The following is a 72,089-nucleotide window of genomic DNA, read 5'->3' as shown; positions in this document are numbered from 1 at the left end:
ACCCTTACATCAATCGTACCAACATCATCCAATACATAGTTCAAATACGTTTATTTACATAACTCTTCCTCTTCAAGCCCCGACATTCCAAACTCGTGCTTTTCGTTATTTACACATCTTGATAGAAAATCTGCCGTCTTGTTGTCAACCCCTTAAATAAATTTAATTGTAAAATCATAACCCGATAGCACTACAGCCCATCTTTGCAATCTACTAGCCGCCATTACTGGTATCCCTTTTTTAGGACCAAAAATATAGATAAGTGGCTTATGGTCTGTTTCTAACTCAAAATACCTTCCGTACAAATACTGATGGAAAGTCTTAACTGCAAAAACAATCGCCAATGCTTTCTTGTCTAATTGAGAATATCCTCGTTCGGCCTTTGATAAAACTCGCGAAGCAAAAGCGATCGGTCTTTCAGTTTTATCTTTTTGTACGTGTACTATGACTGCTCCGACTCCAAATGGTGAAGCATCGCATGTCACTTTAACCGGTAAAGATGGCTTGTATTGCATCAATACTTGATGTGAGCCCAGACATGCCTTCACACGATCAAATGATACTTAATGCTCTTTCTTCCATACCCATAATCCATCTTTTCTCAATAATCGATACAGCGGTTCGGCAATACTCGCATAATTCTGAATGAATTTAATATAGTAGTTAACCATCCCCAAAAACGATCGCACTTCTTTCTGATTTTGCGTCCGTTTTAGCCTTCGAAATACTAACTCCCTCCTTGCTTAACACGTAACCCAGGAAATCAATTTGTGATATAAAAAGCTGACATTTTTCAGTCCTCACTGTTAACCCATACTTTTTTAATCTATCCAATACTCGCCTTCAACGTTCTTCATGCAATCTCCTATTTGGTGCTTTAACTACGATATTATCAAAAAAAACATACCACTCCCTCAATTCCCTTTAATATCTCTCCAAGTTCTGCTTGAAAGATACTTGGAGCTGATGTTACTCCTGCGCATACAAAGTCGTGAACATCTTTCACGGTTTTTTTCTTATTTTGGTTCAAAACACAGCTTATTATCAATTGTTTTTTTTATCTTTTGCTAACTTATTAAATTTTACTGGTTCGGCTTGGCGTAAGTTGTATGAGGACCTTGGTAAACCGATAGCTTTCATTCGGTCTTTGATTTTCGGTCGACCTCGCGATGAAGATGGTATCATCTGTGTGGTGACTGTTGATGATGGTACGTGTGCAACTTTACCCGAATGTCCAAGTACCCAAGTTTGAACACTTGATTTTTGATATATTACAAGCGGATTACTGGCGTCAAATACTACGTCTTCTCTTACATTAATTTCGTTTAGCGCAACCTTGCCGTTGATTTCATCATTTTTTTCTAGATTTTCCATCTTTCGAACTCCATCCTCTTATTCCTTCTCAACATCTTCGGAAATGCTTTCTCCAACGAATTTTTCCTCTAAGCACCCTTTATTATTTTTTTCCAGGTTTTGTTTCATAGCAGCTCCAGCCTTGTCTTCAACCTCACCATCTTTAGATACGTCTTTGTCAATATTTTTACGTGAACATCCTTTATTAATTTTTTCCAGGTTTCGTTTCACAGCAGCTTCAGCCTTGTCTTCAACCACACCATCTCTGGATACGTCTCTGTCAATATTTTTACGTGAACACCCTTTATTAGTTTTTTCCAGGTTTCGTTTCACAGCAGCTCCAGCAGCCTTGTCTTCAACAGCACCATCTTTGGATACTTTATTTTCAATTTCTATACGTAAGTCTCTTTTATTATTTATTTCCAGATTTTGTTTTCTTGCAGCTGTAACGGGTGCTTTTTTAACTAATTTATTGTAAACAACTCTTAGCCCCGGCTTGAGTGAAGCTCTCCGGAGTCCAGGATTCTAACGAGGGTAAATTATTGTATAAAGTCAACTATAAGTAAATTACAGAACCTCAGTATTCTGATAAATAAAATAACAATAGTAGAAATTACAATACGGCGAATAAACAAAACCCACTCATACACGGCGTTTACAATTCTCGGTTACCGCCGTCGGTACAAACGTTTTCCCAAATCGCGTCGCTAAGCTCCCCTTCTCGGCTCTCTGTTCCCGCTTCCTGACGGGTAGCTAGTGCCGCCCCGCAGGCCCTATCCCGCGTCACCCGAGGGGTGAGTGAATAAAATTCACCTCGCCCCCACGTACTCGGTTGTGATCACCTACCACCGTTTGGCTGAAGGCCTCCAGGTGGGGAGTTGCCTTTTCGTCGTGGGTGAAACTGTTTACTTACCTGTGTTGTAGTCCGCGCCAGGCAGAGTGGACCCTCTTTAATTCCTCGTCTAGAAGACTCCCGTCGAGGAATTAAACCCAGAGAAAAGTTGCCCAACGGTGGATAATTTTGGGCTTTATTACTTCAACCTTATTTATCTATAAGCGAAAATTATTCGCCCAATATCGCCACCTATCGTGTGCCGTTGAACTTCGAAAAACTCACCGATCATTCTAAGTCCCGATTAATTTTCGCAGTTAAATATTCGTTTTCACTTAGACAATTCATAATTTTCACAACAAATTATATTTTCATACAAATTCTCGCCGGGACTTAGGCCCGTGACATTCAAACAGAAAAATTATTTTATCATAAATTATTTTCTATTCTAAATTGCAGTAAGACTTAGAATGAAAAATTAATGAGTATTAATTCATAACATTTAAGTAGTTAATACTTTGAAGAAACTCAATTTTGTTCTTCTTTAGAACAAAAATTATCGGTTCACTAATTCGCTTTTATCAGTTCGACGGTAGTTGCCGCAAGCGAACCAACATCGACCTTGTCGGCCCTCTATCGCAGCGATGGCGAACTCGGGACGTTCACTCTCATTTTTATATTCTTTTAATCTGAACCGTCGCTGATAACAATTTTAATCACGGAAATAATAAACCAAAACAAATATAATACATGTTTATAATAATATTCGTCGTATGCAAGTAACTAACTAATAATTTTTAAATAATCATTTAATACTACTCATCATAATGAAAGAATATATAATACTAACAATAGTAATAGTAATAGAGATAATAGTAATTAATTATAATAATAATAACGATAGTAATAGTAATAGTAACAATAGTAATCATAGAAAATAAGAAACAATAATAATAATCGTAAACAAAATAAAACAAAAAAAAATACTGCAGTGTCATGGTCTACTGCCATGTTCCTCACACAGCTCCAGTCTTGTCCCCAACCAAACCATCTTAGGATACGTTTTTTTAAAAATATTTTTAATCTAAACGCGTTCTTTTGTTTTTTTCATGTTTTCTTCATTTTCACTATGTATTTTTTCAGTTTTTTGATATTGGAGGATCAAATTCTGGTGATATCGATCGTTTTGATGATAAGCTTTCATTTAGTTTATTTGTTTTTCCCTCCAATATCATTTTTTATTTTTTTTATATCACGCACCTAAAAAAATTAAATTTTTCATTTTATTAACTTCTCTTTGAGTATTAGAAACTTATTGTTAATTTTATTACTTACTTGCAGTTGATGATTATGGTCGTAGAAGCATTCGATTATTTTTAAGTATTCTTTTTCACGGTCCACGCTTAGCTTTATTGTGACTTTGCAGTCAGTCCTTTTTGACCTTGTAAAAATATTAATTTAATAATTATTAGAAATGTTTGTTAATGATCGATAGCCATTTTATATATCAATCATAATAAGTAATTAGCAGAAATAAATAAAAATAACGATTCCCTGTCGGTTTTGAATCACCCTGGAAACACCCTGGGAGTGGAAACACGGTTGAATCACGGTGGATCCATGGTGGTTACACGGTGGGTTTGTGCCATTTTACCACCGTATATACACGGTGTTTCCACGATGGTTACACGGTGTACCCACCATGATTCCACGGTGTATTCACCGAGATTCCACGGTGTATCCGCGGTGATTACGCGGTGTACGTGGAATCACGGTGGGTACACTGTGTAACCACCGTGGAATCAGGGTGTTTCCAGCGTGATTCAAAACCGCCAGGGTTATGAAAATTGAGTAGGATTATATTATTTGGTGCTCAACAACCCTATCCAAAAGTTCCTATAGTATCCACACCAAAGTTCAAAAAATCGCATTGAAACCAACAAATTGTAGCCTCAAGTTTCTAGTTTTCAGATCTGGACCTTAAAATTTGTATCATGGACGGTTCCGGAGTAATCATAAGAAAACCAACGAAAAAAAAAGTTTCAAAATTTTTGCTGGTCTTTCAATACCTCTATGGGCGCCAATAAATTTTTTTGAATAATCTGACCGTATGACTTCTAGTAAATTTTATGCCGCTGTAACTGCGTCTGCTTTAAATGTCAACTTAACAAACATACGCTTTGGGTAACACTAATGCCGGTGGTAAAAAAAATTTAAGGAATTTTTTTTGACAATGATAAATCATTGCGGATGCAGCAAACGAAAAAATTTTGAAAAAAAAGTTTTTGAAAAAAAAAATTTTTTTTCAAAATTTTTTTTTTTTTCAATTTTTTTCGACAATCATTTTTTTGATCAAGGAAATGAAGGTTATCGGTAAAAAAAACATTTTCGAATCGAAAAAATGAACAAAAACCGAGAAACTACCTATTATGGTGATTTTTCCCGCATGGAAATATATATATGCGGAAAATATATGCAAAAATATATGTGACATATATTTAACATATATAAAAATATATTTCAAATATATGGTACATATATGTAGACATATTTTTTTTTTGCGCAAAAATATTTATCGATTATATTTACACATGTATGTTACAACTAATGTCAACTATATGTGTGCATATAAGTATAATTATATTAATACATATAATCTCGCATATATGCACACATATGATCTCGCATATATGCACGCATTTATGTACAAATATAAGTTTGCCTATATGCACACATATAATCTCGCATATATGCACGCATTTATGTACAAATATAAGTTTGCCTATATGCACGCATTTAAATAGACATATCGGTGTACGTATATGTTCACATTTAAGTACGCATATAAGTTCGCATATATGCACGCATTTAAATGGACATATATGCGAACTTATATGTTCACATTTAAGTACGCATATAATCTTGCCTATTGGCTAGCATATAAGTGCACCTATTATTTTGCATAAAAGCACGCATTGAAATACATACATAAACTTACATATAGTGTAGATATAAATAGGTATGTCTATATATATAAATTAATGACTGTTAGTATTTTAACTTATATTATTAGTTAAATAATTTTTAATTTATATTTAAACTTTAATAATAGTAATTTTATTTATTTTGTTATTTATTACTTAAAATACAAAGAAAAGTAACATATTATTAATAAGATATAGTATTATATAAGTAAAGTATCTGTTTATCAAAAGTGTTATAATTGCAGCAATTATAATTATAAAATATTCTGAATTTAAAATAATAAGTTTCGAGCTTCAAAATCATCAATATCATTTGTTTATGATATTTTGAATATCTTTCATCCAAAAAGTTTTAATTTTGAGCATTCTCGTTTCTTGGCTTCATTTTTCGTCTTAATGAGCTCATTTTAACATTCAAAGCCGTATTGATTTTTGTGTCGTCATAGTTTTTTTTAAATTTTTTTCTCACAGTATCTGTAAAAATAATTTTTTATACTACATTACATTTTTCTTATGTTAAATTGAAAAATTAATTAATATTACATTTGATGGCTTCGAGAATTGCAGGATCTAAACCTTGATGTTGAGTCGGATTATTAGGATCCTTGCTGATTCTTGCTTTTCCTCCTTTTAGATTACTTCGCAACAGTGTATCCATTGGCACGATCGCAGTAAGCAAAACAACTGCCATTGCAGTGCAGCGACCTTGAGATTGGGCACATTCCCATTGCTCTTTAGTAATTTTGATACCACTACCACGTCTTCCAACTTCAACCTACAAATTCCGTAGAAATAATATATATTTCAAATTTGAATGCTTTTTTAATAAGTAATATAAACTTTTTGTTTCAATTAGTAAGACGAACCATTTTTGGGTTGTTTTCATCATCAGTATCAGACTGATTTTGACGTTGACTTTGAATGATGTCATTTCTCATATTTTTAAGCTCCGCCAATATTTGTAAAGCGACATCATTTTGATCTACAATTGAAATAGAATATATTACAATATTTTGTAATCAGATTATCAACTTTTAATTGGACTATAATTTTAAATAACTCTTTCAAGATAACAAAGAAAATGTTCAATTATTAATTTGTTGAGTCAAAAGAAGTTTATTTATTTGAAATTTTTCTGATAATTTTAGATTTATATATTATTTTTTGTTTTGTCAATTAATATATTTAAATATATAATTGCAAATTTTTAAAATAGAAAATGAAAAATAATTAATAATACTTAAAAACTTTTAATTGAGTATCCCAGTACCCAATGACAAAACAAGGGAACCAATATTAGATCAATAATATCAATACATAGCCCCGTTACATGGTTACTAAAAACTGTATTTATGAAAAGATAAACAATTTTTCCATATTTTTTTATTTACATTTATAAGTATTAATTCCACTGAAAATAAATATTACTAAAACATTTTTGAACCCAATAATTAATGTAATTAAATTATTAAATTTAATTCTTTTATACGAAAAATCAAATACAATCATTATTGATATAATTTACCTTCTAATATTATGTACATTTCAACAAAAATTGACTAATTATCAACTATTACCAATAAATAAAAACTTTTTTGCCATATTTAAATTTCCATCATAACTGAAGCAGTTATTAACATATGAAAACAAAATTTGAATGAAAAAAAATAAAATGTGTATAAAAATTATAGTCAATCCAGAAATAATCCATATAAAAATACACTTTAATTCAATGTTTATCTTGCTTGGAAATATACTGAAAAAATTTTATTTTACCATTACGTGAACCGAATAAAGTTCTAGGCCGTGATACATCCGCATTATCCATTCCATGTACCGGTGTCTTTTCAGATCTTTGATCGCTATCGTCTGAACTTGGATATTCGTCACCCGAAGACCTTACATTTCCTTTTTTAGACTGATAAATAAAAATATATTTTACGTTCCATTGAAATATTTTTTTTTTAAATAAAATAAATTTGTTGTTTTTAAACGGTTATTCTTAATAATTAAATTTATGGGAAAATTTAAGAGTCGAGACGCAAATACCAGTATATTACACACCAAGGGAGGACAGAACAACATTCCGACCCGCGTGGATGACTGCCTACCCGAGCCGAGGGCGATTGGGATTGGGATGCCATACTGTCCTCCCTAGGTATGTATACGATTTTTCACCAAATCTGCACCTGGAAGTTTAAATTTTCGCCTCAGTTTGTTGGAAGAATGACACATGCGCTAATTTTTATCATTTATTTGCTCATAAAAGAAAGAAAAGACTTTCTTTCCTCTAAACAGGGCAGGAATTTAAACTTTCGGTGCAGGTATGGTGAAAATAAATATTTCGATGTTCTACTTTTATATTAATATATAATACAAATTATATTGTTGCTACTTGGAACATTTTCATTACTTTGTTGAAAAGTTAAGTTTGATGCACGAGCAGTACTGTCATCGGGGAGGATTAAATCATCATTTTCTTTATTTGAAAATTGTTTTTCGTTTGATCCATTTATATTTTTTGGCGATTGGATGCCATTATAATAGGTAGAAAATTTTTTTTCTAGCACAGCGATACTACCTATTTGAATAAATTAATGTAAATTTAAATTAGATAAAAAATTAAGGGTTTGAATTTTTAACTGTTGTTCTGAAAGTTAATAATTCCAAGAATTTAATTTCTCATCAATGAATAATACTTACTAGATACTTCTGTAACCAGACCGTCATAGCATTCCCAACCACCAGCTGGCATTTTTTTACCTTTTCGCCATTCAATGACATAGCTTTCTGCAGGATTACACTTTTCATTTTTAAAATCTTCATAATTGAAGTTAATAATCCATTCAGTCGGTATTCCGACAGTGTATTTGTCTTTATCTTCACTACTTACCCATTTTACTAATGCAAACAATTGCGTCATCCTACGGAAAAAAACCATATTATGAGGGTTAGTACAAATCACATAAAAATTATTAATGCGATTTCTTTAGTTTAATAATAAATTAATGTACTTCAATCATACACAATGAAATAAAAAATTTAAAATACCAGCATACAGAAAGTCATATATTTATTTATATAAAGAAAACAAGATATTTAAATTTTTAATACTTACTTTCGTTGCTGCTTATATTTATATTATATTATCATTGATAAATTTAAACGAATAAAATATAAATGAAAATAAATAATAAAACACAACGCAATACCAGACTTTATAAAAATATTTAATCGTCGAGAAATTCCTGTAATGTCTTTTTCTGCCAAGTACTTAGGCTTGATACTCAACCGACGCTACAGCATTTAGTCAGTTTAGAGGTTAATAATCATGTCTATATATAAGTAACACTATTATTCAAATTGTTTTTTTTTTATAAAAAAAGATAAATAAAATTTTTCTATATAATGATTAAAATTAATACTGTAAATTATCAGCTCGATTATTATAATTTTCAAAATAATTGTGACAATAATTTTGACTTCATGAGTACTTCCATTGGTTGACATTCGAGATTTAAAGTTGATCGTGGATATATATAACCTTTCGTTAGTTAAAAACAACGTGGATTTTGATACACTGTATAAGTAACGTGATAAATATAAAGTGGTTAGAATGGATCTCAATAAGAATTCCAAAGAGGAAAAATTGACAAAAAAAAGAGGAATGTATAAAAAATATTGTTATAGGGATAATGTTTCACATATACCATTAAGGACAAAACAGTATTGGGCAGCGAAAAAAATAAAAGAAAAGAAGTAATTTAAAAAACTATTAGTATTTATTTGTGAATAAATATATAAATTCATTTATAAAAATTAAACTTGAAGTTTTATATTATATATATTTTTTTAGCATCGATGACAATAACCTCCAATATGAAACTCCAAATTCTAGTGGATCTCAAAATATTGAGTCGCAAAGTGTAAGATCTATTTTAATTGTTATTTTAATATATTAATTATAATAAAAATAGATCATGACTGTATATCAATCGTATTTTTCCAGCTTTTTCAAAAAAGTTTGATTGAAGAAACAAAACAAAATGATAGTTTGTGTTTCAACGATGCGAACAAATCGATTTCTTGCGTAAGCGACAGCAAAAATCCTGAGAAATCGACTGAAATAAATTCTTTACAAATTTGTAATTTGGTTGAAGTGCAGAATTCATCTGATAATTTAAATTCACCGCTTTGTTCTTCTACCGAACCAAGAGATAATACTAAAACACTTCAAAAAAATGTATTTTCTATTGACGATTCGATAGCGGCATTAATTTTTTTAACTATTAAATTACGTCATAACTTAACATATGTTGCTACTCAAGACTTTGTTCGTGGTATGTCAGTTTTGAATGATTCAACAGTAGTTAAAGCAACTAAATATCATTGGAAAAAAATCGTGGATAGTTTTTCTGACCCCATAACTATTCATCACCTTTGTCCAACCTGTGGGTCTTACTTAGGAGAGCAAAAATATGTAAATTATGGTCAATTAAATTTAACCAAAGAAGTCGCAAGCCGAATCGATAATAACAGCACGGAAGAGAACATTGAAACATTCCATTGCAATAATTGTAATAAAGACATTAACATCGAATCTAATTATCAATCTGGGAATATATTCTTTTATTTTTCATTAGGTTACCAGCTCAAAGAATTATTTGAAAATTCAACTTTTCACAAAGATTTAAAACATCCTCTAGAAAAAAAAAATAAGTACGCATTTGAAGACATTATTGATGGTAATTTGTATAAAAAAATTGTAGACTGCGATATGATAAGTATTACATTTAACACAGACGGTGTCCCTGTGTTTGATAGTTCTAACTGTACTGCATATCCAATACTATGTTCAATTAATGAGTTACATCCGTTAAAACGCAAAAAAAAAGTCCTTCTTGTAGCTCTTTGGGTTGGAACTGGAAAACCTCAATCTCTTCAAGAATTTTTTAAACCTTTTGTTTCTGAAGCAGAAATTTTATATCAGAAAGGATTTAATTATAATTATGAAGGACAAAAATATACAAAAAAATGTTGTGTCGTGTTAAGTATTAACGATGCATTAGTTCGCCCAAAACTTCGTAATTCAATGCAGTTTAATGGTCAGTATGGATGTGGGCTGTGTCTAAATGCTGGAAAACGAATAGATAAAGGCCGAGGCAATGTAAATATTTATCCAATTGAAGCAAATAACGCTTATGGTGAAGGTTTGAGAACATATGCCGAGACTATCAGACATGCTGCACAAAGAAAGAAAGGTATCAAAGGTGATTCAGTGTTATCATACATCCCGAGATTCGATATCATATTAGGCATTGATGTTGATTGGATGCACTGCGTTGGGCTAGGGGTGTGCCGTCAGTTTGCAAAACTATGGTTCGACTCTGCAAACAGTGATGAAGATTTTTATTTGGGCTTAGCTATTGAAATAGTCGACGATCTTCTATTATCGTATAAACCAACTTCAGATATGTCCAGAACAACTCGTAAGATGTCTGAACGTATTTACTGGAAAGCTCACGAGTGGATCGCTTTTTTACTGTTTTACAGTCTTCCTGTGCTGCAAGTTGTTGCTGAAAAAAAATATTTGAATCATTGGGCACTCCTCATAGATGGCATATCTCTTTTAATACAAACATCTGTTATGCCTTCAGATATCCATTATGCTCATAACAGTTTAATTGGATTTATAAATGGTGTGAATGACTTATACGGAGAAAAAGAACTATCTTTCAATGTTCATTCATTATCTCATTTAGCTCAAAGTGTCAAAAATTGGGGTCCACTTTGGGCACATGATTGTTTTACGTTTGAAAATTTCAATCAAGAAATTTTAGAATCCATACAAAGTTCCAATGGAGTAGCTCACCAAATTTATGATCGATTTCGCACTAAATGTGTTGTTACGAAATTAAATAATATTCTCTCAGAAGATTTATCACATCAACAAAAACAATTTATTGACGAACTATTAGGAAATGAAAAAAAATTGAATTACACACAAATAATCGATAATGTTAAATTATTAGGCCAACCTCGTGTTCTTCAGCTAACTCGAGAGCAGTTTCTTGCTTTCCAACGACGCCGAATATGTATTGAAGAAAAAAGTATTGTTCAACATTACGATCGTGCAGTAATAGATCATCAAGTAATTCATAGTAATTTATATGAAAGATGCAAGAAGAGAAATAACCGTTGTGTCAAACTTTCAAATGATGAAATATTTGAGATTGAATCATTTGTGTTGACGACATTAGAAAATAAAACAAGTTGCTATGCTGTTGGTTGGTATTTTGAAAAAATAAATGAACCTTTTATTGTGGACAGAAAATTGCAACATATGCACAAATTAAGAGGCAGGCTTAATTGCTTGGGCATTGCTTATCCATCCGAGATTGTTGAAAGAGTAACATTACTTCCAATTCACAATACATCGAACTATGTAGCATGTGTGCATCCCAATCGCTTTCATTTAATCAATTGACTTATTTCCATAGTTACTATAAATAATTTAATAAGTATAAAATAAAAGTATCAATAGCTTCGATGATTATTCTGAATACTTAGTACCTATCACAAGTATTTACTTATTCGTATTTCAATTTATTTTTTAGAAATAATTTTGTTTTTTACTTAATTGTTAATCTATGTTTGTAAATAATAATAAAACAATAAAACAAATTTTATTTCATTAATTACCATATTTTTCAAAATTCGTGCATTTTTTAAAATTCATATATTTTTTAAAATTAGTATATTTTTTAAAATTCGTATATTTATTAAAATTCGTATATTTTTTAAAATTAGTATATTTTTTAAAATGAATGCCATTATATTGTTTTTACAACCATTGAATCTTTTTTTACAGTAGTTAATTAAATTTCAACAGCAAATGATATAAATAACTTAAACCAATATTTTTGAAAAAAAAAATTCACGGTCTATATTTATATTCAACTATTTTTATTTTTTTATTCAAAATCATAATTATTTGTAATCGAAAATTTTATTATTTTAACGCGTATAAAATTATATAAGAAATCAAAGTTTTTAAAAATTCGTGAATAATTTAGGATCAGATTTCATAATATATTTAACACTTTATTTGGTGTACAATATTCTATATATGTGTTTATAAGTGTAAATCTATGCCGACATACAGGCTCAAATATATGTTAATATATATGCTTACACATATGTCAACATATAGGCTTACCCATATGTCAACATATATGCTTACATATATGTTGATATATATGCTCACACATATGTAAACATATATAGTAATATAGATGTAGACATATATGTGAGATATATGTAGACATATATGTGAGATATATGTTAACAAAAATGTGTACATATGTGTAAGCATATATGTTGACATATATGTTTAAATATATGTAGACATATATGTTTAAATATATGTAGACATATATGTTTGAATATATGTAGACATATATGTCAACATATATGTCAACACATATATCAACATATATGCTTGCATATATGCAAGCATATATGTCTACGTGTATGCTTCATATATGTTGACATTTATTTCCGAATTTATAATAAAATATATTTGAAATATAGATTTGATATTTTTACAATATATGTTAACGACTATGTGATCTTTTATGTATACTTTTATTTAAACATATATATAAAAATATTATAAAAATATTTTTTTTTTGCGCACATATATGTCACATATGTGACATATATGTCACATATAATTTTGACATATATATTTTTCCATGCGGGATTGACAAAATCGATAAATTTAAAGCTTCGGGGCACGAAGAAAGAAAAATCGCAGCGATTTGAAATTTTCAGGGTTTTGTCAGAACACTTTGAGGTTGAAAAAAAGACGAAGATATCCTTTGTTCATCCGTTATATCCAAAGTTACAGTAAGATTTCCGAATATTCTTAAATTTGTGAATTTTGACCTGTTTTTTACTAAACAATATCGCTTTAAAAAAATTTTTTCTATCAAATGCCACTAATTTTGCCTTATAGAGAATAGTTTCCAGTTTTCAAAACCCTGCTTCCATTCTCTGTACGACCAATACATCCGGAGTTATTGATTATCAAAGCCAAAATGGACTTTTTTGCTTTGATCAATGATAACTCGGCGCCAAATTGTCGTACACAGAAAAAACGGAATTCTTGGGTCAAGAAGAAAATCGTTTCCAAAAATAAATTCTTGAATTAAAATATCGTCTTTTCTTGTTTGAAAAAATTTTCTCTTCGTACAAAAATTTTTTTTTTTAATTAGAGTATATAAAGCTCATCAATAAAGAAATTCAATTTTAATTTAAAAATATAAATTTTTGCTTTAAATGTTTTTAGTTTCTCCGAACAAGAATTTTTACCATTGAATTTTTACTCTCTACATGAAGGTTTCCAATGATTTTTTGATAAATCTATCTGTCCAAAACTCATTTGAGCTTGGAATTCTATTTATAGTAAATTTTGAGATCTGTTTACTTTCCCAGCGTTGCTATTAGACTTATTACGAAATGTCATAGCACTTTTTTTGTTGCCAATTTTATCCCTTTGAAAATTTTTCTGATAGTTTTCTAAAACTCCGCATTGTTTTCTATTTATTTTAATTTTAATGTCAAGATCTTGAAATCGATGCGAACACTATTTTTTCATGAGCTTGTCATTAAAATCTTAATTACTAGAAAATTATGCGGAATCATATCAGTACAAAGGTTTCAAAATTTACTATAAATTTGACTTCAAACTCGAATAACTCTTGAGCAGATAGACTTATCAAAAAATTATAATACACATTTTTTGAAGAGCGTTAAATTCGCGACAAAAATGTGCTCTGAGCTTATTTTTACAATACGTCATTAGCAAGGTATAAAACTCCAAACTTGAAATTTATTTTCTCTTGTTATTTAAATAGGAAATATTAAATCGCAATCAGCGAGTACTAAATACTAATATTAAGGGCTCAAATTTTAACTTTGACCTTCTTCTATTCTACTAAAACTTTTGAGTGTGTTCTTGAAAAAAAATAAAACATAAAAAATAGTCAATTTTTTTTAATCAGTCTAATGTAGGGGAGGGCCAAGCAAACGAAGTACCCCCAAAATTGTATAGAAAAAATTTTTTTTTTTTCGAAATGCTTTTTAAACATTCCAAAATTAATTTTTTAAATATAAATGACCATCATTTTGAATTTTTTTGTTAAACTTTTTCAAAAATCGAGTGTCCGTCAAAAAGTTAATGACTTTTGTTTTATGATAAAAATTATTAAATTTTTTTTTCTTTCTTTGTATGAAATAATAATGTAAAATATCATTTTTCTTTGCGTAAATTACTTACAAAAAAAATTAATTTAATCAAATTCATTTAAAATCCATATTTTTTTTAACCTTTTTTAGGGGGTACCCCATTTTGCCCGCAAAAATGAATTTTTTTTTTCAACTACAACTACAACTACACGACTTAGACGCACTTGCGACTGTACAGCATACGCACACACACACGATCACACATACTTCATTCTTCGATTAGACAAAATGGCTTTATAGGAATTGAAATTTTCAATTCTTGTTCTTTATAGGTAGTTCCAGTTTTTTTTGTCCTCATGGAATGTAAGTCCACAGAGGCTTATGAATGCGTTTTTGAGAAAATTGTAGATGACTTGTGTCCCCAATTTAAAAAAGTTAGCCCAATTGTCCACACTGACTTTGAACTGGCTACCCGAAACGCCCTTCGCTCGACTGTCGAGAATGTAACAATAAGAAATTGTTATTTTCATTTTTGTCAAGTGAGAAATTATTTTGATTATTGCTAGTGATAAATAATACAGTATTGGCCTTTACTAACTTTTTTTTTAGCTAAATAGCAAACACAATTTTATCTCTGACAATAAGTACTTCGAACGCGAATAAATTTATGATAAAATGAATCATGTCAGTCTGCTAACTGACTAATTTTTTCTAGAATGAGTACCCGCAAGCCATACTTTTAAAAATTTTAAAAAATTACATTACCAAAAAAAAATATGAAAACATTATTCCTACTGCTTTAATACTTTATTATGGTTCAATACGTATTTTTAATAATACCAATAGTCATCAAAGCAGTTAGTACATTTTATCGCTAATAATAAGTACTCATCAAGTCATAGATTAGTATGTCATACTAATTCGAATACCGAACTTGGATTAATCTATGATGATATAAATTTTCTGTGCCTCTTATGCTTAAAGTATATACTACTCTTATGCTTAAAGTATATGTCCTGTACCAAACTTTACAATCATGTCTTTTAATTTTTAGTATGGGTTTTATATTTATTTATTTTAGGCTATAATGAAAAATGCTCAAAAAAAAGGAGCTTTTAAAAAGGAATCCGCCAACACAAGTGCCTACGAGAGAGAGGAAAATAGTAAGGTCAAGGATATTCTCAACTTGATAATGGCTCTTGCTTATTTGAAAGCTGAGGATATTCTTGACACTTTAATGATTATTTACGATAGTGTTGCCAACGATAAAACGAACTGCTCTCTTTATTTGCGCATGTATAATTTTTTCAAATATTTTATGCGACAATGGCTGGTTTTAAGGCCACCCACTGAATGGTCCCTCCATAAGAGTGTGAGGAGAACCAACAATAGCTCTGAATCTGGAAATAAAACGATGAATTCTTTTTTCGGAGTTCATCCAGCACCGTGGGATTTTGTGCGTAAGTGCACGAAGAAAAATGAAGGTGAAAATTCCATGAAATTTTATGTGAAAATCCATAAATTTTTTTTATGCTAGCCGACTAAACTTGAAACCGTATGATATTCCAATATTTTATGTTATATATGTTGCTACTAATTGTATTGAAGCGTAATAAAATTTCGATTCGGCCGACAAAAATTTCTTTCTTGAACACGGAAAGAAAATTATGGCAGCGGTTTCCATAATTTTGTGAAATTTTTTCCTATACCATCATAGGAATTACGACCATAAATTATGGGAGCGGTTCTTATAATTATAGGAATGTTTCCCATAATTATAGGAATAGTTCCTATAATTATGGGAATGATACCCATAACACTATAGGAATGGTTCCTGAAATTATAGGAATGGTTCCTATAATTTATAGGAATACTTTCTATAATATTATAGGAACCATTCCCATAATATTATGGAAATGATTCCCATAATGCAATTGGAATGGTTCGTATACCATTATGGGAATCATTCCCTTAATATTATGGGAATAGTTCCCATACTATTATAGGAACCATTCCTATAATATTATGGGAATGGTTCCCATATTATCATGAAAAAATTAAATAAAAGAAGTGTGGTAATCACTTCTACAATACACAGAAATATTATTAAACATAAAAACAAAAATTCAAACATTGAAAAAAAAAATCGTATTTGGCAAAAAAACATTAAAATTTTTAACAAGAATTTTTTGTCAGCACAAACATTCAAGAAAATTCAAATTTTGGGAAATTTCTACACTATTGTGCAAAAAAAAAATTTTATGATACTATAGGGATGGTTCCCATAATATATACATGGGAACCATCCCTATAGTAGTATAGGTACTATTCCCATACCATTATGGGAACCATTCCTATTATGCATGGCAAAACTTCCCATAATTTTCTTTCCGTGAACATAATACATTTCGTATTGAGCATAATAAAAATTATTAAGTATTTTATAGTTATAATAACTGATACGACAAAAGTTGTGTCGCTAGGATGCAATATTCACCGTCTTATGATAACAAAATGTACCACTAGCATAATAAAAATTGTTTTAATTATTTTACTTATACGACCAAAATCATTGAAAAATTTATTGAAAAAAATAATAATTTTCATTTTTGTTCTTTTACTCTTTAAATTAACTTTTATAAAAATTATATTACTGTTCAGTCACGAGCTTAATCATTTTGAAAAGCTTCGTGTACTTTCGCTACGCACGGAAGCAGCCGAACTCGCTACTGACTTGAATGTCAAAATAGTGCCGGGTCACTCGCTATCTGGGCCCGACACTTGCAATTTCTTGCTCATGACCGTGCCACGTCGGCATGAGAACCCGCTACCAGCCGGCCAATCAGAGAAATTGGCGGCTAACTATTTCCTGTTGGCGCGCTTTTAAGCCAATGGGAAAATTCGTTACTGCAGCCATACTGCCACGTCACCACCGAGCAGCCACGAAGGAAGAAGACGACGTCTCTAATTCTAATCTACATCGTGCAGTCTTACTAACCACCACGCGTTTTTAACCGCTTGACTTGTCGCATTCGCTATCGCTTATCTATCTTGTCGCATTCGCTATAAAGTATTTTCTTACAGTTTAAGTGTAAATAAGTGTAAATAAATCTATAACTTATATTTGATAAATCTTGAGTAATTTTAATTGTTTTCAACCTTCACGCCATAACCAGATCCATTTTAGTTATCCTCTCATTTTACAATTACTAATCTAAAAAATTTATATAGACTCTTTGTAAAATTTATGATACTAAAATAATAATTTTAACGAGACTTTTTTTTTACTTTGTAAATTCAATATTGTACGAATCGTGAAATTAATTTTTGAAATATATTGTCAACTAATCACCAATACCAATGCTGCTGAAAAAATATAAAATTTACATAAAATTAAAAATTCAGTGATTTGTGTTGATATTCTCATATGTTTCTATCAATTATCTTTAATAGTCTTATATGTATATACAAAAACGTATAGTATAAATATTAAATGTAATTGATAGGAACATATAAGAATATCAACACAAAACACTGTATTTTTTATTTTATATTAATTTTCTATTTTTTTAGCAGCATTGGTATTGGTAATTAGATGACAATATATTTCAAAAATTAATTCCATGATTCGTACAATATTGAACTTACAGAGCAAAGAAAAGTCTTGTTAAAATTATTATATTAATATTATAAATTTTACAAAAAGTCTTATAACTACTCATCTAACTTAATAAACATTTATAAGGATGATATAAAATAAATAAAAATACATCTAATTTTCCATAAAATTAAAATTCATGCGGTTTACATTTATTACATACAATGATACATCAAATAGTGTAAAATGAGCGAGTGCTCTGTGGGATTCTGGTGTAGGTGTGGTTAATTCAATAACTAACAATTAACACAAAAATTACAGATAATAGAATAGATCTTTATTTAACAATATGTACACTAAATAACTGTAAGAAAAATACTTAAGAGCGAATGCAACTACATAGATAAGCGATAGCGAATGCGACAAGTAAAGCGGTTAAAAACGCGTGGTGGTTAGTAAGACTGCCCGATGTAGATTAGATATAGAGACGTCGTCTTCTTCCTTCGTGGCTGCTTGGTGGTGACGTGGCAGCATAGCTGTAGTAACGAATTTTCCCATTGGCTTAAAAGCGCGCCAACAGGAAATAGTTAGCCGCCAATTTCTCTGATTGGCCGGCTGGTAGCGGGTTCTCAAGCCGACGTGGCACGGTCATGAGCAAGAAATTGTATGTGTCGGACCCAAATAGCGAGTGACCCGGCACTATTCTGACATTCAAGTCAGTAGCGAGTTCGGCTGCTCCCGTACGTAGCGAAAGTACACGAAGCTTTTCAAAATGATTAAGCTCGTGACTGAACAAATAGTTTATTTTATTAAAACAAAAAAAATATAATGTATTCTTATTCGTAAGTGTGTAATTTATTATCAAACATAAAAATAGTTATGCAAACAAATCTCATAAGCATAATAATATTAAAATCAATAAAAATAACGATTTTCACAATCACACAACCCCATAAAACTCAACTGAATAATTGACACTTGCTAAATAAAATAGATGCTTCTTGAATAAATTCCCGCAGAGTACTGATCAGAAAAATAACCCAATAAACCCGAACATTCAGAACGAAAGATTATTTTGTTCAAACATCGTTGTAAAAATTACTCAAAGACAAACAAAAATTATTGTCAAGAAATTATAAATCGCTGTATTTTAATGAAATTTTATTAAATGAGTGTAAAGACTTTCATAAATTTTTTAAGCTTTAATGATTTTCTAAAAGTCTTGTTCCTCAACTGAGTAAATATCAGTTTAAATTTCACAAATTTTATTATGCTGGCACGAGAAATTTCGCATCACTAATAAAGTAGAATTTCTATTGATCATATAATGAAACTTATCAACTGACAAAACTAGAATTTTTAAAATTTTAAGAATTTTTATTATGCTAGCTTTAGAATTTTCAATTGAATCAATGTTCGAGAATTTATACCCAGTAAATAATAACAAAAATTGAAATAAATATAAATATCATGACAAAATCTGTAAATTTTGTTATTCTATTGTGGCAATTATTATTTTTAGTTCTTATTAATTTTTGTGTGATCAAAAATTGTAAAATTTACATAATATAAAACAAAAAAACCATTTTTTCATAGAAAAAATTTTACACAGGAGTTTAAAATGTAACGAATTTATTTTGAATTTAATACTGTTTGAAATAAGTATTTTTATGCTGAATATAATTTTTGATACAAAATTATAAAAAAATTACAAATCCATAATTAAAAAACTATAATATATAACACATAATAATTTTTATTGACTTTCGATTAATAGCAAACATTTATCAAAACTTTATTCTCAATTCATAAAATTTCAAGATTTATTTTGATATTACTTTCAAAGCATAACATATTTTATATTTGTTGGTTATTAAAAATCGAAGACTTCGAAAATTATTATGCTACTCTATAATTTTTTTTGCGTACCTATTACTTTCTACTAATTTTTCATAAAAATTATCATAATTTATGATTTTCTAAACAGATCTAGTAGAAATCGAAAATCAGACAGTATTTTTTCGTTTATATTGAGCTTCATTTCTCTCCGTGTACTTACATAATTGGATTAAAAAATTCGCAGCATCATCAACTGGCGAATTTTAATGCCTTTTGGCAAAATAATGAAAGTCGAATCAAGGCAGGATTCCTCGTTGTTGCTGCTAAATTTAAAAATCGATTTAACAAATTCGGCGTCATGCAGGATGACAGATGTTGAGTCATCCTTAGCCTTAACAATATCTGCCTTGAATTGCCCTCTAGAATATTGTAGCAGATGGATCCAATTTTCGGCAATCAAGTGGGTCCCGAATTCCTCTAGATTTTGAAGAATCGATGGTTGTATGAGGCTTCGATGATGTCTCAACGTCCGACATTTTGCCTCATATGAAAGTGGGGTCAAATCAGGGTAGCTATTTATTCAATGGAAATTTGATCATAAATACTGTGCCCACGAAAAACTACCTGCATATGACTACATACGGAGCATATATTGCATACACACATACGTACATACGTACAGACATACATACTTGCATGCACAGTCTATTCATACATACACAAATACATACAGACAAACATATATCGATACATACATACTTGCATGCAAAGTCCATTCATACATACAGACAGACACACATCGATTCGTACATACAAACATACATAATTACGTACATACTTGCATGCACAGTCCATTCATACATACAGACAGACACATATCGATACATACAAACAGACACACATCGATTCGATACATACATTAACACTGTATTAAACTGGTATCTATTAAGAATAATATATTAATTGGTAAACATCCTGCTGTCAAGACTGATCCTCAAATTACAAAAATTGATTATCATTTTAGCATGACAATATATACAAGGGGCTATAAAGATTGAGGAAGCATCTGACAGGAGTCAACTGAGATGAGGCGGCTAATAGCCCCGGGACAATGAGCTTGCGTGGGTCGTGACAAAGGCCTTATTTTAAAATAAAACCCCAGTGACAAAATAAAAGACCAAGCCAAGTAAAAAGAGATTGAGCAAAGCAATAGTGCTCTAGCTCTACTCTTCTCACTGTGACTGCGGCAACTCGACGGTACTCGAGATGATTGACCCGTCTACCTTTTCAGTGTGTCGTCGAATGCTTTTCGAAGATTTCGATTATCAGAGTTCTGAGCCGCAGCCACAAGATCTTTGTGAAACTTGTTTTTCAAATCGATTTTGCTATCAGGCTGATGATTATGCACTTGATCATTTTGCACAAAATTTCCATTAAGATCAATTGTCGCTTTCACACGACAATTGTCTTCTTGTGCATTAGGACGACGACGACGAAGACATTCGATCTCCCTAGTATATATACAAAATAAAAAAATAAACGAATGTACTCAGAATTCAATCCGCGCTTTTAGATAATTTCTTAAGTGAAGAAATAGATTAAGTACACTAAATTAACGACTTACTTGACCGCTTGATCGTTAAGCAAACGATATCGCCCTTTTGATACAAACGTAAAACCATCAAAAGATTTACGTTCGTTAAATTTTTTAGTCAAGGCTAATTGTATCTCTTTCGAGATACTTTTAGCCATGACTAAAAAAAAATTATTAACAAGTAACGAGTATAAAACAAGATTTATAAAAACGGTGATATTTACAATTAAAAAAATTTTTAAAAATAAAATAATAAAACCACAATGCGAAGAAGAAAAACACGACAATTGATTAATATGAATCGATGCACTTTGTACTCTTAGACGTGATGAATCTTTAGTTACCAATAAACAAAACAAAGAAAAAACAAAAAAAAAATAAATAAATAGAGATAATACGATTAAATTCGATATCACCATTCACTTTTTTTATTTTTAAGTATAATGATAACTTCAGTCATGATTTATGAAAAAGTTGAAATACATTCGAATCACTTTATTCAAACAGAAAATTTTGCAAAAAAATGAAAAAATATTTACATTTTTTTATTAGTTCTACAGCTACGATTATCTTATAATGATCAACTAAATTTTATATCAAATAAATGCACACTACCCAAATTTGCAAGTGTAAACAAATTTAGAATTTTATCATGATTCAATTGTAAATATAATAAAAGTAATTTATTCTGCTTGATTAGTATGGTATTCACTCAATGATTATTTTCAATAATACCGATAGAGATTTGTGAGACATACATTTCATCCCTAACGATCTGTTCTCATCAAGTCGTAGATCACTACAACATACTGAGTAGAATATTGAACGCAAATGAATTTATATTTCGTCAAGAATTTCGTGAGGAATTGAATTAATAATTACAACTAAGTGGACGTTATATAATCATCAACAGCTTTAGTGCGATTGCTCGTAATCATTAAATATTTTAAAATCACTTACCTTCAAGATTCCTATATTTCAATTGAAATATCCTAAATTTCACCTCTAAAATCAAAGAATATATAAGGCGTGCTAGTTAAAGTGGTTCCATTAGCAAACGGTAAGACTTTCTCATCACCAAAACATTTGGTCAAATCTTTAGAAGTCAAATTTTGACTCAAACCGATAAAACCTAAGAGACAAGGAGGAGCACTAGTTAGATCGGGGTCAAAAACCGAAAGAGTGAGTTTCTTTGTCCCCGAGGGTTTAATAAAAATTTTTGGCATTATATTTCAGCTTTCACATTTGTCTCCTATAACAAACGGAGAAGTTCTGCCCAGTGCAGGCCCATGTGAATGGTTCAAACTTTTCCTTCGTCGACCTTTTTGATCTTATATTTTCTTATGACAAATAAGAAATATAGAATTACTTTTTTTCTTTTTTTTATTAAATATTTATTAGTAATTAACCCAATCGTGTGGGAACGATTTATTACAAGTTAAAAATTTTTTTTGAGTAATATAAAAGTAATAATAATTTTCAAGAAAAAGAAATACGTTCTAAACGATGAAAACAAAAAATAAATTATTTTGGAGGGGGGGCCTCCTTGCCCAAAAAAAAAAAATTTTTCTTTCAGAGTTTCAAAAACAAATTTTATCTTTTCCGACTTTCAACCCACCAATGCTAATAAAATTTCATTTCGAATTTGCGCATGTTTTGTGCCATTGGTATTTACATAAGAAATCGAAAAATATCATTTCCGGTCTAGTTGCTTATCGAATTTATGCGTTTGAAGAGCTTTTCAGCCACCTGGCAGGTCTTGATTACACTTATATAACAGTCAAAAAAAATTTTCGTTTTTAGTTATTTTTTTTTACACCAGGTGGCGCTAAATTCTCATTCTTTGGGGGTCAATTTTCATTAGGGGTCTTTAGCAGGCAGTCGACATTAGTGATTCGAGAGGACAATTATCTGGTTATTTACCGGTAAGTTATTTGGTTAATTAACCGGTAAAATTAGTTTCTAAATGATAATTAACCAAACTTTATATTCCTTCAGGCCGATACACGGCATCTCTATGAGAGAAGCTGTTGTGTACTTGCCTTAAGTCGTCCTACATTCTCGCCATCTTCCGGAATTCGTTATAGCCCCTTACCCCTCTATGCCCCGTGATCACCCTCAAGCGCGGGCTAGCCCGCGTTTTTCCTCATAGCATTGAGTACTTTCGGCCATTGTGGTCGTCCATTTTATTATTGCGTATAAATTCATAAAATAATATTTATTTTGAGTTCGATTTTTAGAAAAAATTAGCAAAAACAAGTGCTAAATAGTGCGTTACTCTCTAAGGAAAATAGAAATGCATAAATTCAAGCAAATATAATGAGCAGCCACTCAGAATCGGCGGAAGCTCACGTCGAGAGGGACGGAGGGGGTAGCGCAGATTCAGAAGCTTCACGGAGTCCTTCCCCTCCTCGCAAGCATCGTTGCAGCAAAGGAGCGAACGACGAGTTAAGACTGCTACGAGAACAGGTTCAATCTCTTACAGATCTGGTATTGCAGACCCAGAATGCATCGAAGCAAACAGCTGACGTCAACCAAGAGCTAAACTCACAGGAGTAGGCGAGCATCTTGGATTTAGGACAATATAAGACCGAGGTTGATTTAAAGAAACAGGTACATCAAGCTGAGCTGGGAAGCCTGAAAACCTTAGAGCAGCTCCAGAGGTTTGGTCTTCCAGACTGGAAAGACATCAGGTACTCTAATACTCTCAAGGAATTCTTGGCTTCTCCAGGTTTTTCTGAGCTAAAGGTAAACGAGGAACTTTGCTACCTGGATAAGGGCAGGGACCAGGTCCTTTCCACGGAGCGGGTTCTAGCGGGCCTATCAAGGGCGGTCTTAATGCAGAATAGCATTTTGCAGGAAACTTTGCAAGGTATCGTTAACTGGGCTCACTCGATCGAGGGAGGAGTGAGTCCGCAATTATTACTAAGCATGTTTAATTTAAATTTTGGCTCGGAGTCTGAGATTTTTAAGAACTCCCAAAAGATGTTGCAGGTTATCTGTGGGAAGAGAGCGTCGTGAATTGACGTAAGAAGAGAGAGAATACTGACAGAAGCCCCGAACCGGCAGGTTCAGGGAGCTCTGCGTAGGATTCCTCTTAGCTCTGAGCATCTCTTCGACAAAGAAAATCTCTCTTCATTAATTACATCTCTAGGTGGTGCTCAATCTTGGCTGAAGGAGCCGGCCCACAGCAGTGGAAAACACAGTAGTGCGAGTTCGAGCAAGAACACCAGGCGCGAGAGCTTTCAACAGTCAAAGCCATTTCAAGTTTCAGGGGGTAAGTCAGACCAGCAGAGAACACCATACAAGCCCAAATTTCCCAGAAAAGACTCAGCAAGGCCTAAACAGGCAGGGTCATTTCGAAAGAAATGACGGTACAGAGATTTACAGGAGGGCAGCTGGCCAACTCCGTAGCAGAATGGAGAAAACGAGGGGCTCCGCAGGTAATCATAGACATAATCTCAGACTTTCATATCCCATTTGTAGGAAAACCATCACTGTCAGGCTGCCTGTGGACGTCATAGTACGAGACTTGATTCTCAATTCAAATGGCAGAACAGATAAACATCTTACTAGACCAGGGTGTTTTAGAGAAGGTGGCAGAGCCAGTCCCAAGTTTCATATCAAGGATGTTCTTGGTAAAAAAGAGCAACGGGAGCAGGCGTCCGATCCTCGATCTAAAAAACTTGAACAGGTATGTGGAATCAAGAGAGTTTCATCTAATTTCGCATTCAAAGGTTGCAGATTTTATACAACCGGGCTATTGGTTGATTCGAGTAGACATGTCGCAAGCATACTTCCACGTCCGAGTGGCAAGATCGCACAGGTGCTTCTTGCGACTGCTCTTCAGAGCAGGAATATTGCAGATGACGAGCTTGCCCTTTGGCCTCTCAGCTGCTTCTCATGCCTTTGCAACAGTGACGAACTGGATAGCCAAAATCCTTCGTTCACGGGGCATAAGAGTCCTAGTCTACCTGGACGATTTTCTAGTAGCATGTCAGGACAAGACAGTATTGACTTCCGAGGTGGCTACAACAGTGAATCTGCTAAAATCCTTAGGCTGGCTGATAAATCGGGAAAAAAGCATTCTAAAACCGTGCCAAGACCTGGAGTTTCTTGGAATAAGATGGAACATAGAGAAGAGGAAGATGAGTCTGCCAAACAAGAAAGTCACAAACATTACCCAGCTGGTGACAAAAATGAGCAATGTTCAAAGTTGTACCTTAAAGGAGGTCCAGTGTCTCCTGGGACACTTGAACTTCGCAAGCTTCGTTGTTCCGAGAAGACAGCTCCATTGCCGCCATCTCCAACGGTTCTCGATTCAATCCAAGAACGCAGTTCAAACTGGTCAAGAACGCAGATGAGGTGGCACTCCAACAAGAAGGAGATGCTAGCGGTATACCAGGCGTTGGCACAGCAGGGGCAGTCCCTGAGGGGAGCACACGTTCTTTTGCAGTCAGACAACCGCACGGTGGTAGCCTACATCCGGGGGGCACCAAATCATTGGAGCTATACAACCTCACGCACAAGCTCCTCACTCTGATCGACGAGCTTCAGATATCTCTATCGGCCTATTATCTCCCGGGAAGGTACAATGGCACCGCAGACCGGCTGTCAAGGAAAAACGCGCTTCCAGAGTGGCACTTACTGCCAGAGGCTACCGAGGAGGTCTTCAAACAATGGGGCAGGCCAGAAATAAATCTTTTCGCCTCATCCGAATCCGCAGTGGTCAGAACTAGTGATTCGAGTGGACAAATATCCGGTTATTAACCGGTAAGTTATTTGGCTATTTAACCGGTAAAATTAAAGATCAGACGAACTTACCTGTACGTGAAGTTCGATCGTAATTATACGAGGAACTCGCCCGAAAAGATTACATATGTAGTACCACTACTTTCATGGCTTAAGTCCACGATTTTAGAGCTAAAAAGAATTTGAAATGCCCGGCTGTGGCCTACTAGCGCCACCAGTCGGTCTTCTTCGTCATATCGTTTAAAGTGTTGTGAGGAAAAAAAAATTGGTTTTATTAATTAGGGATAGAGGTGCTCTGTTTTGAGAATACCTCGGGAAGTCTAGGAACTAGACCGGGAGGGACTGTAATCTTTTCGGGCGAGTTCCTCGTATAATTACGATCGAACTTCACGTACAGGTAAGTTCGTTTGATCTTTAATTATACATCGTCACTCGCCCTCAAGATTACATATGTAGCCCTTGAGAGCTAAACAATTTTTTTTTTTTTTTTTGTATATATATTTTATGTATTTGATTTATTTTCTTTTACATTTATTATCATGCTGTTATGCTTACACTTATCTGATATTATTAATTATCTAATAGTACTGTAGTAACAAAATTCTTTGTACTATTCTCGGCAATTGGCCGTTGATAAAATTTCGCAAATACTACAGATTTCTGCGACCAACCTGCCGTTTTCTTAATTAATTCAATATTTAAGCCTTTTTCTGAAGCTTTTAATGTTGAGGCATGTCTCGTACTGTGCGCTGTATAAACATCATCAATGCCACAGGATCCCCGAAAGGATTTTATCCATTTACTTATCGTTTGGGATGATATCGCCTTGTGTGGTTTTCTTATACTGATAAAAAGCTTATTTTCGTCACCTCTGATTTCTTTAGTTACCCTGATATATTCTATTATAGTACTTGCCACACACAATTCTGGTCTGTTCTTAAAAAAGGGTAGATCCAGCAACGGCTAATAGGCACCTGGCCTAGATGTCTTTATTTTGTCCGGAATTTTTATTTTAATTCCTGTTTTTGAGACAGTGATATTCTTAAGTGAGACCAAGGATAAAGTCTGCACCCGATGAGCCGTTCCCAGGGCCATTAGCATCACAGTCTTCATTGTCAGGTCATGCAAGCTTAGCTTACTTAGAGGATAGTCTTTACCTATCTTTTCTAAAACTGGTCCTACATCCCAGGTTGTATCGTATTTTGGTTTAGTAGGTCTCAATTTGAAAGCCCCTCTCATGAATCGGGATATATGCACATTGGTAGATAATTCTTCGGAAGAAATCAGCGCAGTTGCAGCTTTTGCTGAGTTGATGGTCCCATAGGTTGCACCTTTCCTAAATTTTTCGGATAGGAACTCCAAAACTCTAACTGGGTTAGTCTCGTAAGGATCATATCTCCTTTCTTGTGCAAATGACCACCATTCTCTCAGTGCGCTGTTGTATTGTTTCAATGTGGACTCTGTCAATGATGCTAGTAAGATCTCCGTTGAAGATTCTGGCAGTTTCTTCTTTAAAAAAGAGTTCCGGACAATTTCGCGGCAACCAGGGTAAGTTTCCTGGCCAGTGGGTGGTGACGATCCCTAAAAGGAGAAAGTAACAATTTGTTATCTGGTTTAAAAACAATTGTTTGATCTACTATGAGCTTCTGGAACAACGGATACCAAGACTGAGCTGTCCAGAGTGGAACCACAAGTACTCCAGTAGCCTTGTCCTTAATTATTTTCTGGATCACTCTATTTAGGAGTGCAAAGGGCGGGAACGCGTAAAAACTCTTATTTGTCCAGCTGATTGTGAATGAGTCTATCGTTAGGGCATCTGGGTCTCTTTCCCATGAACAATACGACCTACATTTCGCATTAGCTCTCGAAGCAAATAAGTCGATAGCGAGATTACCAAATTGCCTGACAATTTTTCTAAAAGCATAACCCGCTAATTCCCACTCCGTATCAATATTTTTTAGTCTAGATTGTTCATCAGCAATGTCATTCTCTTTGGATGGAATATACGCTGCGTGGACCCATATACTTCTAGCCTCACACCAGTTCCAAATGTCACAAGCCAATCTGTGTAAATGTGGAAACTGAGTGCCACCCATCTTATTTATATAAGCCTTAGCTGTTGAATTATCAACACGCAGGAGTATTTCGCATTCTCTGAGATCTATTGCGAAGCATTTTAGGCCAATAAAAGCAGCCATTAATTCTAGAGAATTTATGTGCAATTTTTGCTCATCGATTTTCCACAATCCGTGGGCTTTCTGTCCCGCACAGAAAATACCCCAGCCCGTTAATGAGGCATCTGAAAATATTTCCAAGGCAAATTTACCTGACCTAATTTTACGACAAGAGGTTGGTAAATTTTCTTGCCACCACGTCAAATCATCTTTTGCAAACTCCGGTAGGGACATCACCCGGTCAAAATTGTTATAATTAATATTTAACGCTTCAGTTTTTGCCCGTTCAGGCGATTTACAGTGCAACGGACTATATTCGACAGCTGGACAGGCCGCCACCAACGATCCTATCAGCTGTGCAAAATCTCTAATTGAAAAAAGTTGTCTTTTCTCTAACTTTGTTATTCGACCGACTATTGACCTTTGCTTCTTGTGTGTCAATTCTAGAGTAAGGCTATTACTATCAATTATAAAACCCAAATATTTGCATCGCGGTGCTGGAGATAAAATACTCTTATCCCAGTTTATAAGAAAACCTAGTGATAACAAAAGGTTCTTGGTGGTGTCAATATTCTCTTGACAGCCTTCCAAGTCCTTATCCATGCAGAGGATATCGTCAAGATAAATAAGTGATAGATATTTTCTAGATCTTAGATATTGAACTACTGGTTTCATAATCTTTGTAAATATGTAAGGACTTGTACTTACCCAAACGGAAGGCAAGTAAACTCATAGAGTATTCCTTTGAAAATGAATCGTAGGTATTTTCTAAAGTCTGGATGAACTGAAATTAAAAAATACGCGTCCTTCAAATCGATAGAGCCCATAAAACAGTCTTTCCAGATTAGCTTACATACTGAACGGATATCCTCCATTTTGAAGTGTTCTGGGTCTAGGAATTCATTTAAACTTTTTAGATTTATGATAAACCTGTTAGATCCGTCCGGTTTTGGGACGAGAAAGAAGGACGAAATAAATTGTCCCTCGATTGGCATGACGACCTCGATAGCTCCTATTTCAAGTAATCTATCGAGTTCGACTTGGATTGCTTGCGTTTCTGAAGGAGACCAACTCCTTTCGGCAGGAGGGAAAACCTGCTTAACCTCTCTAGTGAAAGGTAATTTGTATCCCTTAATACAGTTAAGGACAAATTTATCGGACGTAATTGTGGTCCACTGTTTAAGAAAATGTTTGAGCCTACCAGCTATCATGTTTACCTTTATTTCCGATTCCATGACTTGCTTTGATGTTGGTTCTTCTGCTTGCTCGCTGAAGTTTGTTTTCCTCGGTGACTGTAAGGTGCTGACTTGGGAGTCGAGTAATACTTCCTCTGGCCCGTCTGAGTTGTCGAGCGTAATGCAGACGGGCCTGACGAGTTTAAATTACCAGAACTTGATCCTGTTTTCTTGTGTGATTGTATTTTTATTTCTTGGCTGATCTTCGAAACCAGTTTTGACTCCTTAATTTTCTCACCTAGTTTGTCACCAAATAAAAATTTATCGGTCTCTACTTTCTCTAACATAGAGGCGATAGGTTTTTCCAAACTTGGGACGATGCACGCTTTTCGAGCGACAGTTTGGCTCCGATGTATCTCCGTTAATAATTGGGACGTATTCCAGAGATGTTCCAACATCTTTTTAGGTTCAAGCGCCTTTTCCCGTTTAAGCAAAGGGTCAATTACTAGACTTAGCGCCGACAAAGCGGAGCCAGCGAGGTTCTGCGTGATGGAGAAATACTTGTCTCTCTTTAAAGCTCCTTCATTTAAAGAAGCTTTAATTTCCTGGTTAAGTGTAGGTGCCTCCAAGTAACAGTCTCCTGTACGGGGATATTTCTGTAGCAAGGCATCCTTCACCTCCTTTTGTTGGCCTGTCTTTAACCAACTCTTCCATCTTGACGAAACATGTGATGATATCACCAAGTCAGACGATTTATTATTCGGATCTTTACCGATGATCTCTAACACGTCGTCTTCGAGATTATCTTGCTCTCCCTGTGGAGTAGTAATGATCACTTGTGTCTTCAAGACCTCCTTGTCTATATTCAGCTGGTTAGCTGCATTGGCTGCCGCTTGCTTAACATTGTCCGAAATTCCTGACGACGGTGGCTGGTTAGCAAGTGGAATAACACCATCGGAATTTATAGATGCTACAAGGAAAAAACACGGCAATTGTTATTCCTCAAATAAACAATGTATATAACTACAAATATCCATATTTATCAAAACATATTTTGTTTTGAATTAATTAGCGGTAAATCAGGTATATTTTGCAGCACATCAGCTCTGTCTTACCTCTCGTGTAAGCTCAGCAGTGTGAAGAAAGGATCAGTACTTGACATATCTCTCGTATATGTTCGACTGTCACGTTAGTGGTCATTGTGTTATGTGTTCCATAACCTCGACCCTATATATATTTATTTATGTGTAGATATATATTTATATAATTTTATGTAAATAAACTATAGGTAAACCATAGGTATTTTTTTTTTTGAACTTACCATTGTTTTTAGAAAAATCGAGTGGTGCGACATTGACTACCACAATTTCCTCCTCGTTGTTTTTATTACTATTAATATTCTCGTCGCCATTGTTAGGTTGTGACCGCGTCTGTTTCAGCTCTTCCTCAAGCTGCTTCAATCTTTTCCGTAAATCTTCATAACCCTCGTCTCGAGATGAAGATTTTCTTTTTTCCCCACGGTGTCTTTCTCTGGATGATTTTTTCTTATGTTTTGACATATTCACTAAATTTTATTTATCAAAGAAATTAATTAAAAGAATGAAATTAAAAGCTCACACGTGTGACTCTGTTCGCACGAAAGAATGTTATGACGAAGAAGACCGACGGGTGGCGCTAGTAGGCCACAGCCGGGCATTTCAAATTCTTTTTAGCTCTAAAATCGTGGACTTAAGCCATGAAAGTAGTGGTACTACATATGTAATCTTGAGGGCGAGTGACGATGTGTAATATTAATTTAAATGATAAATATCTGCTTGCGTCGAATGTGTATATAGTTTAGTATACTAAGTTTTAAAAGCAATATGGCGTACTGTTCTCTGCGTAGTGAATCACTTGTTGTCAAATGAAAAATAGAAGCAGTTATTCTGTTTTTTATTGCCGATATTATATTTTAAAAAAAAGAGATAATAACAATTTCTAAAAGATGCCAAAACAAAAATCTCCTGTTTGGCTACACTTTGACGAAGTGTACGATGACAAAAACATTTTACATGGGCAGTGTAAATACTGTAAGGTTAAATATGTATCTAATGCACAACGCATGGAAAAACATTTGGTAATAAGATGCAAGAAGTGCCCTAACTCAGTAAAAGAAAACTTTGGAGCCTTGTCTAAAAACACGGAAGATTGTTTACTTAAGGTATGAATAATTGAAATTTTATTGAAACTAGTTTATCTTTAATAATCGTATCATAAAAATAAAAAAATTGTTTTATCTGTGAATGATTATGAATTATAAGTAATTATTATCAATGAAATATGTTATTCGATTAATACATAATGTGATAATTGATTAAATTTTTTTATAGGAATCTACTCGGAAGAAATGTAGTCAAGGAAAGCTGATTAGTTACGTAGATAAAATATCAAAAGATAAAAAAATAGAGATGGATAAAACTTTAGCAAGAGCAGTTTTCTCCAGCTGCTCTCCATTCGTACCAGTTGGAAATAATTATTTAAAAAAGTTTTTAAAATTGGCTTCACCGGGTTACAATCCACCGTCAAAGGATCAATTGTCTGGGAGGATTTTTGATGAAGAATATCAATTATTACAGTCAGTTATGAAGAATAAATTCGAAAACTCTCATTCTTTGACAATTTTGTCTGATGGCTGGACGGATATTAATCGTGTCTCCTTAATTAATATTGTATTCATGACACCAGAGCCTGTTTTCTATAAGGCAATAGACGCTAGTGGACATTCACACACCGGAAAATATATTTCAACAGTTTTAAGTGAAGCAATAGAAGAAGTTGGGCCCAATAAAGTTCATGCCTTAATCACTGATAACGCACGAAACATGAAATCAGCATGGAGCATCTTAAAACAAAAATACACCCACTTAATCACGTTTGGATGCGTCGCTCATGGCCTTAATTTGCTAGATAAGGACATTGTTTCAGTGTCAGAAATTAAAAAAGTTATTGTAAGGTCAAAGGAAATAATTAAGTTTTTCCAAAATCATGTATTGAATAATTCAGTGTTGATGGAGATTCAACGACAGAGAACAAATAAGACTTTACACTTACAGCTGCCTGTTGATACTCGCTGGGGCACTTATTGTATATGTTTAAACAGCTTATTAAGAATTAAAGAATCGTTGCAAGTGGCAACTTATGATCCTCATGTTTCTAAAAGTATAACCGAAGAAATGAGACAAGATTTAAGAGGCGATGATTATTTTTGGCCTATGTTAAAAAATATAAACGACTTATTAGATGTTCCGTGTTCTATTATAAAATTTTTGGAAGGTGATTATCCTACTTTGATGATGGTATCAAAAAAATTAGTTGAAATGTACGGAGATTTTATTGAAAAATCTTATTTTCTACAAGAGAAAATACAAAGTTTCGTTGAAGATAAATATTTGGCTCGTAAAGAATTTATCTCACACCCTGTGCATTACGCAGCTCACCTATTGAACCCTTAGCTTGTTAAATTTTCACTATCGGAAATTGACAAAATTGCAGCTGTGGAATTTATTGAAGAATTCGCTACAAGTTTAAAATTGAATGGCGACAAAGTTATTTTAGATCTAGGTAAGATCAATAAAATAAAGGAAGTTTTTCAAATTACCTTCATTCTAATAAATGTTAATTTTCTATATTTATTCAATTTGTTTTTCAGGTGACTATCTAACTCAACAAGCTGTTTGGGGTAATAAATCTCTTTGGAGTGAATCTAAATTATTAAATCCAATTACTTGGTGGGAATTATATTTTTCCAGCCGAGATCTTGCGAAATTAGCTGTAATAATTCTAAGTATTCCTGCCACATCAGCAGCATGTGAAAGAAACTGGAGTTCATTTGGTCATATCAAAACTAAAAAGCGGAATCGTTTAACTGTTCAAAAGACTGAGAAGTTTGTATTTGTTAAGTCTAATTTACATTTGCTCGACGACCACAATAATTATTTGCCAGTAAATTACGATAAAACAAAAGAAACCATGAAAGATTTATGTATCTCTGAAACTATGCAATTAGACCAAAGCTTAGATATAATCAGCGATGTTGAGTATTCCGAATATGAAATATTAGAAGAAATGGATTGTGATTTGTGATATATATAGAAATAGAAGCGTCACTGAAGTAGTAGAATAGATAGTAAGATGATATACAAATATCGTTGATTAACCGTGATTATAAACTAGTTAAGAAATTAAAATATCGTTGATTACCTGTGATTATAAACTAGTTAAAAAATTCAAATATCAGTGATTAACGGTGATTATAAAACTAGTTAAAAAATTCAAATATCAGTGATTAACTGTGATCATAAAACTAGTTAAAAAATTCAAATATCAGTGATTAACTGTGATTATAAAACTAGTTAAAAAATTCAAATATTAGTGATTAACTGTGATTATAAAACTAGTTAAAAAATTCAAATATCGTTAAAGAGTATATACAATGGTTTACACGGTTTTCACTGCATTAAAAATTTGATTTTGATAGGTATATTATTTGCTAAGTTTTGTATATTTAGTTCAAATAATAAAAATATATATCATTATTTGGCTATTTTTAAATACACATTTAATTTCCCAAACAACTTTCCATATGTGCATTTTTTTCTCCTTTTAAAACCGTCATTCCTTTGTAAAAATTGAATGAAAAAATTATAATGATTTTTAGGTGTATTAATTTTGCTTATGTATGAAAAGAAAAATGAAAATTGAGTTAGCCGACATCTAAAAATTTTTAGAATTTTTTTTTATGGAAAAAAATATTACAAAAAAATAGAAATAAAATGTTATTAGTAAAAAACTTGAAAAACTTTAAGTGCAATTTAAAAAAATGTTTTTTATTCTACTTTAATTATTGAAAAAAAATAAAAAAAATTAATCCGCGAATAACCTTGATCAACGTTTATTGGCATAATAATTAATTTTTTATCATTTATCATTTTTAACTATTTTTTTATTAACTCAATAATATTAAAAGATAATAGATAATTGCTAATAATTTTTAGCCTACATTATACACATCTTCAATCGCACATCAACGCCACCCACGGAACAAAATGAACTACTTTGGTTATTTAACCGGTAAATAACCTGCTGAAATTTTGCCAGAACCTGCTAGAAAATAAGTAAAATATTTATTTTACCGGTAAATTCTCTTTACTAGTCGCATAGGTAAAGAACAATCCAATGAGGTGGAAGGAGTTCGTGGGCAATTGAGTATCAGCTATTCACGAGGCTACCCCACATGCTCATTGGAGATTCACATCCGGAAAACTCAACCCAGCTGATTGTGCGTCTCGGGGCTTAAGTGCTTCTCAACTTATTGAACATGCATTATGGTGGACTGGACCACCGTGGCTCTCGCAATCTCCTGAATTTTGGCCATCAACGGTAGCACCATCTCCAGAACATGATTTGGAAGAAAGACCCGGCATTTCACTCTCAGCAACGTCACCGCCATTAGTATGGGATCTCATTGACTTACCTCAAGTCAAATCCTTCAATAAAAGTCTTCCGAAGCTATTCAGAATCACGGCGATTTGTCAGCGAGCCATCTCAAGATTCAAACGAGTTCCAAACTCCAGTTTAGCCATCTCACCAATTAATCCAGCTGACCTAGAAGCTGCAAAGCAGTTTTGGATACGGGAGACTTAACGTGCATACTTCTCCTCAGAAATAAAGACTATTCAAGTTGGCAAGGGACTTCATAAGAATCATGTTCTGTCTCGACTGACGGCAATAGTTGACCATAGTGGCATATTGCGAGTTGGAGGTCGTCTCCAAAACTCTCAATTGTCTGAGGACAGTAAACACCCAGCAATACTGCCCAGAGACAATAAGCTCTCAGATCTAATCATCGCAGATGCCCACTCAAGAATCTTCATGGCAGTACGCAATTAACTCTCTCTCACGTCAGAAAGACATGTTGGATCATCGGTGGCAGAGCCCCCATAAAATCATTCATTCAACGATGCCTCGTGTGCGCTTGAATACGTGGGGTTAGAGCTCAACAACTCATGGCTCCACTTCCGACTTCTCGAGTAACACCTTCTCTAGTGTTTGAGAACACTGGAGTAGATTATGCTGGTCCAATCACATTAAAAACCTTTCAAGGTCGAGGTGCAAAAAGCTTCAAGGAATGGATTGCAGTCTTTGTCTGTTTCACGACCTCAGCAATTCACCTAGAAGCAGTCTTAGACTACTCAGCAGAAGGCTTTCTCAAAGCTTTCAGACGTTTCACCAGCCGTCGTGGAATTCGCAAGACTATTCGAAGTGACTGCGGCACGAATTTTAAAGGTGCTGACGCTATTCTCAAAGACCTATTTCGACAATCATCAAAGGAATCTCAAGAACTTCAACGGATTTTTGCTAACGATGGAATTAAGTGGATCTTTAATCCACCTGGAGCACCTCATATGGGTGGAAAGTGGGAAGCAGCAGTCAAGTCAGTAAAGCACCATCTGCAACGAACCATCTCAGACACGCTTCTCACTTTCGAAGACTTCTCCACTTTCCTCGCCCAAGTAAAAGCGGTACTTAACTCACGACCTCTCAGTGCTCTATCAGACGACCCAGAAGACATCTCAGCTTTAACACCAGGACACTTCATTCGTGGAGAAGCTCTGACCACAATACCAGAACCATCTCTATGCTCTGTACCTGAATCAAGACTATCTCATTTCCAGCGAATCCAAGAACGATTTCAAAAATTTTGGGATAGGTGGTCAACGGAATGCCTTCAAGCGCATCAATCGATTTCTGAATGGCAGAAAACTCAAGACAACATTCAAGTGGGCTCATTAGTTCTTCTCACCGACGAGCGATTGCCTCCATCAAAGTGGCCTCTCGCTGGAGTCATTCAACTTCATCCTGTTCAGGATGGATTATGCAGAGTAGTAACCGTCAAAACTGCTACCTCGACTCTTACTCGACTAGTTGTCAAGCTCGCTCCACTGCCAATTTCTCCACACCGAGACGACTCACAAGAAGAGGATTCCAATTCCTCACATAGCTGCGGAATTGGGGGGGGGGGGAATAAGGGAGTGTTCGGAAGTAAGTCATCAACTTTACGCGGACCATGGAGAAGCATCCTACGACATTAACTTCGCGCGGACCTTAGATCCGAGTCTTTCTCCCACCTCACTAACCGACGTCTCATTGGCCAGCTCTTAAGGTTTCCCTTTCTCCTCGACTCCGAGACTTCTCATTGGAGCGCAGATACCGACGCCTTCCACTCCGCGGAGAACTTTCTCGAACCCGGCTCTCGGGTATAAAAGAAGGGACGCTCAGAGCGGCAGCAAATTAACTCTTGATCAGTCTGACTGGCAAGACTACTTCAACTGATAGCGTGCAAGGCTATTGCGATCCAGATTATTAGAAACTACTCAAGTGCGCAAGCTTGTCTAGTCTCCAGATCCATCTCAAAACCAACTAGTTCTTTTAAGAACTCTCCAGCAAGTTGACTAGCACTTCTCAGCGCTAGCCAACCAAACCTCCGGGTTTAGTAAGAAACTTCTCGTTTAAGAATTCTCCAGCAAGTTGACTAGCACTTCTCAGCGCTAGCCAACTCGACCTCCGGGTCAAGTAAGGAAACTTCTCATCCAGTACTAGTTCTTTTCAGGGCTAGTATCAAATCAAACAACCGGTTCTTCTCAGGACCTCTCTATCGCAACTAACGTAATCAACACCAACGGTCTTTCTCAAGACCAAATCGGCCTTACTCAAGGCCACCACATCACTCTTGCGTAAGGATTCGCTTCAATACAAAGCAATCTACTGGCACACTACTCGTCTGAACAAGTAGGATTCGAACCCGGGACCTTACGCACGAAAGACCGACGCTTTAACGACTAGGCTACGCTACTTTTTTTTTTTTATTAATAAAGTTTATTTCATTTTAGTCGGTACATTGATAATTATACAGAGGAGAAATACAACTTAAAAAATACTCTTAAGTGGCAAAACTATTGGTGTCGTTGGAGTTGCTGGGCACTGTCGTGCTCTCGAATACTAGAAAGAAAAGCTTAAGGCTATTTGAGTTTTAAATCACTTTGGTTGTGTATATTCGAATATTTGTGAGATTGTCTCAGTAAATGTTGATCATACTATTGACGGAAAAAAAGACTCTTGAAAAACCGTCTTTGACTGTTAATAATAATGAATAGATAGTAAGGAAGGAGGAAGAAATTATAAAGATATGTATAAACAATATTTACAATATTTACATAATAGATATCACGGAGGCGTGAATACTTGATTTGAATTTAATCTCTGTTTGAGTTCTTTGATGTGAGTAGAGTTCTCTGACAGCCACCAGTATTTACTGGAAAGTCTGCTTGAATCCATGGAATCAACTGATGGTATCGAAATTGAGTAAACCATATTAGATTTCCATTTTATGTCTTTGGTTGTCAAGGTGATTCTTTTGTCTGACTGATGCCTGCTTCAACGATAAATTACAGAAATATTATTATGGTCCTGGATGAGGCCCATATGATCAATGTGGGTAAAAGAGTGTGGGGTGATGCAACCGCTTTTGAGGCGATCTTCGATATCGTTCTGATCTGTTTGAGCTGAATTGTTTATTAATACGTTGTTAATGGATGGAAGTTTTCCAAAGTAGTCTCTGGTTAATTTGATGAAGAAGGAGTCAATACGCGGGATGATTGCCATGTTGTATAAATTCTTGTTGCTAATGAACTCGTTGAAATTGGATGCCGCTGATCTACATTGACCTAGACACGCTCTTAGGCACTTTCTCTCGAAGCATCTATATTTTTCCATTAGTGCTGCTCCGGTATTCCAGCAGCTTGGGGCAGCGTATGATAGAATGGGTCTTATTAGCAGTAGATAGCAGATTATTTTTGAACTGACTGAAAGGTGTTTGTTATAGAACAATCTGCTATTTGCCCTGAAGGCTTTTTTGGCTTTATCCAGTTGAATGTTCATATGTGAATAGCCTCTGAGAAGTTCATCTAGGTGGATCCCTAGATATTTAACTGATTTGACGTGGGGGATGTCTGCATCAATATCTGATCCAGGAATTTTGGTTGTAATCTTAAAAGACTTGAGTTTATTTTTAGTTGTTGATGACAAGTAGTGAACTGGTTTCCTGAATATGACGGTTTCGCATTTGCTAGGGTTGATTCTAAGGTTCCATTTTGCGTAATGGCTATTAATGTTGTTGATGATATGGTTCAGATGAAGTTTCATTTTATCAGGATCTTTGCCTGTTACATAAAATATGGTGTCGTCTACAAAAGCCATGGATAACGTGTTATTATTTTGGTTCAGATGGAATAAGTTGATGATTTCGCAGGTGAGAATGTTGAAAAGTGCCGGAGAGTTGACTGTTCCTTGTGGCGACCGTCTTTTTCTTCTCATGTAATAATTTCTTGCGACAAAATTTCTCAGCAATAATTTCTCAAGGCATATTTTCTTGAAGAATTTCAAGGCAAATAATATATAGCGAGAAATTTTTGTGACGGATCAATTTTTGTTTGAGTAATTATTGCTGAGAAATTTTTGCATGAAAAATTATTCTGGATTTATAAAGGCAGGGAGCCGTTCCTTGTTGGAAACCTTCTTGGATATTAAAAATGATAGATGACAGTTGTGTTCCGCTCCAGGTGACAAATGATTTCCCAGATAACATGTCCAGAATTAGCAGTATGAGCCATCGTTTGAATTTTTTGTTGTGAAGGACGAAGATTAGACCTTTGATCCACCCAGAATCAAAAGCTTTTTCTAGGTCTCGTAGAGCTGCTGCAACTAGATATTTATTGCCGACCAGGGTGTTAACATCGCTAAGAATTTTATGAATGGCGTGAGTTGTTGAGTGCCAGTGTTTGAATCCGAACTGGTTGTTTGGAATGATATTATTATCCTCGCAGTGTTTAATGATTTTTTTGTTTATTATGATCGCATATACTTTGCTGATGCTGGTAGTCAGACTGATCGGTCTGTAACTGAAAGGATTGGCTGGTTCTTTATTTTTCTTTAATAACGGAAGAACTTTTGCGCGTTTCCAGGCTGTTGGAAAGTAACAGTTGTTGATTGCGTTGTTAAAAATTATTGCATACGAAGTGATGATGTTGAAAGGCAAGTATTTTAAAACTATCGGAGGGATGTCATCTAGCCCGCTGGAGAGTTTGTTTGGTAATTTTTTGACGATTGATTGGATTATAGGTGGGTCACAGAAAATGTCTTCACCATCAGCTGTTGGGTGTGTTGCTGGATTTCTTGGACCGAAGAGGGTAATTGTCGTGTTGTTGGTTCTCGTTGCCCACAGGTCTTCAATATACTCATTTGCGTTTTTATTTGCTATTTCTTTAATACGTGTACCAATGTTTGTGTGTCTTGGGGTGTTGATAGACTCGAAGAAGGCTCCAATGTTGAGCTTAACGGTTTGATCAGTGATTAGATTTGGGGCATCGGCCGTGATGCAGGCTCTTGCTTCGACATTAGGCTCCAGAAAATCTCTTTTGATGTCACCTATGACTATGGGGTCATGAGGTCTGAGTAATTTGTTTATTTTAGGAAAGAAATTATCAGTCCGTCTGTGATCTATCCTTTTAATTTGTGAGGCCCAGTAACTGTCAGTCGACTTCTTGAATTCTTTTTTCAGGTCTGATTTTATCTGTGCATAAAGGCTTTTGGTTGTTTGTGTTGCAGGTAACTTAGCTTTCGGGTCCATTTTTAGCAATTTATTTAACACAGTTAGCATGTGTGACTTGTCTTTTTTTAATTTTTTGATTTTGGAGTTCAGGTATTTATCGACACTATTTATGTTATTCTTGAATCTTGGGACAGTTTCTTCAACTGTCTTGCGAATGACGGTGTTAATCTGTTCAAGATGATCGTCTATTTCTTGAGTGGTTAGGTTATGGTCATGAGGAATTATATGATTGTAGTTTTTCTCCAATTTGTTTGTGAATTTCTTCCATTTTGTGGATTTATAATTGAATTTGTGAATATGAGTACTGGCTGAGTTAAATTGCTGACAGAGAATATTCAAGAGGATTGCTTTGTGGTCACTGTCATAGTCTGCTACTGTAATGGATTTGTTGTTGGAGATTTGAAGATCGAGTCTCAAATCCATGATTATGATGTCAAGAATGGACTGGCCTCTGATGAAAGTAGGTTTCGTTGGAGAGACAGAAACTGCTCTAAATGTCAGACCATCATTTAGTTCCCAGATTCTGAGTTGTCTGCCTCTTTCATTTGTCACAGAATGACCCCAGTCTTGCCTCATTGCATTCAAGTCACCTGCTAGTATGAAGTGGTTATCTGGGTTTTGGAGTTTAAGGTCGTTGAGTAGGTTGGTGAGTTCATCAGTGAATATTGTTTTGTTGTTATGAGCCACATATGCAGCTATGATAAAGAGGTTTTTGATTGATTCAGATTTTATTTTTAATATAGTGAATTCGAGAACCAAGTTGTTCAGTGAAGTTGGAGTATTGATTTTGATGAAGTTAATATTATTTTTTATGAGGATAGCAGTGCCCCCTCCTTGCACTGAGTTCTTCCTATCCGTACGAATGAAGTTATAACTTTTAAAGGATAATTTGTGCTTAGCGATAAGTTAGGTTTCAGTGACAATTACGATGTCCAGATTATTGTCTGTTGCGAAGCATTGGAGATCGTAACGTCTTTGATTTGTCTGAATAGAATTGACATTGATGGCTGCAATTTTGAGGTTGCATGTTCTATTTTGATTATTCATGTTGAATTTGAAGGATATTAAAAATTTGCTCGATTCTTCTCGAGTTTGCTTAAACTTGATTAGTTATTTGAGCAATTTGTATGTTGACGGCCGTTAGCATGTTTTTATTCATCGATGCTATTTCAGTTTTGAAATCATTGATCCAAGGGGAGGTGTTGGATAAAGATGATGTGTTGTTGTTGGTATTGTTTTGGTGTTGGTTGTATTGATGTTGATGATTGGCTTGTAGATGAATAGAATGTTCTTGATGACTAGATGTGGCCGACGCGTATGAGATAAGCGGGTTTATTTTTCTGGAGATTCTATCTGTTTTAGCCAAATAGATGTTTCTTTCATGAGCAGCTGCATTTTTTTTAGCATTTGCTACAAATTTGTAGAAGGGACATCTCTTATAATTCGCTGGGTGATCGATTGAGTCACAATTGGCACATTTTAATTTTCCTGTATTGCCTTTATCAGTAAGTGGGCACTTTCCATACTCGCGGTTACCACTACATTTTACATACCTGTAAGGGAGCCAGCAGTTATAGCTCGAGTGGTCGAATCTTGGGCAATTTTTGCATTGTGTTATTAATGATCCTATTTTAATTGCCCAATGGACGGGTTGATGTTGAAGGCCTTTAATTTTCATTAGTTCGTTCATTTTGCTGCCTGGTTTCAATAGAACGATGAAGTTGTACCAGCTGGGGTTTGATTTGCTGAAAAAATTTTTGTATACTTTTTCAATTTCAAGTTTTTCAAAGTTTTTGGAATCCAGTTCCGCTTTTACTGATTCTGCTGTAGGTATATCTCCTCTTAGTCCTTCAAGGTAAACCGTTATTGGTTTCCTGTGTCTTGGAGTATAGGTGTAGTAGGGAATGTTGTTAGCTTCTAGAATTTTTTTTATCTTGTCGTAGGCCTCAATCGAGTTTGGAGTAATGTTATGGTCTTCAGTGTCAAATTGTTTAATGAAAAATTATCCGTTTAACAAACCGCCCTCTATGAGGATTTCTATTAAACTTTTCATATTTGTACTAGTGGTAAAAAATGGCTGTGGTTTACCTTTTGAGTTCTGGTCTGGGTTATCCTTAGGTTGTGATGATGCATTACTTTGTTGGTTATTGATGTCAATCATACACTGAGAAAAAAAAATACTATTTTCCAAACAAGAATTTCTTGGTTCAAGAAATCCGTTCAAAATATTTATTTTATTATTATTAATTATCAATTTCTTGAGAAAAGAGCATCAAATTTATTTTTGTTATTATATGAATTTGATATAATATTATGAGTAAACAAAAGAATAGCTTTACTTGAATTAAATAAAAATTATTTCTTTCAATTCTACGAATTATTGAGACAAAATTACATATTCTTGAAAATTATCAAGAATATACGTTCTTGTATCGAGTAAATGTTCTTAATAAAAGTATTTTTTTTTCTCAGTGTAGGCGTCGCTGAATTACCTGTCTCCATGTCCTCTTGGTGAATGCTACTGAAATCGTCGTCACTAGAATTGATTGAATTTGAGGACAGATTGTTCTCTTTGTTTGGTTTACTACGATTTTTAAAGGTTTTTTTAAGGTATCTGCCAGTCGTTATCGCCGTCCGCGGAAACCCCTGGGGTTTTGCTCGCGTGGCTGCTGGTTACAATGTTGGGTTTGAATTTTGATTGGGTGTTTTTTAATCCCAATTGTTCAATTTCATCTTTCTCTAATGAGTTTTTATATATTTTATTCCATTGCTGGGAATCACTTACTGTTGCGTTTGGCTTTGGAATTTTACTTATTTTGTTCGATTTGTTTTCGATGTTGGGACTTTTGAGCTGGTGAGCCATCATCTTGAATCTGGGTCGAGACGTGGCCACCCAGTTTTTTTGTGTTTTTCCTTTATAAGGTTTTTTGTACACTTTGCAAAATAAAGGGGATGAAGTCGGTGATAACACGACACTTCCAATGATTAGTTAATAACTTATGACCGCATACAAAATTGATGACTTGTAATATAATATTTGCGTTATGAAAGAGCGTCTGCACTCGTCTCCTGCTCTACCGAGACTAACTAGGCTACGCTACCGACAGTGACGACTAAGTTTACTTGTGCCATATGAGATTGAAAAGAATATATCACTTTTAAATCAGTAATAAAAAATAATTTACAACAAAATATCACAGCTATGGTGCGGCGGTAGTGCGGCCAATAGATAAATTCTTTACTTGTCACGGCGGTGGTGCGGCGGTAGTGCAGCGAATGAATAAATCTTTAGTCGTCACGGTGGTGGTGCGGCGGTAGTGCAGCGAATAGATAAATTCTTTAGTTGTCACGGCGGTGGTGCGGCGATGATACGGCATTTATAAAATAATCGGAATTGTCACGGCTGTCGTGCAGCGGTGTCGCGGTGGTGTTGCGGTGGAATTCTGTTTTTACTCGGGTTGCTGACGTAAATTGATATTTTATATCATCAATAACCAATAACACGTGATTGTGTTCACGCGTGTTTCCCTGTATGATGACATACGGCTGTACAGAATCTTTTTTCTCTCGTGCTCGCTGTTTCTGGTTTTTTATTTGAGTCGTTGTATCACCAGGATTCTGAAAATAAGGATATAAATTAGTTTCAGTTGTTCTGTATAGTTGATTAATGAAACTTATCTACTCAATCGTATCATAATTAGAAAATTCATCACATACTTCTACAAAAATTAGCATAGATTCCAACGACTCCCTGGTGAAATGTTTAATTTTTTTTGTGCTCTTCCTTTAGGTGGAATTAAAAATGCCAAAATTGATAGTTCGATTGCAATTTTTACTATGAATAGAAAAAGCTTTAACTTATATACATGTTTAACAATTGTTGCGTAATCACAACTACATTCAAATTTGAATGTAGTTGAACTTCCGGCAAATAGAGGCAGCACCTACTGGGGCCTAGTGTCCATCTATGAGAACTTGACTTGCAATGTGCAACGCATGCGCATGAATTTATCCTGCCTCGTGGCAAGAAGACCGACGCCATTATCTATTCGTTTATACAATTTCAAGTGTCACCACGTGTTTTGTATAATCTATTCAAATTGCGCTCATCTCGAGTAACTAATTAAAAGTAATCAATTAATTACATTCAGAGTTCATTACTCTATATAAAAATATAATTATTTTTATAATCGCGAGCTCCAGAGCTCATAAAATAATTAATAAAATAACATCAAGAAATCCAGTGTTCTACAACCTGTTCCTGACGAGGTTATATCATCATGCACAAAGGTGCATTTTTTATTAAACATTTACTTGCTATCAGTGCTCAATTAATTTAAAAGACTCAGTTTTATTATTTATTTAATTATCATTATGCTCAATTTCTTAATTAATTTAAAAGTTATGTTTCGCTCAGTAGCCTCTGCTATCATGCTACCACGTGTTCAACAAATAAATTAAATTCAGTGTAATTTATCATGAGCTCATTAAATTCAATTCAATTAAGTGATCATCACTATTAAAACTCAATAACAAAAATATTTATGTATTCAGTGCTATTAAAAATAGTAATTAATGTGTTCAATAATTCACTTCGCTCAGTAACCTCTGACATCATGTTACTTATTATCATGACATTTTTGCATTCAACTCAGTGTTCAATTAAACTCAACTTGATTATTTTTAATTCATTATTTACTCGAGCTCAACTCAATAATTTGCATTCAATTATTCACGTATTCATGAGCTCAGACATTCAAACAGTATTTATAAATTAAATAAACTATTTAATTTGCAACCCAGTGATATTTTGTGCTGTGACAAATAAAAATATTGTTATATTTTTAAATATGCGTATTTTTCAAACATCCCAACCACCAACCAGTCCTGGCATGTCTTAATTTAATTATTATTACAACAACAATTATTAAATTAAAATTAGAAACTGTACTTAGCTAACGATAATATTTAATACTAATGTTAAAATTAAGCATATTAACTTACAGTCGTTAAGCGCTGGACCGTTTCCTAATACTGTAATAAGTTCTGTCCATGGCTGAGTAATTTTATCATTTGAATATTCCAATATTCTCAGGGTTTTGACTCTGTCAAAAAAAAGTGACCACCTAGTAGCAAAATGTCCACTTTTGTCCGGGTACAGCTGTTCAAAATCCAATGAAACCTGTAAAATAAATTTGTTTGCAATTAGTTGTTTAGTTGATATATTTTGTTAGTGGAAGACTAAATAAAAAGAACGAAGAAAAAATCTGACATTTTAACTTTAATTAATAGTTCAGATTCTACGTTAGACAAATTAAAAAACCAAGTTACTCTAATACACTCTAAAATGAATGACGCCTTCCTGATGAAAAAAAATTTTGTCTAATCATATATGATTATGTATGTTCATATATATTATCATATATAATCATGCATGATTATATATGGGATCATATATAATTATATATGACCCCATACATAATTAGATCTGATCATACCTGGCTGTTATGACCCCATATATAATTATATACAAGTCTATATATGATCAGATCTGATTATATATGAGTCTATATATAATTAGATATGATCATACTTGGCTGTTATAACTTCATTTATAACCATATATAAGTATATATAATCAGATCTGATCATATATGAGTCTATATATAATTAGATATAATCATACCTAGCTGTTCTAACCCCATATGTAATCATATATAAGTCTATACATGATTAGATCTGATCAGACATGGCTAATATAAATTCATGTATACTCGTGCATAAGTTTATGTATGACTAAATCTGATCAGACTTTATCGATGTGAAACCTATAAATATTTAATTATGTATATAGTTCCAATAAATAAATATATATATATATATATATATATATATATATATATATATATATATATATATATATTAATTGTGGCATATTTCAGGACCACTTTTGAATTTGTGAAAAATACACCTCTAATAGTGCTAAAAAACTATGTACGCAAAATTTTCCTTCAAATTTTTGATATTTTCAAAAATATGAAGAGTTTTATGACTAAGGGCAGTTTTCGGGTCATTCTAAGATAGGCAGATTTCGGGACAGTTCCAGGACTCAGGACGTATATATCTATCGGCAGTTTTCAGTACTTGGCAGTTTTCAGGACAATTTTTGTATGATTCTGGAACATTTAATGTAAATTTGAATATCCATGATCATTTCAGAATTAAGAAAAAAAAATACTTTTTAGAGGTCGAATCAAAGAATTTTGTATTCTGGACTTCTAGTCTGGTGGAAATATTTTTTTTAAGAAAATCAGAGAAATTCTCACCATTACGGATGAAAAAGTCTAAAAAATTTACTTTCTCTAAAAAAATTCTCAAAAAGAATTAATCAATAAAACGAAATTTTTCTATTAATTCAAAATTCAAAAATGGTTTTATGTTCAGGTTTTTCTAGGATAATGATTGAAAATCATTAAAAAAATTAATCGAACAAAGAATGATTGATTTTCCGAAACAATAAAACTCACAGTTGAGACACTGTAATAGAATAAAAAACTAGTTTTGCGTAAGTTAGAATTGAACCCGGAGCCGGTTAAATCCAGTACTCCACTATGTAAAATTTTTGAAGCGAGAAAATAATTCTTGAACCAAAAAATTTTTTGCAGGCCTAAGATAATTTTCGTTTCCAGTTCATAGTGCAAAATATTTCTGCCGCCGAAAAATACTTTTTTTCTATGTAATTATTTTTTAATAAAACATAATAAGTTAATTTAATTTAAAAATAATTAGTTATTCACGAAATAATAACATTTCTAAGTTTGTAGCATCACCATAAGTCATCACTCACGTAAAATACTCAATATCACTTTCTGCGTAAATACAAATTTGAATCTAATTCGTATCTTAATTAGATCCCAAGATAGTTTGTGACGATAAATTATAAATTATAGCAATAATTTATAAAAATTAAAATTTTATTTCCGTGAATTCTATTGGGCAAGGATCCACTACAGCCAAAAAAAATCAGCGTAGCAACAGAACAATTATTTACTAAGTTATGAACAATCAAAGTTGGTGCTTGAATTCATACCCCTCAAATACCACGTTTTTCAACCTTCAATTGTTTATATCTCGGGTGAAAAATTTTTTAGGTTCATGCAATTTTTGATAGGAGCAGAAGAGACTTTAATCTAACGATCTATATGTTTCATGTTCTAATACGATTTTTTAAGTTATTTATGTTTTATATTTAGGGTCAATGTGTATTACAATACTTTATGACCAGATAGTAGTGACTTCACAGTATTTACACGGCAAGGCTTGACTAACGTAAGAATAAGACATGCATAATTCGTAGAATTTTTCTGAATAAATTAAAATAATACATAATCAATTTCATTTTGATCAATTGTTCAAATTATAGCATCTAATTATCATGCGTAATTAATTAAATAACATTTATCACAACGCATAGCAACTTACTCCGCTTGTTTAATCCAAAAAAATAGATCTTACTCGAACATCATTAAAACACGTTGATTATACCCTTGCCAAAGCTTCGGCTTGTTCAATTGTTGAATAAAAACGCGGATTGTTGTTCACGCGTCATAATTGATCGCGATATAATCGTTCTTTTTGATCAGAAATCGAAATCGTTCAAAATACAAAACGCGGCCGTTACTCTAGATGTCTAATCCGAATCTCTCCCATAATCCATACGTTGGATCAATCGTTCGGTCAGTGTTCACATTTTGATCTTAGATGTCACCAAAATTTGCTCACTAGGAATTTTTTAATTATTTTTAAATAATATTTATCCACGGGTTGGCGTCGATTATTTTTATATATTACAAGTTATAGCTAATTATTGTACATTTGCGTTTTTTACCTTAAAAATCAATAACTTTAAATGTTTTAAATATTTTGGTATGAAATTTGCTCAACAGTTTTCATGATTCTTCCCTCCAAAATAAGAGTTACGACAACTTTATCCAATAGTTTTCTTTTTAGAGCCGTTTGTTTACGCGATTACACCGTGAAGCGCGCTTTTTTGCTTATATCAAATAACCGCACAGGGTTTTTTTTTCGGTAATAATTTTTTTTTCATTATTTATATTGTTTCAAAAGTTCGACTTCAAAACGGTATTAATATTATATAAGAGTGACATTATAGCTACATCAAAAATTTTCTATACATTTTCTGTTTAGAGGAAAAAAAGTTGATCTTTTTTTTTATAAGAAAACGAAGGGTAGAATTTAACTCATGGGTTATACATACTATTAACAAAGGTGAAAATTTAAATTTTCAGTTGTAGAACTGGTGAAAAATCGTATACACATCAAGGAGAAAGTGAAGACATGTCAATCCGTGTGTTTGCCACCCTCGCCTTCGGCTCGGATAGACAATATTATATACCAATTGCATGTACACACTGTTAGAAGTATTTATTCGAGCCAAACAAGATTTATTAATAAGTAATAAATAATTTATTAAATGAGATTTATTTAAGCCAAATAAGCCATTTCTTAATAGTTAATAAATGGCTTATTTGAATAGAAAGAATTGACACATGAAGTTACGGTTATAACCTTGAATGGAATGAGTGTGATTGTTAGTAAAAATTTATTATAATATTTCAATTTTTTTTATCTTTTGTACAATAATTTTTATCTTCCAAATAGGAATAGTACTATGTCATTCGAAATTCGAATTGAATAATTAGAGCCTTTGACTTATTAGTATATGATTAATTAATTATTTTATGTGAACAATAAATACAAACGAAGTATTGGAAAACGGAAACTGCCGAAGAATTCGAAAAAAACTGCTGAAATATAATCTGCTGCCGCCGGGATTCGAAACCACGACCTTACGAATATGAAGCACAACCACTGCCGCACTGCTACTCGGACGCTCATGATCAGTTGGAGATATCTTTATGTATAACAATAATATCATGCTAAAGAATTGAGCTCATTCGAAGTTACAGATTAAAAGTATGGTAGGCCATGGAGGGTTAAAATACCATTTTAAAAAGGTGATTTACTCCTTCATACGCTACTTTTAGGACATCGAGGACTTAAATAACATATTACATTCAGCGGCAAGTGCAACATCAAAAGAACTGAGGCTTTGGAGGCTCAAACTACTGTTTTAATTTTGACTCGGGTCCTCACATCAAAATTCAAAATTATTGGAAACTAATTTTACTAATGAAATAATTTTTATTAATGTTATAAAAACTTACATATTTTGAACATATATGCAATACATATTGAAAATTAAAAATCACAGAAGAATAACGTTTCTTTGATTTCAAATTGTTGCAAAATTTTTAAAGCAAAAGAAAATAGAAATAAGAGCTTAAAGTGATTAAAAGTAATTTTTTTTATCATTTGAATGAAATTGACTTTTGTTTTTTTCGCTCTTATTAATTTGATTTACTTTCGGCATCGTACGATGAAAATTACTTATATAAGTTTTTATAATTTGTGGACTGCGACCTGGTAAAATATTATACTGAGCTTTAAATTTTTTTATTAGTTGAAACGAAGGAAGGCTTTTCGTTCTTAAATACTCAGCAAAGTAACGTTGAATTGTTTTTTTTTCATCTTCACTCCAGCGAGCTCGAGTGATTTTTTTAGATTCAGCTGAATTTTTTGTTACTTGTGTTTTAAAAGTAACTTTAGCTTTAGATGTAATTTTGAAATTCGATTCCTTTGATGAATTAACAGTATCACTCTTATCTTGATGATCGTCAACATGAGACTGGTTATTACTCGATGTGTCTGCAATATAATAGCATACGTTTCAATGAAAGTACTTAAAAGTTAATGAAAAGTCAAATATTTATGTGTGCATCCTAGGTCGTGTCATTTTAGGGCAACTTTTTTTTCAACACATTAACAGCTCCTGTACTTGCAGGAAGGTAATTGTCTTGCCTTATTATCTTGTCGATAATAGTCGAAATTAAAGCCTTTAATATTAATATTAACAGGTGTCTCATCGCGATTTTCTATTCGCTATTTAAATAATACCATAGGAAAAAAAAATTTTGAGCTTGGAATTTTATACCTTGGCAATGGCTCATTGTATAGATAAGTTCAGGATATATTTACGTAGAAAATGGAACGCTCTACGAAAAAAAGTTTCGTATTATTTCTTGATAAATCTATCTGTTCAAAAGTTATTAAAGCTTAAAATCAAATTTGTAGTAAATTTCGACTTCTTTTGACTTTTCCGGTGAAACTGTCAGACTTATCACAAAATTTTGTGAAATCTTTTTTGTAGACAATTGTATTCCCGACAAATTATTTCTGATTTTTTTAAATTCCGCATTTTTTTCTAGTTACTTTCATTTTGATGTTAGGCTCTTAAAATCGATCAGAAAACTATTTTTTATATAAGCTTGGAATCAAAATGAGAATAACTTAAAAGTTATGCAAAATTCAAAAAGACTTCGTCAGAGATAACTTGTAGAGGATGAAATGGTCTACAAAAAATATTTTATAAAATTTTGGGCTAAATCTGATGGTTTCGCCGGCAAAATAAAAAGATCTCGAAACTTATTATAAATTTGATTGAAAGCTTTAATAAGATGAATTTATTAAAAAATGAAAAGAAACTTTTGTAGAGAATTCTATTCGCTACGGAAATCTGTCCTGAACTTATTTGTACGATGAGCCATTCCCGAGGTATTAAATTCCAAGCTTAAAAAGTTTTTCCCATATTGTTTAAATGGGAAATACAAAATTGCGATGAGACAGTTGTTAATATTTATATTAAGGGCAAAAATTACCCTAAAGTGACACATCCGAGTGTATAAATGAATACTAGTAAACATCGATATTAATTAAATCGACTTCATTAGTGAACCCAGTGCGACTATTTAAGTTTAAGCCTTTACTATATCTTATTTTTATAAATTGCATTAATGAAATTATATAAAACAGTATAAATTTGTGAAAAAAAATTTGAAATAAAGTGACATTATTAAATTTTGATTGCTAATTTGTTAAAAAAAAAAAAATAAGTTCGAAATTATTGAATTTCTGTAAATGATGAACACTGGAATTATCATATTTGGTCGCAAAGTTTGTTCAAAAATAGCAGTCTGCAAAATTAAAAAATATGTTACGTTTGTACAATCTACTCAAAAAATTTCTCAAGCGATTATTGAAGAAATATATTCGTAGAATCTTTAAGACTTCTACGTATGCAAGAAAAAGCTTAGTCACGGCAATGGTTGCTTCAAAAATTTTAAGAACTTTAAGTGAATAAATTACTATTTTTGTTCATTTAAGTAAAATATTGAATAGAAGAAAAATAACAACTAAAATATATGAAAAAATAATTTCATGTATACCTGGAAAACTTGCATTTGTTGAATTTTCAGTCTCTAAGTTATGTGTAGAATTCATAGATATGGTTGAATCATCAGCTGAACGATCTGGTTTTTGGGCTATATGTAGAATTTTAGACATATTGAGTATATCAGATTTAGCACGTTGTTGATAAATATTCTTATGAATATTTATATCATGCCCTAAATAGTCAGCTACTTTTGAAACTTCTCCGGGGTTTAGCTGTAGTTCAGTACACTTCGTAGCAAGTTGTTTACGGAGTCCAGTGCCACGGAGTAAATCTGGTCTTTCAGCTCCACATTCTTCCGAAAATTTTCTTAAAACAGTACTAGCACAGAGATGAGAATCTTTGTAATAACCTGCTATCCCGAAAACAAATGGGTTTCTAGAACTGACTCCTGCCTCAGTACGAAATTTCAACAACTCAATAAGACCTTTTCGAACTTTTGAATTAAGCAGCAATGGCACATTTTTATGTAGTTTACCACATATTGTAGCACGACCATATTCTTTGGCTGCTTTTTTATCTGACTCAGACAGTAATTCATAACCTTCGTCTTTTTCTGTGATGAATGTCATTTTTTCGTAATCCTGAATTTCAAATCTTTCTAACTCCCCCGCACGTTTTCGATTAAATAACTGCAGTTGCGCTAATAATGCTTCAGCTAGATCACGCCATACGAGTTTACTAAAGTTGGTCTTCAATTTTTTACGATTTTTGCTGATTTTTTTATCTAAATACTCAGATAATCGCTGTATATCGTCTGTTCGAGGTAGTTCGATAACTTTTTGACGTTGTTGCATTATTCGGGTTTCCATCACAGTTCTATTAATGATGTTGGCAAATCCTTGTTTGCATAGAAGTAAAAAGTTTTCAACCTTTTGTTTTTTTTCATCTTCGTTGTTAATAATACATTCACTAATATATATCTGTCCCATTTTGTTAATATTGGTAGTAATTTCGGAAGCTCTAGACGGGACTTGATAATACCCAGATTCTTCATCCAAGCCAGCAAACTCGTTGATCGCGTCAATAACTGCATGATATTTTATCGGATCAAATATAGAAGCAAAGTCACTAACAGTAGGCTCTTTTCGTTTCACTACCGTAAAAAATCGTGCAATTAAGCTTAATTTTCCTCGAATCATTTGAGCGAGATTACGCTTTTTATACTTCATACACTCTTCGTTACCAAATAAAATAATCAATAAATCATATCTGATGAGACGAACGTGATTTTTTAACTTCATTGCGGGTAGAATTTTATAACGCATATCTTTGGAAGCACGTTGATGTATTTGCCCTTGTAGCTTACGTGCTTTAGCAAGAATACCTTTACTATTGGCAGCATTACCCTTACAAGCAGGGTAGTGATGACGAAGATTGTTTTTTGTATACCATCCTTTGCAATTTGAACATGGTGCAAAATTCCCACCAGATTGTTTGCTTTCTTGATTGGGACATCTTACAACTTTAATCACACCAGGTTTATGATCTTTATGATTGTACGTTTGTTTCTTATTAAATTCAAAATTTCCTTTTTTTCGTAACATTCCAATTGCACGCCTACGTTCAGCTGATTTTTTTTTCAGATCTAAAAAACTTTGAACTTCGGGTTCATCACGATGCTTAATTTCGAAATGACGAGCAATTTTCAAGATTTCTTCTTTACAAAAAATACAAAAGTCTTTTTTTGAATTCCCTTTGTTACATGTCAATTCAGCGATCACGTCATTGTCATCCCATCCAGAATTTCCGGGCATGTTGAATGAGTTTATAAGTGACGATGAAGTATTTTGAGATCCCTGACTAACTCTAGGAGGTAAATTACTATTGTGTAAGTCATTGTCTCCATTTTCATCCTCAGACTGATCTTCGCATAGTTCGCTTTCATTCTCAATGGATTCATTGTCAGATTCTGTAGCTTTGTAAGATTTATCCGAATCGTCTCCTGATTCCTCTATTTCATTTTCTGTAAGACCTGTATAAAATTATTTAAACTAACTATCGTTGAAATTAACCCAATATAAATTAGGTGATCTTAACTATACACGTAACAAAATATTGAGTTGAATTTACTATAATCGAGAATATATCTTCTAGAAATTAGTAATATATAGGTTAACTTGAAATAATGTGATGTACAAAAGAAAAAGATTTTTCGGCGCAAGAAGTATTTACTTGCTGGGAAAAATTTTTTACATTATAAAGTGAAAAAAAATTTTTTGGGACACAGAAAAAATTTTTCTCACTAAGAATTTTTTTCTTCATTTCCTGATGCAAAATACTTCTTGCGTCCAAAAATTATTTTTTCTGTATATAACGATTACTACTATAAAGTTTTTTGTATACTGTACTGCTATAATATAAAGTATTATCAATAGTAGATATTTCATGCCCGTTAGCATATTTGTATTAAAATGTTAAGGACTGTACTGCATTAAATTCGACCACTCATTTTTTTACGTGTAAATATTAAAATCATGCAGTACCCAAATGATTAAGTTTTAAAAAACAAAATAATTAAAATTGATTATGAACTCAATAAATTCCATTGTAAAAAGTTTTTGTTTAATTAATAAATACATTAATTCAAGTAAGTAACTCACTGGTTTCATCTGCAGATACTTTCTTATTATTCTTACACGAACGGATTCTAGTCATAATTCTTTCGTCATTGTGGTTAATACTTGGAATTACAGTGGAAATGTCATCTGCCATTGCGTAATCACAACTGGACTGACTGACGTGATGTGCACTTGATACTTTTCTCTGATACATTTCTAGCTCTTAAAGTTACGAAAAACACATGTAAATTAATGTTAAACCCTAATTTATCGTGAGGTTCAAGAAAATAAGATGTTTTCAATTTATTGATGAAATTTCAAATTATTAAAAAAAGTTGTTAGAAAATTTAGAATATGATGTATGGAAAAACTTTTCAAAGCTTGGTCAGGTTTTGACGGGGCATTCGCCCTGATAAATTCTCAATATTACTAAAAGATATGAAAATTTTTCTTTTTTAATAAATTCACAGACAAATCGTTAGACATACTTTAGCACACGAATTAAGTTTAGATCGAATGTCATTAACTACTTCAAAAATTTTGTTTAAAAAAAAAATACATTAGTTATTTATAATCTTAGTAGTTCATGATGACTCAAAGTCTTAGACTGCAAAATATTTTTTTTTTCTTACTCTTTAAAAATGCATTATTTAGAATGTAATGATATTTACTGTGCAATAGAAGTTCCATCATACCGATAGTTTAATTATTTTTGATTGAGGTTTCCAGTGGTATGAAAATTCTACACACTTCGAAAATCCATATCCATACACATAAAAAAATTTTTGTTTTATCCTTAGTACAATTTTTTTTTTTTACATTTATTTCGATTTTAACAGAATAACCGTATCTTTAAGATTAATCGCCGGTTATTTTGATAGTAATTTTTATCCATGTAACCACAACTAGAATTAAAAATACCTAAATGCTAAATATCTTAAGTTTGAATGCTCAAATTTCATAATTTTGTATAAAACCACTTTTCCATCAATATCATTATTTGCTTATTTTTGATATCAGAGCAAAAATGTTCAATTTCAGTTTCAGCAATAATCTTGAGGTCTTATTATGATAGTGCCAATTTTTTCATTACGAGAATTTAATAACCCACACTAATACGTTTTAGCATTTAGTTTGATATTAAATTTGAATTTGCGCTCAAAATGTTACTTCTTTTTACTCTTAATAAATACCTCGGTCATTATAAATAATAATAAGAACTTTCACGTCACTAAGATTATACTTACTTATTTTAGGTGTACTTGATTGCGAGACTTTAAACATCTTTAAATCGATCGGTGATATTGTTATATTTGACGTCACCCGAATGTTTTTAGTATTCTCGACATTATTGTTATCCAAAAATGTTACAGTTTTCTCTGTTAGTGAAAAAAATTGTGAATGATTATCTTATGGTTGTAAACAATCCAATAATATTCCATAATAAAAGTCATCATTTAAAAACTTTTGTCGGTTGTAGATAAATTTTCATAAAAATTAGTATATTCATTTCAAATAAGAATAATATAACTAATAAGAAATAGACAAAAAAAATTTATGGAAGAAATATTTTTTTTAATTGCGAAGTCTAATATTAAAAAAACGTTATGAAAAACATCACCGAGTTCAGATTTTGCTGTCTCTTTTTGTTAAATGTTTACAGCAGCAGATATTATTCTAATTTTTCCTCTCTTATATATTCCGCAAGGTTATTTTACTGAGTATCCTCAAAAAATACATATAAATATATGACACTTACCATGACAGTTTGTTTGGAGTATGAGAGGAATGGGTTCTGGATTTGGCATGCAGGTTTTTTGTCTTTGGAGGATCAATCGAGGATTATTTTGGTTGAGGTTATTACAGACTTCATTTAATAGTAATTTATTACCTAGCAAATAATTTTTTACGAAAATAAAGTTAATAATAACCTATTTGTAATAATTAGGAGATATAAAGCCGAAAGATTGATTGATACCTACCATACTGGCAAATAAATTTAATTTTCTTTTTACAAATATTATCTCTTTTTTTATTTTCGGATATGTGCCGACTTTTATGCACGCAATAGTGCTTTGCTTTATTACGTACTAAAGCAAATAATTTTGTCATTGTGATCACTGAAAACTCCAATAATTCCGACCTGATTTTTTTGATTGTGCGTTAGAAAGACGATCAATTAAAATGGCTGATTAGACGCTATCCACTCGAAGAGTCACTCAGTCGTGGGCTATAGCGTAACCGGAACCGGAAAAGTGTGCGTCCATCTCATAACAGTGATTTGCTTCGTACGGTACTCATCGTCAATGAGAAGACAGCACACAATTTAAGGCTGGTATTCATGGTCACACCTTACAGCGAAGAATCGTCCGTGTTATTTATCATGGGTATGGTGATCTTATGCTAGAAGATTTGCCCTAATAGCTACTTTAGCTTGAAATTGACAGTAATATGTCACTGAAATTGCCTGAAATTTGCTGCTCGAATTCGCTGACGATTTGACAGCAAAAGATGTAAAGAAAAATTTGTTGTTCAGTTTTGCCTAATTTAGAGCTCACTTTTTACTAGAAAAAAAAAAGTTCGCAATGTTCACATTTTTAATATTTCAGGAAGTAAGCAAATTTGTACATAAAAATGTCAACAAATTGAGGGCGAAAAAATACTTTACAATTTTTCAAGTCAAATTAACAATAAATGGGTATAAAAATTTGCCTGAAAATCGACGACAAATTTTTCTTAGTCAACTTTAAAGTAAATCTGCATTCTGATTCGGGTAGTAAATTTACGTCAAATTGAATAGCATAAATTCAAGGAAACTTTTGTACAGCAAACTGTGTTATTAGGGTGATTACGTCAATAGCCACTTTGATTGCAATTTAACGTCAACTTGAAAATTCAACTTGACCAAATTTGGTGGTTGGAATTGGACGGTAAATCGTCAGCAAATATTAAAGAATAACGTTTCCGGTGATTCTGATTGATTAATTTTCACTGATGTATGTTGCAGTAATATTGTTGTCAGAAAACTGAACTTTGATGCTTATCTGTCGTCAATTTGAATGAGGATCGACTAGGCGAGCTCGGAATTCAGTTTGCTCGAAAATTACGACCAATATTTTGCAACGAAATAAAAGCAAACTGTCGCTGATCAACCTTGGATATCTCGATATGATTATCAGCCTAAATTTCCCTGATTCAAAAATCAACATAAATTTACTGTCGTAACCAGACGTCAAAATAACTGCAAAAATTTGACATACAAGTTAAATAAAGTCAACTTGCAGTCGACTTGAGAGTAATTTCTTTCTTCTCCAATTTTATGGAAACAGCTTAATGACAACGCTCTATGGCAATTTGCTTGCAGATTGTGACAGTAGATTGATGTCAACCTGTAGTACAAGTTGAATTCACATTGTAGTCAAAATTTTAAACGCCTGAAGTTGACAACAATGTGTCGTGAAATTGAAGTAAACTGTTACTTGCGCTAATAGGCAGATTGCGTGAGCAGAAGTTTCCTCTAATCTGCCGTTAAGTTAACATCAACTTTAGGCTGGCAAACTTTTAAGTACAATATGACCTCAACTTTAAGTGCAGCTCAATATAAATATACTTCCAGACTGTAAAGGTAAGTTGACATAAACATTTATCATTAAGTTGCTTACGAAAAAATTCGAGAGCAAAAGTTGCTTTCAAATTGACGACATGTGGGCATCATTTAACTACCACATATAACTTTTGCGGTCATCTTGATGTCAGGTTGCGGGAGTAAATTTTCATTGACTTGCCATCCAGACAGCTGAAAAAGTAGTTATCTGGAATATTTTCTATAATAATACTAGCTGATAATAAAAATTATTAGGCAGAAAAGATAATAGACAAAAATGCATACATATTCATTGGAATCATTTGTAAACATCCAGATAACCAGATTAGCTGAGCAAACGTTCGCTCTGCGAATTTATCTCTGAAGATATTCAAACTTTTGACTACCGAATGAGTACAAAATCAATTTAAACAAAAATATTAGCCAGAAGTTGTAAAAAAGAAGCTGAAAAACAAGAGTTAATTTCAAACCAAAAAGAAGTTGGGAGAAATTTGACGTCAAATAATTGACCATCAACGCATTGCTGATATCTTGACGTCTATTTCTGACCACAACTTTGTTTTAACTTGTAGTTAAAAGTTTAATAAAAGTATATTTTTTCAACAGGTTATTTGAAATTTTTTAAAAGTGCATTATGTCTCATCGAAAGAACATTTTAATCAAGCTACAAAAATTTAATGTGTTCAAAACTAGACGATCAACATTCCCCTAATAGCCACTTTAGCTTGGAATTAACGTTAATTTGATGTTGAAACTACCTGAAATCTGCTGCCCGAATTTGCCGACAATTTGTGATTTCGAAATAATCATGAAAAGTGAATTTAGTATTATAATTACCGTAAACGAATAGCCATTTTTTATAATTTATTGATCAATCCATTAGAAACTTATTTCTCGACCTATTATTACTATGGCAGGTTTCAGGACATCAAAATTATCAAAAATTAAAACAAAGAATACCTTGCAATTCAATACCGAGCTACTGATAATCAGTTTGGTCATTTTAACATGATTGAGTTAATGGATTAGATAACATTAAATGCTGTGTTATATTAAATATACAACGATATGTGAGGATAACTTAACTAGGACTATACACGTGTTGTGAAAAACGTATATTTATTTACGTTTAAAACATGCCAATAAAGATTTTTAATTTAATTTCGGTTTGGATAAATAAATTTGAAACGGAAATAAAAATTAAACAATCAACTAATTTCCAATCATACCCCTAGAACGTATGCATTTTATGACGGTATGTTTCAGGACATTGATAATTAGCTTACAATAGATTATCCATTGTTAATATATGGCATTAGTGTCATAAATTATATAATAAATCTATTTCATTGAAATGTAATTAATTTTTGTCTTAAAACGATCAATTATTGTGTAGTGTACTTGGATTATTAACACACAAAAATAAAATTGTCATAGGTAAACATATTTAATTATATGTATACATCACGATACCTGAGTATCGTAATAAATATTGAATATATTTTATAATTTTCAAATATCATCATTAAACAATTTTTAATCAGATTTAATTATCTAATAAATGAATACTGAGGTTACTCTATGTTCGGTTGTCAATATTTTCCGGTGAGATGATCAAAAATTAAAACTTGCAAGTCACTGAAAAATTTTATCACTATCATTTAATAAAATCACTTTCAAATTCTTATTAGTCATATGAGTACATCATGTTTTATTTTCAGATTTTTCGAGAACGATACAGTCCTACCTGAATTATAATTCTTGATGTTCATTAGAAAATCAAATATATTTAGATAACCTATAAAATCATGCTAACGGCATATTTCAGGACCGAGTGTATATATGTGTGGCGTAGTGTTAGGATCGATTTACAAAGTCACAAGATACTCCAATAGCCACATTAGTTTGAAATTGACGGTAATTTGATGGTGAAAATACCTGAAATTTGCTGCCCGAATTTGCCGAAAACTTGACAGCAAAAGTTAAAAATAGAAATTTGCGGTTAATTGTTCTACAATTTAAAGGTACCCTCATAGCCAAGTTGGCCGCAACTTGTCGACAACCTACTGCCGAAACCTGTCGCCAAGTTGGCCGCAACAGTTGGCATTTCTATAAGGTGACGGCAACTTTCCGAGAAACTTGTTGACAACTTTCAGCTCGTGTAACTGTAGCCAACTTGTCGGCAACAGTTACACGAGCTGAAAGTTGTCGACAACTTGTCGTCAAGTTGGTCGCCACTCATGTACACCAAATTTCTGATCAGAAACTCTGGCTATTAGGGTAACTTTTTACAAAAAAAAAGTCGGTAATGTTCATTCATACCATATGAGAATGTAAGCAAATTTATTCATAAAATTGTCTACAACTTGACGGTAAAAAGATACTTAACAATTTTTCAAGTCAAATTAATAATAAATTGACATAAAATTTGCCTGGAAATTCACGAAACTTTTTTCGAGTCAACTTTTGAAGTGAATTTACATTCTGATTCAGACAGTAAATTTACGTCAAATTCAATATCAAGTTGCAAAGAAATTCTTGTAAAGAATGTCAAAGTCCACATTTGACGGAAATTTGAAAAAAAATTCAACGAAATTTTTGTAAGTAAACTTTTGCTAAAGCAACTTGTGCTATCAGGGTAAGTTGCATTAAGAACGTGACATTACTTGATGTTCGTTAACCCTAATAGCATCGTTTGCTTTGGCAAAAGGTTACTTTACAAAAGTTTCGTTGAATTTTTCGTCAAATTTCCGTTAATTTTGGTTTTTTCAATTTTATACGACAATTTGGATGCAACTTGCTATTCAATTAGACGTAAATTGACTGGCCGAATAAAAATACAAATTCACTTCAAAAGTTAACTAGAAAAATAATTTCGTCAATTTCCAGGCAAATTTTATGTCAATTTATTATAAAATTGACTTGAAAAATTGTTAAGTATGTGATTACCGTCAAGTTGTAGACAATTTTATGTATGAATTTGCTTACATTCTCATATGGTAAGGATGAACACTACCGACTTTTTTTACGTAAAAAGTTACCCTGATAGCCAGAGTTTCTGATCAGAAATTTGATGTACATGAGTTGCGACCAACTTGTCGACAACTTTCAGCTCGCGTAACTGTTGCCGCCAAGTTGGCTACAAGTTGCTCAGAAATTTGTCGACAACCTACTGCCGCAACTTGTCACCAAGTTTCTGAGCAACTTGTAGCCAAATTTTCGGCAACAGTTACACGAGCTGAAATTTGTCAACAAGTTTCTCGGAACGTTGCCGTCAACTTATAGAAATGCCAACTGTTGCGGCCAACTTGGCGACAGGTTTCGGCAGTAGGTTGTCGACAAGTTGCGGCCAACTTGGCTATGAGGGTACCTTTAAATTGTAGAACAATTAACCGCAAATTTCTATTTTTAACTTTTGCTGTCAAGTTTTCGGCAAATTCGGGCAGCAAATTTCAGGTATTTTCACCATCAAATTACCGTCAATCCCAAACTAATGTGGCTATTGGAGTATCTTGTGACTTTGTAAATCGATCCTAACACTACGCCACACATATATACACTCGGTCCTGAAATATGCCGTTAGCATGATTTTATAGGTTATCTAAATATATTTGATTTTCTAATGAACATCAAGAATTATAATTCAGGTAGGACTGTATCGTTCTCGAAAAATCTGAAAATAAAACATGATGTACTCATATGACTAATAAGAATTTGAAAGTGATTTTATTAAATGATAGTGATAAAATTTTTCAGTGACTTGCAAGTTTTAATTTTTGATCATCTCACCGGAAAATATTGACAACCGAACATAGAGTAACCTCAGTATTCATTTATTAGATAATTAAATCTGATTAAAAATTGTTTAATGATGATATTTGAAAATTATAAAATATATTCAATATTTATTACGACACTCAGGTATCGTGATGTATACATATAATTAAATATGTTTACCTATGACTATTTTATTTTTGTGTGTTAATAATCCAAGTACACTATACAATAATTGATCGTTTTAAGACATAAAAATTAATTACATTTCAATGAAATAGATTTATTATATAATTTATGACACTAATGCCATATATTAACAATGGATAATCCATTGTAAGCTAATTATCATTGTCCTGAAACATACCGTCATAAAATGCACACGTTCTAGGGGTATGATTGCAAATGAGTTGATCGATTAATTTTTATTTCTGTTTCAAATTTATTTATCCAAATCGAAATTCAGTTAAAAATCTTTATTGGCATGTTTTAAACGTAAATAAGTATACGTTTTTCATAACATGCGTATCGTCCTAGTTAAGTTATCCTTACATTTTGTTGTATATTTAATATATCACAGCATTCAATGTTATCTAATCCATTTACTCAATCATGTTACAAATACCAAACTGATTATCAGTAGCTCGGTATCGAATTGCAAGGTATTCTTTGTTTTAATTTTTGATAATTTTGATGTCCTGAAACCTGCCATAGTAATAATAGGTAGAGAAATAAGTTTCTAATGGGTTGATGAATTAATTATGAAAAATGTCTATTCGTTTACTGTTATTATAATACTAAAATCACTTTTCATGATTATTTTGAAATTACGAGCATTTAACCCAGTTAAAACTGGATCACAGAATTTGAGGTTACAAAATAATTCCTCATAATTTTGTTTGTCCTTTAGAATTTGTGATTATATTATAATCAGTGTATACAATATCAAAAAATATCTTATTTCAGACATCTTAAATAATAGCTATAGTATTCATATTTTGTAAGTGATTTTCAATTGAAAAGGATTGGAGTCTGTTTTTTTTACATTTGACGTTCATGTCCCGAAAGATGCCATTTTGAATGAAAATATTCACACATCTGTTTTTAAATTTTACGAATCTTTAATTAATTCATTACTATCTATGAATAACAGCAGTAAGTTATAAAGTTGTGCATGAACATTATTTTGCAACTATCGATTATCGTTAAACGAATAAAAATGTCTCTCGATATGGCGTTAAATTATTCCTAGAGCGATAGTTCATTGAAAAAATAATTTGTGTTATTTTAGTAAAATATAAACCTATCAATAGCTTTAAAGTTGTTAAATTAAGTACATTATTACAAGACAAGACTAGCAGTATTTTATATGCAAGATTTAATATACTAACAATTTATGATCTAGCTTAGGACAGTTTTTAATGTCCGGAAATTAACTTACATATAATATCTGTGGTGAAAATTTTTCGGACTTTTGTCCGAAAAAGTCTTTAGAACTCTGAAAAAGTCTTTAAAACTCTAGAACTGAGTTTTTCAGACAGAAGTCCGAAGAATTTTCACCAGGGATGCCCGGTAGATCGATCTAATTAGACAATTATCGATTGTTAAATCTATATTTTTATTTAAATTATGCTCATTCAAATCAAAGTTAAAGTAAAACTTCAAGATATAAATGTTCATTACCAATTTTGTAATAATATTGCAGTGTTATAAAATAGTTGTATATAATTAGTTAGAGTTACAGTATGTATAATGAAGTATGTTAACCCGTCATCACATTATGATGAATATTTCTTTTAAGATGATGCGCATTTTAGTCTCTTCAATCTACTAACATTACTGCTTTTAAAACACTAAACTGATTGTCAATACCTTTATATTAAATTAGATAAAATCAATTATTTGGAATCGTTTGTTATTTCTGATGTCCTGAATTCTGCCAATGGATGATGATATTATCGACAAAAACATGATCATTCAATAAGTCAATTTATAAATAAATTATAATTGATTTTTCTTTATTTTCCATGTTTATAGAACTAAATCATTCCCTAGGAATTTTGGTAAATTACACAAATTAAATTCAATCTAAAATTAGAACATACTGTTGTCGAGGTTAGGTTGTTTCACATAATATTGTGTGTGCCATTTAAATAAATACTAATTACTTATAAAAACATCATCGAATATCCAATATAATACGTCGAAAATGATGATATTCAGGTTTTGTTAGAGATTGTAAGTTTATAAAGATTGAAATATAATTTTTTTAATTTGATGATCGTGTCCTGAAAACTGCTATATTGATAGTAAATACTCATGCATCGGATAATTAGATATCAAATTTTATAAATATTTAATTAATTTATTGCTCTAAATTAACACGAGATATTACTGAAAAAATATTTGAATATAAATATTTTGATTGTGTCTTGTAGTGTAGTTGATAAACTACAGAAAATGATTTTGGCGAGCTGCTTAATTTTTAGATTAACCATTAGTCAGCTTTCATTAAAGGCGGAACATTCTCAGCATTTTAATGTTGAAGTAGATTTAGATTAATAGTTATGCATAGATATACTGTGATGAATGTTCATATTATTATGTTATAGTTTATGTAAAAATTGATGTGGAATTTGTAAGGTCACACTTATAATTTTCTTATGTGTAGCTTTAAGAAAATACAAAGATTAATAACCAAAAAACATCAAGTATTTTTCAATCTCGTATAGAAATTTAGTATATTTCCACGTTCTTACAAATTGAAAAATGCAATATGTACACTAGACTGTTTTAAATTAAGCAACTATTTTTTTTTTTCGAAGAACTTTGAAAAATCGAATAGGTATCTTGAAATATGGTGACACTTAAAATTTGTGCTCTTAATATTGATATTTATAGATGGCTGTTGATAATTTTCGATTTGTCATTTAGTAACATAGTAAAAAATACATAACTTCCGAAAAAATCAAGATACAAAAAATCTCTATCTAAATATTTTGGAGCAAATTCCTTGATTTACAAAAAAGGTCTTCTATGATTTTTGCATAAATTCAACCATTCACAAGATATTCAATGTCAAAGTTTGATACAATCCAAAGAACTTGTTTTGCTTGTTTTGCTTGTTCTGAATTTTATACCATGTCAACTATTGAGAATTTCGGAATTTTCAATGCAATTTTTTGTAGGAAATTGACTGCTCTACAAAAAAAGTCTCTTATCATTTTTTGATAAATCCATCTGTTCAAAGTTATTGGAGCTTGAAGTCAAGTCCGATAGTTTTGCCAGAAAAGTAAAAAGATCTCGAAATTTACTCTAACTTGACTTCAAGCTCCAATAACTTTTGAACAGCTGGATTTATCAAAAAATGATAAGAGACTTTTTTTGTAGAGCATTCAATTTTCTACGAATAATTGTATTGAGAATTTCTGAATTCTTATTATCTGACACGGTATAAAATTCAGAACGAGCAAAAACAAGTTCTTCGAATTGTATTAAACTTTGACGTCGGATATCTTGTGAATGATTGAATTTATGCAAAAATTATAAAAGACCTTTGTTGTAGATCAGTAAATTAGCTTCAAAATATTTGAGAAAAGATTTTTTGTATCTTGATTTGTTCGGAAGTTATATATTTTTTACTATGTTACTAAATGAAAAATCGAAAATTCTCATCAGCCACCTCTAAATATCAATATTAATATAAATAGTTGCTTAATATCAATATTAATATTAATAGTTGCTTATTACTTAATATTTGCTTGACGCAAAAAGTTCTTACTCGCCCCAAGAAAATTTTTATTTGCCCTAAGAAATTTTTTGGATTATCAATTGAATTAAAAATTTGCTTAGGGTGAGAAAAAAATTTCTTGAGCCAATGAGTTATTTCTTATGCTAAGAAATTTTTTCTAGTCATAAGAAAATTTTTGTTTTCATTCCATAATGCAAAATTTTTCTTCAGCCAAGGGATCCTTTTTTACTGTGTATTAAAAAAGCAAACTGAGCCCTATGAGAAAACCATGAGCTTTTTCATATTTTTGAAGTCATACTTTCATTAGAAATTTTTACCTTACATTAAAATGGCCGTATAAAAATTTTTAAAAAAACAAGAAAGCTTATAGTCTTTAGGCACTAATTGTACCTGGACCAATGAATTGAATTAACAAAATCATTAAATGATTTAAGAATAAGAATATATAAATCGATCTAGAGATTAATTTAATCTATCTATGAAAAAAAAATTTTTTAACGCATTATAATGAATGAATCTAAAAACTCATTCCTATTTTATCAATTTTCACATTTCTTTCCTTCAAATCTTCTTACATTTTTATTTTATAAAATTTTGAATTTAAAATAATTAATTAGATATGATCAGGTTTGATCACATCTAAACGATTATAAGGAAATGAATTTTTCATTTTTGGTTACATCTATACTGAAAAAATTCAAATATCGTGTACCGTATACTGAGGCCATCAAAATTTGAATTTTAAAATCTGATATGACTTTTCGATTGATAACTTTCAATAAGCTCGAAAAAATTATTGTGGATGGTTCCTGATGCGCGATAATCAGGCATGCGTTCACTAAAATTTTTTTTTTTTCGTATTTTTTATATATCTTAGAGCCTAATTGATCAATCAATCTGAAATTTTCAGGAAAGCTGACGGCCAACAAGCTTTTTCGATTGCCGCAAGAATTGGTCTGATCGATTAATCAGTTCAAAAGTTATAACAAGTTTACACACATACATACACATTAGGATGTCCGTTACTTCCCAAATTAGATTATGTCACTTGGCCATGATATAAATCATTTATTTGTGATTCAAAAATAATAAAAGAAAATAAACGAGTAAATTCCCATGCCGTTTAACCCTGCCTACGTAATGATACTTTCCTGTTTTAGTACCATGAGAAAAATTTTATTACTCTTTTGAGTATGAGTGTACAGCTATTTCTTACTTTTTGAAGTAAAAAATTCTTTGGATCAAGAAATTATTTATTTCAAAGACATCATTTTCTTAGTCTGAAACAGAAATTCTTTAAACCAAGAGTAAACTTTCTTGGGCCCAAAAATTTTTTTTCTTGGTTCGATAAATTTTTTTTTCAATTCAAAAATTTTTTCCTTGGCTGACGATTTTTACGTTATTCAGTCAAGTAAAAATGTCTTAAGCTGAAACAAAATAGTTTCTGAACTACGAAAAATAATTTTTTAAACCAAGAACAAACTTTCTTGGGCCAAGAAAGTTTGTTCTTGGCTCGAGACATTTTTTTTTGTTCAAAGGTTGATACCTTATTGAGTCAAAAAAATGTCTTGAGCTAAAACAATAAAGTTTTTGTACTAAAAAATCTAATTTTTGAAGTCAGAAAAAAACTTTCTTGGCCTAAGCAAATTTTTTTTTTGTCGCTAACAAAAAAAAAGTTTCCCGCCAAGAACCAAATTTCTTCAATTAAGCAAATAAATTTATCGAGCTAAAAAATTGATTTTTCAAAAATTTTTATATCGAAACAATTATTTTTTGGTTTAAATTTTATCTGACAAATTGATGTGAAAGCAGATAAATACTTTATCGGAAGCATTTTTTAGGTATAGGAAAGGTTCTCAAAGAGATAAATTATTTAAATCAAAGTGAGAAAAAACAATTAATGTTTAGTGCAGGAATCGAACCCAGACCGATTTGTCGTCGCGCGAGAACTTTACCAACTAAGCCATCCCAGCCCTTGCCAGACTATGTTTACTTTGTTGACATCTATTAAGCCACACTGGCCTTACAGTCAGTCACATTTTTAAATCCTAAACACAGAATTCACATTAAAAATATGATCACCAATACAAAATTAAGAAATATTCAAGATTGTTTAATTACAGTAATGAATTAATTTAGTATAATAATATAATTTAATTATACGCCAGCGCAAGAAAGAGAGAGTAAGTGGTATTCATTTCTCAGGGTGCGAAGGAGAGAGCAGCTATGAGTAAATCCAAAACAGAACTTTCTTGGCTTGAGACTCTAGTAATCTTGGTTTGAGATTTTTTGTGCGATTGATCAGAGAATGTACTACTCAAAACAAGACTTTGAATTTTTTAAACCAACTAACATTATTTTCCGGTCAAGTTCGTACCGTTTATTATTCCAAAACACCATCGTTCTGTAATTAAGTGTATAGCTTTCTTGAACCGAATATTTTTATTTCTTGGTTTAAGTAAGTAACAGACTTAGGTTAAAAAAAATGTTTATTCTATCAAGAAATGAAAATTTTTAAAACAAGCATTTCTATTATTGAACCAAGTGTGTAATGTGTATAGGCTTAAGAATTTTTTTCTTAATTCAAGATTTGAAATTTAAGAAATTATTTTACTTTGATCGAGAAACTTCTGGTTTTCATTCCACCTGTTGAAAAATTTTTTGGTTAAAGAAAAATTATCTCGAGTCAAGATTTTTTTTGCTGTGTATCTTATATTTCTTTTGTGAATCTAACCGTTTAAGAGATATAGATGCTCAAAATGTAATTTGTTTAAAAAAATTGTCGTTTTTGTTTGAAATTTTATTACTCTCTAACACATGGGCATACAATTGAGCACTATCACATTTTATCTAAGAAATTTACCGCTCTTCAAAAATGGTAACTTACACTTTTTTCGTAAATCCAACCATTTAGATGATATTAAAGCTCTAAGTTTGATATACACTCATGTCATAAATTGAAGGAACAGAAAAATTTTAGAAATTTTTTAGTGATTTTTGCAAGGCTGTAACTTCGTGAATAATAATACTATCGAAAAAAAAAGCATTTTGTAGGTTGAAATCTCTAGTTTCGAAGCATTTTGATCAATTTTTTTTAGACCTTTAGCCATTGCACAAATATGAGAAATACCGTGAGACAAAATTTTTCTAAATTTTTCTTTTCTTTGAGAGAGTCCACGGGCTGTGAAAACATTTTTTCAGCTAAACTAACGCATAGATCAGTAAGAATTTAATCAGCTTTAATTTTCATTTTTTTTTTAGATTTGTACGACAACTTGTCGCTGAGATATCAGCCTTCAAACGAAAAATGATCCTTTTGGGTTTGATTATCGATATTTCAGATATCAATGATCGCACAGTAAATGACTTTCAACCATCATAATCATGTTAGAATTGAATTAATTAAATAAAAAACAACAGTAGAAATTCAATTGAATAATTGACAACGTAGTAGTAATTTCACCGATATGCAATTAAAAAAAATTACTTACAGTTGTTATCAATTGGGAGTTAGACGAAATTTGTTCAATAAATTTCAGTAAAATCTTTATGTCAATTTTCTAAATAGAATTTTAAAATTTTATGGGCCACAATTTATTCAACGAATTTTGTTTAACTTCTTATTCACTACATCTGCAAGTCATTTTTTATTAATTCTATACCTTAGCGAAAACAATTTTTTTGTTGAAGACCGAATTGTCCTGAAATATGCCATTTACCTTTATACGTACATTGTATGTACATATAAACGATGAATGTACGTCGAATATACGCATAAGTCCTGATATATGCCAAAAGGCAGTTTTCAGGACGTCCTGTAGACTGCCACAAAATTTCGATGCTTGTCAGGACTGTCCTGAAACCCAACATTTGTCCTGAAACCTGCCGCTGAAATACGAAATCGTCCTGACATCTGCCCTCTACCATACATATATATATATATATATATATATATATATATATATATATATTCATAGGTATGGATCTCAATTGAATGAAATACAAATAAAAATAACAAGAAATTCTATAAGCTTTATATTTAAATTTCGAGTCGTTCTAAAGGTCATAATAGTAAATTGATCATCGATTTTGGAAAATTGATTCAAGAAAACAATAAAAAATTTGAATTTTCCTCTGTTACGTTCTGGCTCTAATTAAATTTAAATAAAAATTTTTAGAAATTTTTTTTTTAAAGTCTCGAATTATTTATTCGCCACAGTGGGCGAATAAACGGTTCGACACTTCTTATAATCATAATTAATTAATAAATTAATAAATCGTTACTTTGTTGGCGATATTATTTTTATTCACCGCCAACAATGTAACGGAAATCTCTTGCGATAAGAGAGTCGCCGTGGCTCGCGGATAGTCTAAACAGATGACGATGCATGAGACCCGGGCCCCGACGATTCTCTCATAGGGAACCTGATGTTATGTCCGCCGCTTAATTTTTAATTATTTATCCGGGATTTCTCCCTTTGGTAGCGATAGTAATTTTTGGACAAGCGGGTTGGAGGGTGCGGACAACAATAAAGAATACGAGGAAGAAATTATCTTCCTATAATTTATTATTTATAGTGGATCTTTTCGAAAATTAAGAACCCAAACGTCTTCGAAGAGACTGGTGCTCTTGTTTAAGCCAAAAGTAATTTTATGATGATAGAAAAATAGTTCTTTCACCTACCTTTCGATGTCAATTCTTCTAGAGCGGCAGCTATTATCCCTCCAGAACTAAACAGCTCACTCGGCCTTCCTGTAAGGTTGGTAGAATGGGTGCGGCTGGGTTGATAGGATGATATCTTATGTACTACTTTCGAATGAAAATCGAACGGCTTGAGTGATGAACTTGATCTTTTATTATATTTTAATTTACAACGTTTTAACAGAACGTCACTTGTTCACTCTAGTTTTTCACAACTTTTATATAATTTGTATTATAAGATTATTTATCTTATCGGGTATTTTAAACAGATTTTTATTTATTAATGCGTCCTTTTTCACACCCAAAAGGGGTTTTATGCGCAGAAACTCGGCACAAAGTGAGATCACAAATTCACGTGATTTGTGTCACAATTCACTCGAACCGGATAGATCTTCGAGATCTTTCAATTGCAATTAAGAACTATACTCTACACGATAGTTGACTATCAGTCAAGTATCTAACTCAATTGGCAATTTAATTTATTAATAATGACCATAAATGAATAAATTAATATCCTACACGAAATTAATCAGCCGGATACCTAGATCGATTTACAATTTATTTAAAGTGAATTTGGAAAACCGTAACTGATAAAATGATATCCTACACGAAATTGATCAGCCGGATACCTAAATCAGCGACGATTACTTATTGCCACGTCGGAAGATTTCTGCAATAAGATTACGGGCTATCGACGCCGTTTACGCGGACCAAGAAGTTAAAAATGAACTGAAGGCCCTGAGCCATGGTGCTCAGGCTTTTTATAAACTTTGCTTTGACAATAGATGGGGAATTTTTAATTATCGTCATTGGTGGAAAGTGACGACAGTTTATTATTTATTCGTTAAACTTATTGCAGGTGTCTTCCCACTATTTTTTGCCGCATAAAAAGGTGAAAAAGCTGACGCTGCGTTGTCGCGCGCTTTTCAAAGAGGAGCTCAGGAATAATTATTTTAAATAATTATTAACATAAAAAAAAAATTTATTTGGACATAACAATCCCCCGGAAAGTAAGAGGGTTGCTGAACTCTCTTGCTTTCCTAAACATATGTCCCCTCTTTTAAGAAGCTCGTGATAACACTTACAATTTATTTAAAAAGAAACTTACAGCTAAATATATGAAAGTATTTAAAATATAGAAGATTACATCTGAGGTTCCCAATATTTATGGTGTATACGTTGTAATGCACGTATATATATGTTCATTAGTACAGATTTATAAAGTTTTTCCCCTAAAATCTACGATTTCCATCACCAAATATAATAATTATTCCTAAATATAAAGATTACATATAAAATTGTATCTATATGATGCATTCCTCATATAGTTGTAAATGTATGTATATAGGTGACCTTGAGAAATATAAGGTTTGTCTAAATACTGAAATAAGCTGGGGAAAATAGTCTCGCGATTAACTGCAAATCTGCATTGAGCCGACATCTAGCGATGTTTAATTGTGAGTTCGTTTTGCCGCGTCTGCACGAGCGAATTTGATCTCCGGCTACCGTCTTATCTCGGTACGCATTCCGATTGCCGCTGAGAGCTATTCTCAGTGTGCAATTCGACTTGTCAGTGGTGAGTTGAAGTGAAAGTGAATAATAAAAAAAAAAAAAAAAAAAGGAAATAAGAAATGTATGCCACCGATGAGCACATCCAGGGCTTCTCGTCCTGGATGCAATTCGTCATCCACCGCGGCGGATCCAGGGTAAGTTTGGCCCCATTTATTATAATATTAATCCGTCAGTTGTTTTAATAAAAAAAAATTTAAATATTTTTTTTTTTCAGTCAATTCTGCAAATGGGCGTGCTGGTTGGGAGTTTGGTCGGATTTATAAATCCGACCAACGCCATCGAGGCAATTGACATCGTGTGGTCGTTGGCTGCGGGGCATCTTCCCCCAGAGTTAACTCGTGCTCGGTGGTTTTTCGAAGGTGCCCTGGAGTCCACGGGGCCGTTCGAGGTCGTCATGGCCCCCAACCATGAGGAGATCGAGATACTGTCGGTCTGCCTCATGGAGACGGCGGAGAGCTTATTACGGTAAGCTAGAATTCATCTGAATTAGGAGAAA

The 72,089-nt window shown here is 32.5% G+C and overlaps 7 protein-coding genes across 7 annotated transcripts in view; 4 read left to right on the top strand and 3 right to left on the bottom strand.

Annotated features, from left to right (window-relative positions):
• Positions 1 to 8,785: 8,785 nt before the first annotated feature.
• LOC130670073 (uncharacterized) lies at positions 8,786 to 11,706 on the top strand. The gene is made up of 3 exons (XM_057473248.1): positions 8,786 to 8,928; positions 9,026 to 9,095; positions 9,179 to 11,706. The coding sequence occupies exons 1-3, from the start codon at positions 8,786 to 8,788 to the stop codon at positions 11,654 to 11,656; spliced, it is 2,691 nt and encodes an 896-aa protein (XP_057329231.1). The 3' UTR covers positions 11,657 to 11,706.
• A 15,461-nt stretch (positions 11,707 to 27,167) lies between these two features.
• On the bottom strand, positions 27,168 to 29,053 carry LOC130670071 (uncharacterized). The gene is made up of 2 exons (XM_057473245.1): positions 27,902 to 29,053; positions 27,168 to 27,785 (listed from the first exon to the last, which is right to left on the bottom strand). Exons 1-2 carry the CDS (start codon positions 29,051 to 29,053, stop codon positions 27,168 to 27,170), a joined length of 1,770 nt encoding a protein of 589 aa, XP_057329228.1.
• Positions 29,054 to 31,537: 2,484 nt separating this feature from the next.
• Positions 31,538 to 35,235, top strand: LOC130670070 (uncharacterized). Its single transcript, XM_057473244.1, has 5 exons — positions 31,538 to 31,753; positions 31,923 to 32,988; positions 33,085 to 33,153; positions 33,242 to 33,664; positions 34,865 to 35,235. The coding sequence occupies exons 1-5, from the start codon at positions 31,538 to 31,540 to the stop codon at positions 35,233 to 35,235; spliced, it is 2,145 nt and encodes a 714-aa protein (XP_057329227.1).
• A 362-nt stretch (positions 35,236 to 35,597) lies between these two features.
• Positions 35,598 to 36,683, top strand: LOC130670067 (uncharacterized). The gene has a single exon (XM_057473243.1). It carries the CDS (start codon positions 35,598 to 35,600, stop codon positions 36,681 to 36,683), a length of 1,086 nt encoding a protein of 361 aa, XP_057329226.1.
• Positions 36,684 to 37,815: 1,132 nt separating this feature from the next.
• Positions 37,816 to 40,834, bottom strand: LOC130670066 (uncharacterized). The gene is made up of 3 exons (XM_057473242.1): positions 39,298 to 40,834; positions 38,477 to 38,810; positions 37,816 to 38,023 (listed from the first exon to the last, which is right to left on the bottom strand). The coding sequence occupies exons 1-3, from the start codon at positions 40,832 to 40,834 to the stop codon at positions 37,816 to 37,818; spliced, it is 2,079 nt and encodes a 692-aa protein (XP_057329225.1).
• An 11,077-nt stretch (positions 40,835 to 51,911) lies between these two features.
• On the bottom strand, positions 51,912 to 55,998 carry LOC130670065 (uncharacterized). The gene is made up of 5 exons (XM_057473241.1): positions 55,950 to 55,998; positions 55,438 to 55,569; positions 54,233 to 54,412; positions 52,019 to 53,604; positions 51,912 to 51,950 (listed from the first exon to the last, which is right to left on the bottom strand). The coding sequence occupies exons 1-5, from the start codon at positions 55,996 to 55,998 to the stop codon at positions 51,912 to 51,914; spliced, it is 1,986 nt and encodes a 661-aa protein (XP_057329224.1).
• Positions 55,999 to 71,484: 15,486 nt separating this feature from the next.
• The window catches only part of LOC130670206 (uncharacterized), an 802-nt gene continuing 197 nt past the window's right edge, over positions 71,485 to 72,089 (top strand). The window contains exons 1-2 of the mRNA XM_057473484.1: positions 71,485 to 71,727; positions 71,808 to 72,058. Coding sequence (XP_057329467.1) covers positions 71,653 to 71,727; positions 71,808 to 72,058 — 326 coding nt within the window. The 5' untranslated portion in view covers positions 71,485 to 71,652. The remainder of the gene's footprint in view (positions 71,728 to 71,807; positions 72,059 to 72,089) is intronic.

The sequence above is a fragment of the Microplitis mediator genome, chromosome 6 (genome assembly GCF_029852145.1).
Source record: "Microplitis mediator isolate UGA2020A chromosome 6, iyMicMedi2.1, whole genome shotgun sequence".
NCBI lineage: Eukaryota > Metazoa > Arthropoda > Insecta > Hymenoptera > Braconidae > Microplitis > Microplitis mediator.
This window is presented reverse-complemented; position numbering and strand designations above follow the sequence as displayed.

Bases quoted from the DNA above. Each gene is read 5' to 3' on its own strand.
- LOC130670073 (XM_057473248.1), top strand. From the start codon at position 8,786: ATGGATCTCAATAAGAATTCCAAAGAGGAAAAATTGACAAAAAAAAGA. The intron at 8,929-9,025 runs GTAATTTAAAAA...ATATTTTTTTAG, and splicing joins AAAAAAATAAAAGAAAAGAA to CATCGATGACAATAACCTCC. The intron at 9,096-9,178 runs GTAAGATCTATT...GTATTTTTCCAG, and splicing joins AAAATATTGAGTCGCAAAGT to CTTTTTCAAAAAAGTTTGAT.
- LOC130670071 (XM_057473245.1), bottom strand. From the start codon at position 29,053: ATGAAACCAGTAGTTCAATATCTAAGATCTAGAAAATATCTATCACTT. The intron at 27,786-27,901 runs GTACTTGTGGTT...TTCTCCTTTTAG, and splicing joins TTAAGGACAAGGCTACTGGA to GGATCGTCACCACCCACTGG.
- LOC130670070 (XM_057473244.1), top strand. From the start codon at position 31,538: ATGCCAAAACAAAAATCTCCTGTTTGGCTACACTTTGACGAAGTGTAC. The intron at 31,754-31,922 runs GTATGAATAATT...ATTTTTTTATAG, and splicing joins CGGAAGATTGTTTACTTAAG to GAATCTACTCGGAAGAAATG. The intron at 33,154-33,241 runs GTAAGATCAATA...TTTGTTTTTCAG, and splicing joins CAAAGTTATTTTAGATCTAG to GTGACTATCTAACTCAACAA.
- LOC130670067 (XM_057473243.1), top strand. From the start codon at position 35,598: ATGGCTCCACTTCCGACTTCTCGAGTAACACCTTCTCTAGTGTTTGAG.
- LOC130670066 (XM_057473242.1), bottom strand. From the start codon at position 40,834: ATGAGGCAAGACTGGGGTCATTCTGTGACAAATGAAAGAGGCAGACAA. The intron at 38,811-39,297 runs GTCTAATCTTCG...TTTATGTAACAG, and splicing joins TGATTCTGGGTGGATCAAAG to GCAAAGATCCTGATAAAATG. The intron at 38,024-38,476 runs GTTCTATAACAA...TTATCGTTGAAG, and splicing joins TTCAGGGCAAATAGCAGATT to CAGGCATCAGTCAGACAAAA.
- LOC130670065 (XM_057473241.1), bottom strand. From the start codon at position 55,998: ATGCCAAATCCAGAACCCATTCCTCTCATACTCCAAACAAACTGTCAT. The intron at 55,570-55,949 runs GTAAGTGTCATA...TTTCACTAACAG, and splicing joins ACTCCAAACAAACTGTCATG to AGAAAACTGTAACATTTTTG. The intron at 53,605-54,232 runs GTGAGTTACTTA...AATTTTATACAG, and splicing joins AGTATCTGCAGATGAAACCA to GTCTTACAGAAAATGAAATA.